The sequence below is a fragment of the Pinus tabuliformis genome, chromosome 3_2 (assembly GCF_031772625.1).
Source record: "Pinus tabuliformis cultivar Carrire ecotype Pingquan chromosome 3_2, CPIR1, whole genome shotgun sequence".
NCBI classification, from domain to species: domain Eukaryota; kingdom Viridiplantae; phylum Streptophyta; class Pinopsida; order Pinales; family Pinaceae; genus Pinus; species Pinus tabuliformis.
This window is the reverse complement of record NC_142302.1, coordinates 105790808-105862896: the sequence shown is the minus strand read 5'-3', so window position 1 is coordinate 105862896 and position 72089 is coordinate 105790808. Positions and strand designations below refer to the sequence as shown.

Sequence of the window (72089 nt, the reverse complement as noted above, 5' to 3'; positions counted from 1 at the left end):
ATCTTGGCAGATCATTAGATAGGTAGAGAAAATAAAAGGAGCTCATCAGAATCTGAGCCCTTAGATGATATAAGCTTAGAAATAGATAGTTTGTTTATTAAAGAAAAGATAGAATAAGGGTTTGCTAGCCTAAATGCACCCAAATAAATGAAGAAAAAATGTTAGGGTAAGAAATGGGTAAGTAGAAGAAAGTTACTGAATTACAAAGTTAATTGGATCAAAACACATGCATCATTATTAGATACATATTTCAACATGTATGATCAATTATGAAGGAAAAAGCAAAGGTTTTACAATTTCATGTGATTATCTCCCCATCATTTATATTTCCCCTTTACTTACTAATTTCCTATCCACAATTATGTTCTAATACTTTAAATCCTACAAGTCAAAGAGGCTCAGAGCATTTCTCTGAATTTTGGTGGGACCGGACCCTTGGCTTAATGAATTATGGACACAAGTGCTAGAATCCCATTCATAAAATCCATCCCCACCCTCATTTCCCTAATATAACCCATTTTCCTAAGGTTAAAACTCTTTTGCCTAGGAAAATAAAAAAACAATTCCATGTTAAAACCCTTTTCATTCCAAAAACCGACAAAAATTACTTTATCCTAGGTGCCAAATGTATGAAATGAAATAGGCATATTTTACATTATGCGAAGGATATAGTCACTCCGCTCATCACTTTTCATATTAATTATTAACTTTATTATATAACTCCCCAATGAAACCCTTTTCCCCTATATTAATTAAATCCCTATGTAAATACCCCCAACCCTTAGTTTTAATAGAAACTAATATTTTTGCCCCCTATCTCGACAAGACCCACTTAATTTACCAAATCCCGATAAATTCAAGTTAATCCCATCATTAAGTTCCACCTGATCCCCTAACATTGTGATTAACCCCACGCTAATCACAAACCATCGTGATTAAGGCCCCTGAGCCCCCCCAAACTCCCATTCATTTCCTCCACGCAAGTTTGTCACCTGACTGCCATTAGATCAACTTCACGCTCATTCAATGACCCACAGCCATATTGGCCGCGCTTGATAGACGAATGTTACCCACCCGATAAAGTGGTTTTTCCCAACCCCTCCTGTTCTACGTGTCATGCTCTAGAGTAGATCAGGTGACCCCTCTGAAATACCGCCCAGCCTCCATAAGTGGTGCGATGGCCTAGGAAACCACCTCCCTGCTCAACCCGCCAAACCACCCACTATTCATTCAAAATCACCTACCAAAAAATAACCGTTTCTCCATAAAAAGGCCGAGAAGCCCTTTTTTACCCTTTTTCACTCATTTTCTCTGTGAACCAGTGTAATTCCTACAAACATTGAATTCACCATTTAAACTCTGAATTCACTCCTGAAGAAAGTTGCAGAGACCCCAGTTGATCTCTCAGTCTGTACCAGAACCATTCGAACCTCTATAGTTGCCTCCAAAATTGCAGATTATTCACCCAATTCCAAGTATTTTACACAAATTATCACTCACCCTTTCAAATTCAGAAATGCTCGTCCTTGTACAATGTTTCAATTAAGTAAAATTAATTGAATAAATACTTTAAATTTTAAACCCATGGCCAAACCCTCTGAAAAATCCCAGTTTCCATGAATTTTTTTTGAATAAACATGTAAAGCCTAATTTAAATCCACAAGAACTAAATTATGGTTGTCTTGTTCCCTTGGACATTAGACCTATCACAACTCCCCATTTGGACCTTGATCACCTTCCCTTGGCTGACATGGATTTCCAAATTAAGTATACATCTACCCAGGGCCCCCTGCTTAAAATCCATTGTTTAAGTAGGGACAGATACCTCAACCATGCTGATGATATTGGCCTTTGGGAGTCAAATTTGCCCAAATACCAATTCCCACAGGTACATGTTTTCACTTAAATTGTCCACCAGTGCCATGCCAGTTACATTCCCAGCCTGAGAGCTATTATGTCCCCTAACCAAAGGATTCTATCCACCATTCCAGCTGATCCCATAAATGAAATGTTGCAACTCCAACCAGGACCAAACCTAACTCCATTCTCAATTGGAGATTTGTTAGACCAATATTCCAAGTTAAGTCCCTCTAGACTGGCCCAATTGTTCTAAGATTTCATTATTGAAGAGAAGCACATTCCTACAATCCCCCCCACCCCCACCCCCCCCCATCCTTTTTCCATGTTCTCTGAAAGAGTCAAACAAATCATTACCATGATATCATGTGTCCTAGGCTACTCCGCTGATGAGTTTGTTGATGAGCTTGTCCTGGCCTTCATGTCAATCTATGCCCCAGGACAACCTCTTGCTCTTTTGTACAATTATGCTAAGTTCATAGTTGAGAGAATGCTTGAATAGTTCACCAGGATGCATAATGAAAGAGTGTTCAAATACTCATTTTTCCTCTACCATATGTTCTTATATTATCAGCCAGACATATTTCCTTTTCCCCTCCAGAGGCTGGATACCAAAGGCCAACCCATGTCTATCATTTTTTGGACCCCACTATTCCATAAGTTTGAGTCACCATATACCTATTTAGATTTCATAGATTCTTTTGTTCATTTAGTCATGACTATGTTGAAAGGAAACCCTCCACCTAGGATAAGTCCAGATATCAAAAGGGTCCTTCAGTTGTCTAAACAAAGAAAATTTGAAGATTGGTACCTATACCAAAACCACAAAGAGATAAGAATTTATGGTTGCCAGCTTGCACCATATAAACTACCCAAATACCTCCCCATGAGGTTATTTTCTCTAGAGTACTATAGGAAAATAATGAACTTTGATGAGGTAAATTTTGTCTCGGCCACAGAAATATCACAATTCAAAGTAAAAAACTAGTTATGCCCCTTCATCTGCAATTCTAGAGAGGCAGGGAAGGAGGCAGACCAAATTTGCAGCAAATGAAGTTCCAAAAGAGTTTCATGTGGAAGTATGACCCTCAAGAATTTATGACCAGATTGAGAAATAAGGCCAAGTTGGGACCTTATATTCACCACCCCATACCAAAGATAGAAAGATATGCAAATCAATTTGAGTGGGTGGAAAACACTCTCGTAGACTGAGACAGTACAAAGGTAGATGTAGAGAATTCCTTATGTGACTTAGAAAGATAGATTGATGAGAAATCATTTCTGCAGGTACTTGAACAACAAGAGCCAGCCATGAGCACCCTTCCTATCATGCAGACTCCTTAAAATGAGGAAAAAAATGTTATGAAATCAACTCACAAAAAGATAGAAAAGATAGAACAACGCCTTAGAATTCAGCCTCTTTGATGGGGAAACCTCCTTTATAGTACACAAATGAATGATTCTTTGATGATTCAAATGACAAAACCTCCTTTATATATACACGAGTCTAAGGAGTCACAATATAACCCAGCCGACCTAACAATAATAATATAAAGGCACAAAAATAACAATAGAGGGATTCTATGGGGCATAGTAATGACAATATGGGGACAATAGGGGCACAACAATATTAATAAGGGATACAACTACAATAGTAATGGGGTAATCACTAGTATTATAGGGATCTAACATGACCCTCTCCTTCAAAAAAGTGTTGTCCTCAATGCTTGTGTAGTTCTGGATGCTTCTATATAAAATTCGCATCCTCCCATGTGGAATCTTCAGCGGATAAGTTCTTCCACTTGATGAGATACTCGGAAATTGATCGATTTTGTAGCTGTCGAGTTCTTGTTTCTATGAACGCTTCCACTTCCAATATAATTTTTCCTTCCTCGTCAAGTTCTAGCAATATTGTTTGAACTAGGAGCTTGTCGCCTATAACCTTCTTTAAACATGAAACATGGAAAACTGGGTGCACTCGAGAAGCTACAGGAAGCTCCAATTCGTATGCCATAGTACCAATCTTTTGCAACACCTTGTATGAACCATAATACTTTGGTGATAATTTTTTATCCTTCTTAGCTTGCTTGAGGGACATTTGTTTATATGGTTGTAGCCATAGGAATACCCAATCACCTACATCAAAACTTCTTTCACTATGATGTTGATCCACCTGTTGTTTCATTCTATTCTGTGCCAACACGAGGTTATCCTTTCAGAATTGGAGGACTTGTTGTTGATGCTCCATGTGATGTTCTACTGCTTGAACCTTAGAAATTTTACTTAAATATGATGTGATGGATGGTGGCTGATATCCATAAAGTGCCATAAATGGGGTCATTTTTGTTGTTGTATGGAAGGAAGTGTTATACCACCATTTAGCCAGAGACAACCATTTGACCCATTGTGTTTGTTTATCAGATACAAAGCAATGAAGATATCCTTCCAAACATCTTCTTACTATCTCAGTTTGCCCATTAGATTGAGGATGATAAGATGAGCTATGAGCTAACTGAGTACCAAGACAAGAAAATAATTCTGTCCAAAAATTTCCATTGAAAATGGCATCTCTGTCACTTACAATAATCTTTGGGTTTCCATGTAGCTTTTGAAATGTTTCCATAAATGCAGTAGAAACTGTACTGGCTTTAAATGGATGTGATAATGCACAAAAGTGTGCATACTTGGTAAGTCTGTCAACTACCACCATGATGACACTCTTTCCCTTGGACTTGGGTAAACTTGTGATAAAATCCATTGAAACCTCCTCCCAACATTGGCTTGGAATGGATAAAGGTTGTAATAGATCCGGGGTCTTAATTGTTTCAACTTTATTTTGTTGGAAAACCAAACATTCCGCCACAAACTTTTGAATATCCGATTTAAGGCCATCCCAAAAAAATTCCTTCTTAACCCTGTGGTAAGTTTTTAAAAATCCTGAGTGCCCTCCTAAGGGAGAAGTGTGCAATTCCATAAGAATCTTTTGTTTGAGTTGGGAATTCTTACAGGGGTATAAGTGATCTTTGTACCATAACGAATCATTTTTCCATCTAAATGTATCAGATGTACTAGAATCTTGTTGTAACTTTCAAATAAGTGCCCACACTTCTTCATCATTCTTCCATTCCTCCCTTGCTTCGTTTATCCAATCTGGTTGGATAATAGAAATGACGCACAATAATGCTTCCACATCCTCATCCTTTCTTGAGAGTGCATCTGCCACCACATTTTGCTTCCCTTTTTTGTAGATGATTTCAAAGTCATAACCCAACATCTTTTTGACCCATTTTTGTTGCTCTTCAGAGGATAATCTTTGTTCTAAAAATTATTTAAGGCTATCGTGATCCGTTTTTACCTTGAGGTATCTTCTCATTAGGTAGGGTCGCCATTTCTTAAGTGCATGTAGTATTGCCAATGTTTCCTTCTCATAAATAGCTTTGTGTAAAAACTTTCCCTTGATTGGAATACTTTCAAAAGTAATGGGTCTTTCATCTTGCATTAAAACAGTACCAATTCAATTTCCTGAAGCGTCACATTCCACAATAAAGTTTTTTGTGAAGTCTGGTGCTTGGCACATTGCCTCTTTAAGATGTTCGGAGGCCTTTGTTTCTTCTGGAGTCCATGAAAATGCATCTTTCTTCAATAATGTTGTTAGAGGTGCTGCTATTCTCCCATAATTCTTAACATACTTGCGATAATACCCTGCCAACCCGAGGAATCCTCGCAGATGCTTTATCAATGCGGGGATTTTCCATTCCTTAATGGCTTTAATTTTGCTAGGGTCTACCTTAACTCCTTCATGAGATACAATATGACCCAAATATTCCACCTCTTGTACTCCAAAGAAACATTTGGATCTTTTTGCATATAATTGTTTCTCCTCCAATAGTTGTAGCACCCTGTCAACATGTTCAACATGATCCTTCCAAGACTTGCTGTAGATTAGTATATCATAAAAAAATACTAACACAAATTTTATAAGGAATGGTTTGAAAATGGAATTCATCAAACCTTGAAATGTAGAAGGTGCATCGGTAAGGCCAAAAGGCATGAACAAAAATTCATAATGACCCTCGTGAGTTCTAAATGTTGTTTTCAGAATGTCTTCAGTCTTCATTATGATTTGATGATATCCTGAACGAAGATCCAACTTGGTGAAGTAAATTGATCCATGCAATTCATCCATTAATTCATCAATGACAGGAATGGGAAACTTATCTTTAATAGTGAGCTTGTTGAGCTCCCTATAATCCAGACACATGCGCCATGATCCATCCTTCTTATGCACCAACACTACTGGAGCAGAGAAAGAACTTTGACTAGGTTGAATTATACCAGCCTCTAGCATTTTTGTAACCATACGTTCAATTTCACTCTTTTGGGCATAGGGATATCTGTACAACCTGATGTTTGGAGGAACACTTCCTAGAACCAGATGAATAGCATGATCAAGATCACGAATAGGTGGGAGACCTTTGGGAGTCTAAAATACCTTGGAATGATTGTCCAAGACTTTTTGGAGATCTGGAGAAATAGATGATTCGATGTGGAAACATCTAGCGAACATAACTGTACAATTACACCTCTTTGTTCCTTCTTTAGAAGCTTTTTCATACCATTAGAGCTGATTATCTTTCCCAGTTTCCCTGCAATACCCCTTAATTCAACTTCCTTTCCTTCTGCGAAAAATTTCATGAAAAGTTCTTGAAAATTAAAAGCTATTGTACCCAAGGATTGTATCCATTAGACTCCTAGTACAACATCAGCACCTCCCATTGGAATGGAGAGCATTGGGCTAGTCAATACATATTTTCCCATGGATAGCTTGATATTATGGCACATTCTAGAGAAATTTAAAGTTCCTCCATTTGCAACTATCACTTGACACTCTGGTGATCGATACAGGAAGAAATTCATTTCTTTTGCTATCTTACAATGAATAAAATTGTGGGTACTTCCTGAATCAATCAACACTATTACCTTTTTCTTCTTGGTTTTTCCTTCTATCTTGATGGTTTGAGGAGAGGTAATTCCAACCACCGCATTACAAGATATGGTCAGATTCATTTCTTATTTATCTAGGCTTTGTTCCTGGAGTATATCCTCTTCTTTTGACCTTTCTTGCTCCTCTTCTTATTCCTCTTCACAACACACTTATGACCTTTAGTGTATTTGCTATCACAACTGTAAAAAAGCCCTTTTGCTCTCTTTTCTTCCAATTTTTGTGGTGTCAACCTTATAGGTTGTGGAAGACTAGGGGAAACAACACTTCCATCTTTATAGTTGTGAGTGGTATGCTTCCTGGTTGCCATAATTTTGCTTTCCATTTTTCTTGCTAACCTGAATGCCTTCTCTAATGAATCAGGTTCCCAAAGGTGAACATCATGTTGGATATTATCCTTTAAAGTCCCTATGAACACATCAATCCTATGCTCCTCTGGAATATTTGTTACCCTTATGTTCAATTTTTGGAACTCCTCAATGTGCTCCATTATTGAACCCTTTTGTTTGAGACTTATCAATTGGCTAAAAAAAGTGTTGCTTTTTGTATCCTCATAATGTGTTGTCAATTCTTCTGTAAAAATTGCCCAAGTGATCATTTTTTTGCGACAGCAAAGCCATTGATACCATACAAACTGATTTGGTTAAAAATATAAAGTTGCAATACGTACCTTTTGTGTGTTTTGCACATTATTGAGATTGAAAAATTGCTCCATCTGTAATATCCATGTTGCAGGATCCTTGCCATCAAACTTCCTCATATTGATTTTGGAATATGGTTGGTCTTAGGTCCAACATTAGAGTCTATGAAATCATGATTAACATTTCTTTTGTTCGCATCATGAGTTTCCTTTACTACCCTTTCACCATTAGTAAGTATTTCTTGTAGAAAATTTATCAAATCTGTCTTCAAATCTATCTTCAAATCATCCATATTAGTTTTCACGTCATTCATCTTAGCTTCTACATCTTTCTTTAAACCATCCATCTTAGATTCCGTTACTTTTTGTGAGAGTGACATTTGTTTCACTTGGTCTCGTAATTCTGATATATCATGTTGCATTCTTCCTCTTCTTCATAAGTCATGCTAGAGCTTTTAGGTTTCTTACTAAGTGTTTGCATTTTCTTTCCTCGGGGCATCACTTACCGATAATAATTCTCTACTATGCCCTTTGAATTCCTTCAAAATAATTTTTCAAACCAAGCTTAAGCAAAAATTTAAAAAAATATACACACCTTTTTTCACTTTGTAGGAGCTCGATATTGCCTCTGAGGTATCTCTGTAATTTCGGATCATCCAGTTCTGAAATTTCGACTTGTAGTAGCACTCTGTGTCCTATTTCCAATGCCACCAGTCTGATCCAAATTGGATTCTCCAAGGGAGAGTTATGCCAAATATCCCACAGTGACCTGATTATATACTAGTTCAGTATAGCGAACTTGTACGACATGCCACGTGTCCCTATTTCGACCTCTGTCCTTGAGAAATATATATAGGAAACTACAGTCCATCCTATTTTTGTACCTTCTTATGAAATTTCAATCCGATGCTCAGAGAGAAAGTTATGAAGATTTTCCCCAAGTCACCTATTTCGAATGTAATTCAGGAGTCTGCAAAAAGACCAACTTCCTCAGATCATATCTCTGCAAATATAGTGCGAAAAGCTCTAAAATTTAGTGCCGAGGTTCAGTACAATTTCATCTCAAATGGGTTTTTTTTTCCACTTCTGAAACATCGCAGAAAAATTTTTATAGCGAAAATTCCACGATGACCTATTTGGAGCAGCGAAACCCTAGAATCCAAAGCTCTGATACCAAATGTTATGAAACCAGCTCACAAAAAGATAGAAAAGATAGATCAACGCCTTAGAATTCAGCCTCTTCGAGGGGGAAACCTCCTTTACAGTACACAAATGAATGATTCTTTGATTATTCAAATGACAAAACCTCCTTTCTATATATAGGAGTCTAAGGAGTCACAATATAACCCAACCGACCTAACAATAATAATATAAAGGCACAAAAATAACAATAGAGGGATTCTATGGGGTACAATAATAACAATATGGGGACAATAGGGGCACAACAATAGTAATAAGGGATACAACTATAATAGTAATGGGGTAATCACTAGTATTATAGGGACCTAACAAAAAATCCCTAAAAGGACCAGGGAGGAACCCTCAAGTTTAGGAATAGGCACATCAAATGTACCATATGGGACTAGTCAGAGCAAAAGACATAAGCTAAATCCTATTTCAGAGTAGGAAGACACATAAGGCTCATTATAAATAATTGATATTGAGCTGGACAGAAGTAAAGACACTTCTCTATCTAAGGAAACACAGGGGCCATCCACATCACAAACCCAGATCTTGGAAAGACAGTTAAGTGTAGAAGTATCTGCATTCAGTAGGCCTGCTAATAAGGATAAGGATATAAAAGATATATATAAAGACATCAGGATGAGAAATGAGAAACTAAAGGCCGAAACTTATGCTCAATATCTCAAACTCACACCTAACAATCAGTTCAGGTTGATGTCTACTTTCAACATCAAATAGGGAAAACTACAGATGTCCTTCATAAAACCAACTGCACAATAGCTAAGGACATCAACAGATTACAAGATAATTGATTTTGAAGTGGTGGCTAGGGATATTCATCCCATAGACCAAATTGAATTACACAAACAGGTTGGAGAGATGATATACTCCACCCTCACAGGTAAAGCCATAGCTTCTCATCAATTATAGAATTCATTGATCAATATCTCAGCTCAATATCAATTAGAGATGGCCTCCTCATAGGCCAAGGATACTATAATAAAGTCTTCGGAAGACTTAGTGATTTAATTGGGACCTAATCCCAAAGATATCAAAGCCACTGAATAACTGATAAAGAAGAAAAATGGTGACATTGTTGCACTGAAAAAACAATTGAAGGTACCTCAGTTGCAACATCCCCAGACACAGGAGGTCTTAGAGAGCCAAACCAAACATGAAGAGTTGATGGACTTGGTCCTAAAACTTAATGATCAGTTAAAGGAGACAAAGAAAGAATTAGACACTTTAATTCAATTAAAGCAAAGTGATATTGCCACTACATCTGCAAATGTCATCCCAACGGTCTCAACAGTAGTCCCTTCAACGCTGGCAGCCTCATTGGCTCCCACAGCTCCCATGCCTACAACACAACCAGTTTCAACAGAGTCTACATCAGCAGCAGGTGCATCAGGAGAAAAAGCAGTAAAGTTGGTCAGAGCCATGGAGGAAATGTCTATTTAGGCTACAGAAATGAACAAACTGAAAGAAAATGTGACAAGATTGGAAACATATTACAAACTTTCCAAGACCATGCACAAGCAAGAAATGCAGAAAGCTGCTAGAATGAATGAAAGATTAAAGGCCACAGAGAAAGATCTAACACTAAAGGAACATATTGGGCAAGCCAAGGAACTATTATGGGCCAATATCATTGACTCTGTCAATGATATTTTGCCATCAATTCAAGTGATTTTTGAACAGATAGGCCTAATAAAGATAGCTACAGAAGCTATCCAAAAAGTCAAGGAAAAACTAGGAGACATGCCTAAAGATGCAACTGGACTTATCCACCTCCAATAGTAAAAGCAAGTATGAACTTCAAAAATTGGATATAGAGGATAGGACAGAAACAATTTTGGAAGTAAGAAAGGTCCTTTCCAAGAGATAATGATAAACTTGGATGACAAATGTCAAAATATGTAAGTAACAGTTTATATGTTTATGACCAAGTTCCAAAGTTTGAGAGGGAAAGGGTTACCTAGTCCCTTGGTCATAAATGATAAGCTCATGACACAACAGGATTATGACAACAAATCGGAGAGCTAGCTAAAGAACAGGCCATTACAACATCAATAAAGGCATTGCCAATAGAGAAAGTTCTTTACTAGACATTTGAAAACCTATTTTTCCTCCAACATGAGGTGAACCACCTATTCATCACTAGGCCTACTTTTGCTAAGTATACTGAGGCAGATGAGATATATAGGAGGATGTTGAAAATCAAGTTACCTAATGCTGAATTATGGAAAAAGTTGACTGATTTACTATACTAAAATGTAGTAAAATGGTTAATGTACAGTCAACAGGGAAAAAGGTAAAAGCAGGTCAGCATGGTTAAAGAGTATTAGTGCCAAAGTGTATCAGATGAAAGCCAAAAGTGAATGCAGCTTCCAGCGTGAAAGTTCAAACAACAGAGAGCATAAAGGGCTACAAACCAAACTATAAAGGCTAGCAAAACCACAATAAAAGGGACAACATGAAAGCAGTTCAATAGTTGTCTCTACCTTCTAACAAGAAGATATTTTCATTTCCTAGATTAAATCCCAAGTTAGTTTGGGATATTTTGTAATAAAATTTTGTATAAATACTTCACAATTCAAAGTATGTGGGGTGGATTCTTAGACATTTCTATAGACTCCTTGATCAAAAGACTGTAAAGCTATTGTATCACTGACTGGCCCAACAAGCTGGATTGATGAATAAAGACAAGATATTTCACAGGATTCATGTGTAGAGTGAAGTGCAGACAAGTATATTCTCATATTGTTGTTATCTTTCTTAAAGTTTTTCCCCAATCTTTAATGTATATATGAATCTGAATGCTATAACATGTAATGATATCTTAAAATTTTCTTAATTTCACTCTATTTTAATTGTTATGCATTTAAATGTTTTCTACTAATTGTCTAAGTTAAGGAATTCTTAATTGCTCTTTAGTTTAGGTTGTCTCTCTGTAATCTATAACAAAGGATTCTTAGTTTCCCTTTGTTTCTGATTATCCTTTGTTCCTCGTTTTAATCCTAGTCTAGGAATTCTTAATTACTCTCTCACCCTGGTTAAGACCATTTCACCCATCTAGCCCAAAGACCTGCACTTTACTCCGCTAGCTTGCCCTTTGAACACTCCCTTTAGTGAGTTAATTCCAGTTCTATTGCCCTTCTGTTGACTCCATAGCCCATTGTTCTAAAGACTTCATTCTATCCATCTGTTTTAAGGATTCCACCATCCAATCTTCAATACAAATAAAAAACCCCCCTAAACATTCATAACTAGCCTGAAATCCTAGCAAACAAAGCTAAATCATATGGAGAGAGCCCTCTCTGATACATAGGTTGGCTAGAGCCTATGCTTAAAATTTGGTTTGTGGTTACCTCGGTCATTTTATTTCTTTTGATAACTTCTAGAGAAAATTATTAGTGAGAACAGAATGGAAGGTTGAAACAATAGTACAGGTTGTGATGGAATCGTCAGTTGAACCGGAACTGACGTAACAACAGTTTTTACAGGAATTTGAGAGGTCGCATTTAGGATAAACAGACCATTAGTGGGCATGGCATTTGATGACCAAATAAGATTTTGATACAAAGATTAAGCACTCGGAGTTCCTGAAACTAATTGAGCTAAGGTTGTATAACCATGTGGAAGCATAAATCCATTAGTTTTAGGAAGTGTGTGAGATGGGACTCTTCCCATAAAAGGAAAGTGTTTTAGAGGAAGGTTACATTCTTTATCTTCATCAACATGAGGAGTGTGAGTAGCGGAAACTTCTATATGATCTTCAGGAGAGGTTGGGATGTCACATTCTGAATCCATGGGTGGAAACAACTAGCATGGAGGAATCTGAGATGTGTGAGGATATAACTCGAAAGGAACACCAGGTTGATCATAAGGACTATAAGGACGCTAAGGAGATATCACAACAGGATCAAATAATGGATTTATTGGATATAAGACAAACCTCTGCGTACTCTCACGGGGTTCTGGATCACATTCTTGAGGTAACAAGGAATCTAAAGGTGGTGGATGAGAAGCAAGGGGTTGGATGCTCGGGACAATCCCAAGTTCAAAACCTTCAGCTTCAACTAACTGAGGAAGTTCTGGATGAACTCCTTGTGAAGACTCTTCAGTATCAGACAACAAAGGGGAACTTTGGGGTGAACTCAATGGTTCAACCCAAATGACTTTATCTCAAGAGCAGAAGAAGGAGTGATGATTTGTTGAGGGCTAATTAAAATTAAAATTTACAAGGATTTACTCAATATTGGGCCAAGAAGCAACTACATGGGTTCGACATGTTATCGTTGGTAGTTAATTTTATTGATATGAAACAATAAATAAATCAAAATGGGTAAAAACTAGGCAAGAGGGTTTACCAAGTATCCATGAACCACAATATACACCCCAGCTGAAGCTAATAAATTAATGTATGGTAGCTAATCTCCTTGAATTTTGTGTTTAGTGTATCACATTTACAAGGTGGATGACTCGGTTACCCGTGGCTAAAAGATAACAACCTAATAGGGTCTCCCAATATATACGCGACGCTACGGGGAGCACAAGTTCGTGTTAGTGTTGTCTAATGTAGAACCGTTTGATGAGAGTGTCGCTGTATACTTTTCATACTGAAGTTCCTCCGATATACCCGAAAGTATTGGAGAACCTTCTATATACTTCCATACTGGGACATGATTTAACCCTCGGGATACACTACAGGAAGTTAACAAAAACTGCTATTTTTTAAGATGTCGGAACACATCTCTGGCCTAGAACTCTATATATTTGCATTAACTGACAAATGCTCCTTAGGTTAATTGAGGTAAATTTTAAGTTCATCTTGAATTAACTTTCATTTTGATGGCTCAATGATGTCACCTGTTCCTAGAATGCAAGTAAATGATGAAAATCAAACCTTTTAATTCGATGAAGGCTAAGCTAACAAAGGAAGAGAAACAACCAAGCAATGCATCAACACAATTTTTTCCAATGCAATATGTAAAAATGAAATCTAATCTTTCATTTTACTTAACGAATGCAATGCCAACATGCAATCCTATAGAAATGAAAATCACTTTCCTTTCACTAAGATGCAATAATGTTTTTCCTTTCTCTTTGATTCAATCAATGCAAATGAATGCAAAAGTAAAAGGAAATCCAAACAACTCCCTGAACATGAAAATATCTTTCACTTTATGATTTTGAATGCAAGAAAAAATCTTGAAAAAACTTAAATGACAAACACTTTCACTTTACGAAACACAAGAATGATAACAAGCACATTCTTTTAGTTCAACCAAAGCAAACAATTTGTGATTTACACTTGATAATGGAAGTAAAGTGATCTTCAAATCATCAACATGATTCGACACTAATGAAAACAATTTCACACCAAAGAACCAAAAGCAACTTGTAAAAGATGTCATGATTCAAAAAACTCTTGAAAAGGAGTAATCAATCTCTAAGAGAAGACCAATCAATGAGTAGAGGGTGACCTAGAAACCCTAGAAACCCTATAAAGAAAACAATATTCAAACGCACATAAACCAAATCAAGAGACAATTACAATCAGTAAAGCATGACAACTAGGACAAATACAACATAGAAACATTGAAATATCACTAACAGAGGGAAAAAAGACTCAGAACAAGAAGAAAAAACCTAACTTGTCTTGTGGTTTGGGATCATCGTGCCTGTTATAGGAAAAATGATGATGAAAGAGTAAGAATTGCGAATGAAATTAATAAATCGGTTATGATATCATGATTGTGAACGCAAAAACCGCGATGGGTGAGAAAAATGATGGAAAAATAAAAAATCTTCAAGACCAGACAAAACTAAGTGTCTGCAAGTAATCACCAGCAAGTGAAAATAGTTACAGAGAAGCAAACAAGACAAAATCCTGACGGTTGGTCAAACTCATCACGAAATCAGGGTGAAGGATTTGATGGAAAGGGTTATAGCTTCCCTAATGGAGTCACCATTTTCTTGTGTAGGTAATCCTCTTTGTGGACAAAGATGACCCCTCTAGCCTAATTAGGGGGACTAGAAACCTACGGGACAATCTACTAGACACTTTCCTAAAGCTACAATTGAAATAAGAGATGAAGAAGATGGCCTACCTCATTATGATGTTATCACATCTTCCTTCTTTGAAGGCCTTGAATCACTTGCATCACTAGATTAGTCCTGCTGTTCATAGCATTTAAACACATGCACAAGAGATCAAGACACAACAAGGCATTCAAATACAAATAGCATAATCAAAAGTAACCTACTTAACAAATCAAGGAGCATTAAGATAAATGATACATAAGCATAGAAATTTATGAAAAATGAACTAGTAGTTGTATATTAATGGAATAGAGGAGGAAGCATACAACCAAGCCTTGATGTCAATAGTTTCTCGTTGAATGAATGTCCAATTCCAAGCTTAAGCTCTCCAAGCACTCCTTCTCGAAGCCAAATGAGTAGCATGTAGGCACAATCTCAGCATAAGGGTGAAAATAGCCAAATACCAACCATTTGGGAATGGGAGAGGATGAATATATAGGTAGGGAAAGGGAGTTAGGATCTCTCCAAAAATAGGAGAAGGCGCTCATCTCAAGGAGGTAGTTCATACGGATAAGACAAAAAGGCCAATTTGAGATAATTCGGCCTCACCCATGCCGAACGACCTCTATCTTGTCACTTTGGAAGCTTATAGATCACAAAGCTTCTCATCCTCTTTAGGGAAAATTCCTTTTAGGGATCATCGAGGGTATAGAAGAAAACAAAACAATGGCATCGCGAGGCTAGTATAGTGCAACTAGCGACCATCACAGTTTTCAGTATCATAAGAGCGATGATTTTAAAATTAGGGTTTTAAAGCCATTTCCTTTAGGGGAAGCTCAAGGAATTTTCAAATTAGTGTTTTAGGGAGGATCTAAGCTGCATGTCTAATTGAGTACACTGCATGATGGTCATGTTTTTAGAAATTTGGGGTATGTCACAAGGAAGTGCAGGAGGTGTGACAAAATACTGTGTAACAATTCCCATCTTGCAGGCATCTATACACACTACAAAATACATGTATGGATCTGCAATCTTTAGTACTCGTGCATGTGTCAACAACGACTTAAGCTACTCAAAATTGTTTTCAGATTCCACCATCCATTCAAACTTCTTACCTTTCCATTGCAATGATTTGATAGGATATGCAATGGGTGAATAGTTCCTAATGAACCTGCTATGGTAACCTGCCAATCCCATGAACGATCTCACCTCATCTACATTCTTAAGAGTTTCCCATTCCATGGTGGCCCTTATCTTTTATGGATCTATTGCTATGTCTTCCTTGGAGACAACATGTCCCAAGTAGTGTACCTCAGTCTGAAAGAAGTTGCACTTGCTAAGCTTAGAATATAATTGATGCTCCCTTAGCAATATCAACAGTACTACTAAATGTTCGACATGTTCTTCCTCATTCTTAGAATATACGAGTGTGTCATCAATGAATACAATAACAAACTTGTCCAAATAAGGATGCAACACACTATTTTTCGAACACACGAATGTAGCTAGAGCAGTAGTCAAACCGAATGGAACAACAACAAACTCATAATGCCCATACGTAGTCCTGAACGCAGTCTTAAAAATATCCTCTTCCTTGATGTGTATCTGATGGTATCCCAATCTCAAGTTGATCTTAGAGAACATTGATTCTCCCTTTAGTTGATCAAACAAATCATCAATAATTGACAAAGGGTACCTGTTCTTGATTGTTACCTTGTTCAACTACCTGTAGTCAATGCACAATCTAACAACACCATCTTTCTTCTTTACGAACAACATTAGTGCACCCTAAGGTGGTAAACTGGGTCTAATATATCCTTTTTCCAATATTTCCTTTAGCTACAAATTCAACTCTACCAACTCAGATGTGATCATCGTGTAAGGTCTTTCGATGTTGGAGCTGCCCTTGGTACTAACTCAATAGAAAATTCTACCTCCCTTTGCGGTTGAAACTTTGTAATATCCTTAGGAAATACATCCAGAAACTATTGCAAAAATGGTTACCTACTTAAAACCTCTATAGCCTCAACCTCCTTACCCTGTTCATTGAAATCTGTACCGTAAACATCACACAACATTTTCTACAACTACATTTAGCCTGCATATAGGTAACTATCCTCACTGATGTAGGCTTCTTATTTCCTTGCAAGGTCCTCTTTTCACCCCTATCGTCCACAAACCCAATGGCTTTGTCAAAGAAATCTACTTTGATTTTTTGAAGGTATAGCCAATCCATACCCAAAATCATACTATAAAATCCCAATGGAAATACATTCAAATGCATTGTTGTAGGCATAGCATTTAACTCAAATTCACAATCTCTTACCCATTGGTGAACTTGTTTCTTTGTACTTGTAGCCAACTATGCCAACCAAGATTTTGCATGCACTTATTTTCTTAAACCACATTTATCCACGTGGCCAGGATTAATATAACTATAGTTAGATCAAGGGTCAATTAAAATAGAAACAACTTGATCACAAAGCTTATTGTTCATCTCAATGGTCAATGTTTGATGATCCACCTGCTTATTGTCCAAAACTGCATAAATCCGAGGAATGTTATGACCAACATCACCAACTAAATGTGCCTCCTAGAACTGTGGATCTCGGGTCTACCACGACTCTAATACTGCAGACAATCCCACTTACGGTGATCCTTACCAAATATCCAACACTGCAATGGTTCCCTACCACCGCCTCTAGCTTTCTTCTCTCCATGTCCCTTCTCAGTTGTATTGAATCTCTTGTAGGGAACTGCATTATCTTTCTCACTTACATCTTGAGGTATTCCTCACTTTGGTGGACATTTTCCTTTAGCTTTGTCATTTCTTTTCAAGTCATGCTTCAGCTCAACTTTTCACTTTGACTACTCATGAAAATGCTTCAACTTTCGGATGGCCTCCTCTAATGATCTAGGATCATCGAACTCAATCTGGTTTCTGTATGCAACTAGAAATCCACTGATGAATATTTAAACCTTGGCATTCTCCTCTCTGAGGTAAGGCACATATCTCAATAACTCCAAAACTCTTCTAGTATACTCTTCATTTGTCATAGGACCCACCTGCAACTCATAAAACTCCTTAGCTCTATCATCATAATACCTCTTAGAAAAGCACTTCTTCTTTCAGAGCCTTTAAAATGCATGCCAAGTCAAAGCATCCTCATGTATGTCCTTGGCATTCTTCATGTCTTCCCACCAAATATTTTCTTTACCTTTGGACTGGAAAGGGATATCCTTGCCTTCATGTTTTTTGAGTAATCATGCAATCTAAATAATTTCCTCATGCCAAGCAACTAAGCCTCTGCATCTTGTGATTTCTTCATCTCTCCATCAAAGGTAGGTGGATTCCTTATTGAACTCATCTAGAAAGTATCCCCTATCATTCCTCCTGTATGGATGATAATGATGATGATCATGATGTTTATCAGAACCAGAACTAGAGTAATACCTATGTCTGTCACCCCTTCTATCCATAGTGTCCAACATCCTGCCATGTTTGATAGTGTTAGATCTTTCTGACCTATGTCTACTACGAGACCTGCTTCCATATGCCCCATCAGTTTTTTCTTGATGTCCATGTTTGATCCAAAGAGGTCCCTTTCGCTGCAAATCTAACAAACCCTGAAGTAATATCGCATTCACCTCTTCTTATTTCTCTTGTGCCTGCATGATTTTGTCATTGTCTGCTTTGCAACTCCTTATTTCTTCCTTCAGGCTTCTCAATATGTCTTCCAAGTCAAAAGAGTGCTCCACTAAACCAAATCACCATAAATCAATGTACCTTAGCATAGCTTGAGGATGATACCTTGTCTGCAAGATCATCAAATCAACGTGATGCATGTACAACATAACCATAATAACATATAGACATATATCAATAAGTGCATCAATGCATAATGATCATACTAACTAGGGTCCAATCATCAATGCAATTCCATATCAACAATGCATGTTATGACCTCATGCATGACAACAACCATTACTGTAGTATACACATTGCCTCATGCAACTAACCACCTGCATAAGCAATTCCTAATCAACTTCACATACACATAATCACATGTAGTCAAGCATAAGCGATCAATTCTTGTAATCAACCTACAAGGATGATGCAAGTAATCAAATAACCAGGAATGAAACTTGATGTACAAGGATGAAATCAAGCTACATATAATTGTATAACTAGTCATATACTCATGACGATGCATTCCATAAAATTGACATCAAGTTCCTTATGATAACCTTACTACTACCATGATCAATATGATGCAGTGCAACAAGCACATGGAACGCAAGTGTAAGAGCCACACACGCAACTAACATGCATGCATGACCAACACATTCACCCATATCTATAGCACCAGATATGACCGAAAGAAAGTGCAACCATGCTCTGATACCAATATGTGGTATCAGATATGACCCAAAGAGAGTGAAACCTGTTCTGATACCAATTTGTAACACCCCCTCACTTGTCTACCCAAAGTAACCATGCCAATTAGGATAAACATGAGGATAAATGCTACTATGATCAGATTCATCGTCCTATTTCACCTTAAGGAAGTGGAATTGATGGAACATCACATACATTCATCCAACATCATCAACAGAACCCTCGAGAGACAACTGAGCGACTTAGACAATCTGTCCCTAGGTCCCACTGTTATTCTGCAGCTCTTAGGCCATAGTCTCTCTCATGCTATGGACAAGGGAGTGACCAGAAACCTAAAGTCGCTCTCACAGGCCCACCTTCCAGTGACTATGGATCAAAATTTCTAGTTTTGTGCCAGCAACCCCGGGATTTAAGCCACTTTTCTAGCCTAGAGTCCTGGCCTCTGCCTAGAACTTGTTGTAACTTCTAGAATTCATTAAAAACATAATAACAATGTTGATCAATCAAAAATCACCCTTAGGACTAGGCCTGAGCATCCCCAATAGAGACTAAAGTTATGTCAAACACTTGGCATCAATGCAACCTACAAGTCTAGGATACAAGACAGAGCATAAACGAATGAAACAACTTATGAAACATAACCAGAAGGATCACCTCCTTCTCAATTAAACTACTACATCATCAATTACGTCTTTCATCCATCCATTTAACAGTTACAAGTAAATACATGAAATAACCATGACATGAATCAGTCATCCAACCATGCTTATAGCCAGTATAAAACCATATAAATATCATATATATGACAACCATTGAGTCCACATGTAAATAAATGCAAAAGTAAGATAAATTAGCTTTTATTAATCAATGGAAAATCCGACCAGGTTCGGGACTTCCACATACCACCCAACCATAGACATGGTTGAACCAAATATCCCTTTTAGCCAGTCACCCCCGTGTCATATTATAATCATGAATGTGGGATCTTATTGAATAGCCAATCCAAGAACAACCAAGGGTATCCAGAAGTTAAACCACCTCCAACCCCATCAAATCATGATCACACCAAAATCGGTGCTCTGATCACAACCTAACAAAACTTGGAATGCCATCCGGAATCCATCACTATCATTGAGGAATTTTCCATCTCCTTGTCTCTTAGGCTTTACTGCAATCCAAACTGGATCACTAGGCCCTAAATCAAGACTTCTCCCTCTGGATTTATTGTGTATCCCACCAAAACTGGTCAAGGGATTTCTAGGCCTTTGGGAATGAACCTTCAGACCACCTCTACCCTAGATTCCAAAATCAATCTAGCAATTCCAAAGCTGAAAAACCGAAATAAACATCCAAACATACCATGGCATCTAGAAAAAGGCTAGGCGAGGTTGAAATCCACTGTCATAACCTCACAAAACCATGCCACCAATAGTGAGAGAACCATACACCAATATGTAAAGCCATGCATGTCCAAACCATCTAGGAAATCACACATGCAAAAGGTTACCTGCAAGTATTCATGTTGAAGCTGCTTGAGTCCTGCTTTCCTTTACTTTATCCTTGCTTATTTTTCCTTTCCTTACCTTGATTTCCCTTTCCTTTGCTCCAAACTAGAGTGCTCCAAGAACACTCTAAGTGACCAAAACACTGAAAGAGAGAGAGAATAATGAGAGAGCTCCAAACTTGAACTGACAAAAGCTATGAACTAGTCCTCATAATCCTTTTTATGCATGAGGCCCCTATTTCTTCACTTACCATTATTTTCCTTCAATTTCCTCCTCACATGCAACCTGTGACCTTTTACCTTCCTTTTCTCCTAATATCCTTCATTTTCATAAATAAATGTGCCAAAAATGCCTTTTTTCCTTTTAATACCTTTGCCTTAGCATTTGCCAATTTTCCTCAGCCAAAACACACATCTAGTGATGCCCACTAGGATATATTTTCCCAGCATTTAGCTTGGAATACATGTCCCTTACTCGTGGTATTTTTTTTTATTAGCATTTATTACATGAAATTTTCACCAGGTTTGTTACATTTAAAAACAAGGATCATGAAAATATATGCTTGAAACATATGGAAAAAATTAGATAGTGGAAATGGGAGCAATTAAGCTCCAAAATGTTATATGCACATCATTGAATGTCTCATACCTTCCTTTGCAAGACTTAAACCCAGTAATTCATAATGTACATAAATAAAAATTGAAAAATATGATAGAAATTCAATCTAATGTCACAACAATATCTTGATAGGTAATCCAAATTTTCAAAATTTGCAGGTCATATTAATCTAAATGCTCAACAAAAGAGCTTAACCAATTATTGGGGAAGGTGACCTATCAGCCTTTACATTTAAACTTCAATAGAAAACATCATTCATGCTAGAGGGCTCCATGCAAAAGAAAATGATTATATATATACATACATACATATATATATATATATATATATATATATATATATATATATATATATATATATATATATATATATATATCTATATATATATATATAATAAAAGTTGGTTATTTAGCCATGCATTTCCTTCATTAAGACTATTTTACAACTCAACTTAACATAACTATTCATGACCCTATTCTTTCTTGCTACTAGTTTCTAGTTGTTCACACGCTGATTCTTAGATATTAGATATTTTCCTATTGATGACAGCTTAGATATCAAGAAAGAAATTGCACTCCCACTTTATACTAAATAGATTGCATATCTTAGTCCCCATTGAACTATTTTTTATAGTCTTTTATTGAATTAGTTAAATCACATTATCATATCTTATTGTTGGAAACTTGCTTCTAATAAAGGTGCACTTATTTTTGTTGTTGTTAAATCTTGCTCAAGACACTTGCACCTATGTTTTCTATAGTCCAGATTCTCCCATAGGCCAACCACTAAACCACACAAGAAATATTCAATGCATAGTATATATGCACCAACTACATGAATATGTCCCTCTCCGTTCTTAGTTGGACGAGACAACTAAGTACATTTGTAGTGCCTTCCATAACATTACATGCAGTCAAATTCAGTAAGAAATCTTTGCAAAAACTTGCAATTGATTTATGATGCACACCAACCATAACTTTCCTTTGGTGGTTCCATAGATTCTTCTTAGAAATTGGCCAACAAAATTGAACATTTTCCTTTTCTACAATCCTTTACATGATCATGAGCACTACAATCCTTTTCTACTTTTCTTTTACATCCCACACTTAGAAGACTTGATGCACTAACATTTTCAACTAAATGTTCATATATAGACAGAGATGAAAAGGCCATCAGGTCATTGCCAGAAGACATATTTTTCTTTTGAAGGCAAGCTGAATCCATTTTTCCTTTCGCAACACCCCAGTACTATAGTATTGAGTTTTTAATGTCATAAAAAGGAATTGATAATTGTAATGTATCCAAGACCTATTTCAAATCCTTTTTATTGTAATACCTATGGGTGGTAGTTGGATTTTATGCAAAGTCAGACCTATAACAACATGTTCGAAGAAAAGATTTATTATAGACAAATTTGAAAAGACAAATCACATGAATAACAAAATATTTTATTAAAAATTAACCAATATTTAATTTTGAAATAAAGCTCAAACTCACTCCAAAGGAATTTATCCCATGTAGGATATAGGAATAATGGCACGAAAATAGTTTTGAAATTAGGAAATATCATTAAGCCTAAAGTATACAGGTAACATTGTGTTACTCCAAACACTTCACTAACAATTTTAACTTTAAAAAAGTAGGTAGTCATGAAAAGAAAATAAGACACACCCATATGGATAAACACTGAATATCTCAATGTCATTCAATGACTTCGATGCTCTTGATCCATGGACATCAATTTTCTCCACAACACACTCAAGACACTGTCATTCCCCTTCTGGTAAATGATATTTGGAAATACCAACCCATCAAAAATGACATCTAGAAGGGAAACCATCACAACAAAACAAATTCCCATCCACTCCAGAGGAAGCATTCATCACTATTGAAATCCTCTACATCATCCATCCTAGGACTCCCAAACTTGGTTTGCCAATTCTTAAAGTAGTTGTGCTTATTTTGGGAGATTTAGCCATCCAAATGAAAATGTGTCTTCTCAAGTGTCACTTGACTAAAATTTCACCTCGTCTTCCCATATACTTTGGTAATAGAAACGCTCTTTCTTTTTAAATAGTAAGGATTTCCTCCAATCAATCTAGTTGCACCAAAAGAAAAATTCATTTTTCTTACTTGCATCTGCATCTTATTCTAATTTTACCTGCATGTTGATATATGTTCAAAATTCCTTATCCTCCATGATATTATCCCAAAGAAACTGTAAAAGTTTTAGCTTTGTGGAAGGAAATATGGTATAGCACTCACAACTTAAAAATTTCTAATCCAAAATGTTTTTTCCCAAACGACTATTGAGACCCTGAGTTGAGGGATATTCTACCAAATAAACTTTCCATGTTAATATATCTAGGAAATTCCAATAAAGTTCCTCACAAAAACATATTGAAAACTTTAATCTTTTCATCAGAGACTAGTTACCAAGTACAGGCCCTTAGGAACCACTTATAACATGTGTATAAAGGTATCAACACTTTCATATAAGAATGATGTAATGGCAACCTGCAAACAATATTACCAAAAGCACAAAATTTAAAATAATTTTAGCAGATAAAGCCTATATATTTCAATCATGGAGGATATTTGAAAAGGAAAAGAAATAACAGAATCACAATTTCAAGAAATAAGTGAAATGGATCTTAGGACAATTGGTAATGGACTTGAAGTTTAGGGTATGTTTGTGTGGGTTTACGGTTCTTGGAGATCGATGGTCATTACAATCAATGAATATTTCTAATAGGTAGATCCACCCAAAGGAATCACTTATTATCAGTTCAACAACAGATCCTGATCCTAAGAGTGTCGAGAGAATTGAAATTGTTGACACCTAATCATAGGGATTGGGTGAACAACAGTAAATAGTGTAAATAAATAATAGAGAAAATGGAGAGTCATCGAGAGATGAAACTCAACAGTCACTCCCTCATGTATATAATAATGAACATCCTAAATGAATAATATTATCTCATTTGAGGAGTTACCTCCTAGCCTAACATGGTATTGGATCAAGTTTTAATTTTATCTTTCCTCGCTTTGTAACTCCCTCAGGTTCTACCTATTTTTGCAAAGCTGTCACCTTCTTTGCATCCTGTACACCTACAGTGGTGATTTCTCTATCTTATCCCTGCAAGATTCTATGAATTATTAAATTCACTAGTCTAAATGCAGTGGGAGTGCTAAAGGGTCGATTTGCTGCATTAAGGCATTGCTTTTCCTACTCTAAATATTGGAGCCAGTTGTTGCGTGGGATGGTCATATGATGCTAGGAAGTGTTGCGACTATGTGCTGGAAGAATGGCGCAGCTGGAAACGTTGTGTTATGGCCAACACTATTACTGCAACTACATTTGAGTCTATTATTCCCTAGAGCATGGTGCTGGACTAAGTATGCTTTAAGTTGGGTAGAAGACCAAATGACCCTCCATTATATCAATATGTAGAGACTGTTGAACGCTGCATACACTAGTCTGATATCAAAACACTGCATATGCTCAGCAAAATGCTACATACTACTGGTATCAATTATTTTATATGCATTGAATGATTGTGTTGATGGTCTGATATCAAAATGTTGCATACAATGGTCTGATATCAAAATGTTGTATACATTGATATTTCAATATGAATATTTTGAAAGTCTGCATATAAATCCCTGCCATATATAAATGCATTTTTTTTAATGTGACACCATTGCCATATACACCCTCCCAACATCGGGTCATACAATCACATAGTTACACTATCACAGTGGACTGTTGAATGGTCATTCCCATTTCCCGTCGAACTAAACCATTTCTGCAAAAGGAGCTATCATCCTTGCCAAATTCTATCGCATTTGCGCCTGTTCCTCAGCTCCACTCCCATAGCTCTGGTTGTCACAGCGTCGAAGAATATTGGGGTATTTTTCAAATAGGTTGCAAATTCACTACTACAGTTCTGTAGACAAAAGTTCGAGGTATGGTGAATGTATATGGTGTGAACCACATTCAACTCCTTTGAAAATGGTGGTAGTATTAAAGTTCATTGAGATTTTTGAATGGTGATAATAGAATGAGAATTTTGGATGGTATTTTTTTCGGATATATATTATATGGTTTATATGTTGAAACCATCATATAATATATTTGTGAGTGGAGGAATATATGCTACATTAAAAGTATTAATATAGTGAATTCTTTTCCACCTAAACAGAAGATATCCAGAAAGGTTGTGTTTGTTTTGGAAATCAAAAGCATATATTTTTTTTTGGGGAATGCATTCACTAATATCTATTTTTGGAGTAGTTCTCTTTGGGAAAGAGAACTATCCAGAATGGTCAAGGAAAATTAAACACGCTCTCATTTTTAATGGGTTGTGGAAATGAGTGTGTGTTGGAGACGGAGATAAAGAACCAAAACAACCTACCTCAGACAAGGAATTCGCCATTTGGGAAAATAAGAACAACAAGGCTTATGCATTGATTGCAACATCAATAAATGAAGAGGTGAGTTGCCATATTTCACAATTTTCAAATGATTTTGAAGCCTTACAAAAACTAAAGGAACTCTGTGACTCACACTCTACACTTGAAGTTGTTCAACTCATGATTAAATTTTTCAGCCTTGAATTACAAAATGATGATCCTCTTGCTCTTGCATCGGAAGTAAAATGTATTATGCATGATATCAAAGTCACTAATGTTGAATTGGACATTCCTCTGATAACTTTTCTCAAGGCATTTTATCCCACTTACTCAAATTATCTTGAGTCATTGTAAGAAAATGGAAACCTCAAAGACATTACCTTTGACTCCCGTATGAAAAATTTCGCTGAAAGAGAGAAATATTTTGGGAAGAAGACATCTCCTCATTCTTCTAAAGAGGATGTGTGTCTTGCACATAGAGAGAAGAATCTTTCTCAAGATTCTTCCAGAGGAAGGGGTGGTTGAAGAGGAAGAGGAAGAAGAAATTTCAGAGGCAGGGGGGCAGACACTCTCAAGCAGAAAAGTCAGATTTACATTTCATATGTTGCAAAAGAGATGGATCACATGACGCATCCACATGCAAGTTGCCTTGGGACAAAATTGAGCGGGAAGGAAACCAACCCAAAGGTTAAATTAATGAAAAAGGGAAAGGTAAAGCACCTGAATCCACTGACTATGTTGTGGCACACTGTAATATTGGAGTAAATGAAGACTTATTTAATGCTTCACTTGCTTCTTGGAAAAATGATTAGTTTCTTGATTCAGGAGCAACTTGCCACATGAATTTTAGAGGAGATTTTTTTGAAGAATTTACTGACAATGTTGATGGAGTGGTATACTTTGTAGGCAAATCAAAACTGAAGCCATCATGGCTTGGCACAATCAGGCTTAAATTGCCTAGTCCTCCAGAATTTCTTCTGCATCATGTTTTATATCTCCCATAGCTGAGGAGAAACTTGTTGTCCTTGGTCCATGTCCACCAGCAAGGAAGCTCCATTCACATGTTTGATGGCAAGGTTGAGGTAAGAAAAGCATTAGACCACTCACTTTTCATGACAGGGATAAAAGAAGAAAGGCTTCTCAAGTTGCAGGGTACCTCTGCTCGTGCACAAAATTTCTCATAAATTTCTCATTATGATGAAGGTACATTTCCATCAAGTTTATTATGGCATGCTAGATTTGGTCACTTGAACTATGACAGCCTCCACTTGTTGAAGAAAAATGGCATTACTAGTTTGCCTACAATTCCTAGGAAAATTTAGCAATGTGATGTTTGCATTCTAGGAAAGCATAGCAAACAGTATTTTCATGATTCAAATTCCAGAGCACATAGAAAGCTTGAACTCATTCATTTATATTTATGTGGTCCAATGCATGTTCCTTTTTCAAATGGAAATAAATATATGATGATATTTATTGATGACTACACCAGAATGTGTTGGGTTTATTTATTGAAGAACAAATTTGATGCTTTTCAAACATTAAGGAACTTTCATACATGGATTGAAAATGATGCACAATCTCATATTGGTTCTATTCGCACTGATAATGGAAAAGGATACACTTCAAATGAATTTGAAAACTATCTTTGCCAACATGGGATCAAACATCAAACAATTGTGTCTTATAATCCCCAACAGAATGAAGTATCTGAAAGAATGAATAGGACAATCTTAAATATGGTGCAGTCCATGATGTTTTTCAAAAATGTAAAATTGATGTTTGGGCTGATGCAGTTCTATGTGTTGTATATGTAAAGAATAGATGTCCATATAATGCTATTAGAAACAAGACTCCTTATGAAATCTGGTATGGACACATTCCTTCAAAATATAATCTCATTGTCTTTGGTTCCACATGTTATGCCTTGATACCAAAGGTACATAGAAACAAACTTGGTGCAAGAAATTGTAAGTGTATCTTCCTGGGGTATTCAAACACCTCCAAAGAATACCATCTCTATGATGAAGTCAATAAAAAGTTTGTTGTGTCTAGAGATGTAATATTTCTTTAATCATCCAAAACTGACAATGTTGTTGAGCAGAAACTTGATCAGTTGGTTAGATTCACAAATGAAAAATCATTTCAAGAATTTGATAATTAGATTCCACATCTTAAAGAGGGGATTCCTATACTAGATCAACCTGTGGAATGTTCTTCTAAAGCAGTCTCTCCCCTGCATTAAACTCCAACAACAGATGATAATTTGAGGGATGTGATTGACAGAATTGGGAGACTCAATCTTGATTCAATCCAAACTCAATCAACTGAGCAGCCTAGACCATCTCAGAAAGGTCCCCCAAAGTGGCTAAAAAAGACACTTGAAAGTGTTCATTCCGATGAGGTTGGAAAGACAGGAACTAGAAATTCAACATGACAAAATGGAGGTGATGTAGATGACTCTGATTCACCTATTGATATGGATGTTTCTTATGATTGTGAAATGAATTTATCTACATATTTTTAACCAACTTCCTTCAAAGAAGCTGCTTCTCATGATGAATGGGAAAGAGAAATTCAAAATTAGTATCATGCCTTGTTAAATAATGGCACTTGGAAGCTGGTTGATCCTCCATTGGGAACCAAACCAATTGGCTGCAAGGGGGTCTACAAGGACAAGTATAAAGTTCATGGCTCACTTGACAAGCACAAAGGAAAGCTTGTGGAAAAAGGTTTTGCACAGAAGGAAGGGGTGGATTATGAGGAGACTTTTTCCCCCACAGCAAAATGAGCTACCATCCAGACAATCTTTTCCCTAGCAGCTTAGAATGGTTGGAGATTCTATCAAATGGATGTAAAACTACTTTCTTGAATGGAGATCTAAAAGAGAATGTTTTTATGTCCTAGCTCGAAGGCTTTGCTGTGAAAGGACATGAACATAAAGTATGAAAACTTGTGAAATCCTTGTATGGCCTCAAACAAGCACCATGAGACTGGTATGAAAAACTAACTAAGCATCTTTTAAAAATCAATTTCAAACATTAAGATCTTGATCATGCAACTTTGTTTGTCAAGAAAGTTGGCAAAACGGTTGTATATCTTGTGGTATATTTGGATGATCTTTTGATGACATGGAAAAATGAGAGCTACATTGCATCCATAAAGAAGGAATTGAGGAAAGGTTTTGAAATGACTAATTTGGGCTATGTTCATTACTATCTTGGTATTGAAGTAACTCAACATGCGAAGTCCATATTCCTTTCTCAAAAGAAGTACATTGGAGATCTATTGAATAGGTTTGGCATCGTTGAATGCAATCCTCTGACTACTCCAATGGAACAAAACTTAAAGCTCACATCCATTGAAGGAAAATAATTTGAGGATGCAACAAAGTATAAACAACTTATAGGAAGTCTCAACTACTTGACTACTACTAGACCAACACTAGTAGAAAATGGTCAAATTAGTGACTAGGTGCCTAAAAATGTTAGACACCACAACTTTTCCAAGTGAAATACTACAAAAAATTAGCAATATTAAGAGACCCAACTAAAAACGACTAACATAAATGAATATTTTAGTCACCAGTTAAAATATACAACTAGCTAATAAGCAATACTACTAAAAATTACTAACATAAATTATGACTAATTTAGTCTAGGAAACAAAATATGACTACCTAACAAAAACTACAATAATATGAATTAGTCATTTATGTTAGTCATTTTAATTGTGTCACTTCAACAATCTAAAATTACAAGTCATAAGGGATTCAAAGGTTGTTTTAGATTGGGTGAAAGGTTATACTTCCTTGTACACTTCTTTATTTTTATCAAAGGATGATTAAAATTATGGAGCTTATTAGAATCTTCAGGGTCATATCATTTGATCACATTCAAAGGGAATCAAATTCAAAGGTTGACAAATTATCGAAAAGGGTAGTGGGCCAACACCTCCTTTTGCAACACGACATAACCACCTATATTTTTTGCAACAACATTTCCAAATTATTTAGTTGGTTGCACATATATTTCACATTTCTTCTTCGTATTGCAAAGTGGTAGTGCTAAGGAGAGGGTATGGAATTTGATCAAAGAATGTTCACTTAGTACCACTACCAAATTTCCTTCATGCAACTTGCAAGATGATAAATGGATGACATTTGAATGTTACAAACATGTAAGTAGTCCACATTCAAATTTCTTGTCTTCATTGTCCTTATTAACAATGACAAGTTTGAATATTTCCTTTATTTATCATCGCAAACATATAACTCTTTGTTGTCCCAAACATAGTTAATATTGTTGGCATATGATCTCTTAATTGTGGAATGTTCTCTTGATGATGATAACGAACTCTTAATCTCCAATGCTCATGAATATGATGAATGAATGATCTAATGCCTTACTTGTATAGACAATTTACGATTCATTTTCTACTTTTATTGTGTCATTGTATATATGCTTCACTAGCATCTCATGCTATAAGGTTAATTGAGCAAGCTTTATCTTTCATTTTTCAAGTATAATTTGGTTGCATGAATAAGCATAGTTGTGTAATTAAAACCATTCAAGAATTGTTAATAATTCATGGTTTGTTTTACTATTCGCACACTTATCCTTGACCTTTTACTTTGAGAGTGAGTAGTGTCAAATCACTAGTCTTTGTTAAGGAAATTCCTTTCATTAATCAATGACCTAGCTTAGCTTGATATTTAAGGATTCCCCCCTAGATAAGGATATCCTTCTTGTAGTCTAAAGAGTGAGAGAAGACCACCAAGGTGACATTGGGTGGCTTGCTTGATGGGTGGGGTCAAGGATTTTTTTCTATGAGATTGTTTGAGTGGAGATACAATTTAGAAAATGCTTACAAGAAAATTAGTTTCCTTTATTTCCATCACCTAAAATACTTCCAATAAAATCATGTGCTTTTAATAAAATCTAATTTTGATAAATAATTAATTCAATAAAATTAAAAAAATAAGATTATTATTATTATTGTTATTTTTTTGTATATGAGAGAATAGACAACTATAGCATGTTTGTACTTAAGGATCGATTCTATCCACTACCACAATCACCTCCAAGTGTACCCACATTGCCTCACACGTGACACTGAGCTAATCGAAGTTTAAACCAATATATAACATCATAAGAAATGCCCTAACAACCCATTCTATCATCAACTAATCTACACCATGGGGCAAATTAAAAATATAGCCAATTTATTTGATTTGAAAATCAATTTTAACATCTAATTTGAGGAAACTCCGTAAAATAAAATTTAATGTGAAAAATTTTAAGCAAAATAAATTTGGGGTAAATTATAAAAATAAAAATAAGTATAGTGAAATATAAAATTAATAATTATAATTATAATTAATAATTCAATCATATTACTCCTAATTTACCAAGTGTTAGAGGCATAAAATCTCTTCATATACAAACATTTTTTAAAGTGAAAAGAGATTTGATCCCTTTTTCCCTTGGTAAATCCAAAATTAAGATCTAAAATTAATATAATCCAAGCTAGTTTTATATCAATTTATGTAATTGAAAGTAAAGAATTATTATTTTAATGAAAAGTTACTTTCAAAAGTATTTGTAATTTCCTCAATTTTGAAATAAAGCCATCCTAGTTCCATCTTAACTCTGGATCTATCAAGCGACGATAGGGATCACATCTCTTAAGGTGCAAACCTCTTTTTTGAGTGCAAAAATTAAGGAAAGTTTTGTAACTCGGGAGATTTGATCCCTCTCAGTGCTTGATAGATCCAAAGTTAAGATGGATCTAGGTTGGTCTTAGTCATGTGCAGCCAAAGAAAATCTAATGAACATATGATTAATTTTATCAATAATGTGTAAATTCATCTAATATTAATATAAACATTTTAACTATGCTAATATGTCTCAGATTAATCTGTATATTTTAATTTTAAATTTTCTTAGTTGCTCTGGTTTGTTTTGATGATAATAACTTTAATGATGAAAAATAATGAAGTATAAATTTTGAATGTAAAGGGACAATGTAATAGTGTTTAATGATAGAAAATGTGAAAAATAAGAATGTAGTCAATTACAAATAGTCTTCATTGTGGTTAATCTAAAACTATTTTCTTCTATTACTCTTATTGTCACCCTTTTTACTTTTGTCATCTTTTCATATTGATTGTCATATTTTCATATCGATTATATGAAAAGGATAGGTTAAACCATAAACCATTTAAATCTTTAGCTCAATCTATTGTAGTAAACATCATTCCTTGTCTCTCCTTCTCTCCAATATTAATAGGTTGAATTACTATAACACAAAAATCAATGTACATTGTCAATAATTTTTTGTTCTTACACTGAAATCAATGCACAATGTTAATCCAGTCACTTTAAAATTAATGTACCATCATACATCCAATTACATCAAAACAAAAATCAACATTTACACTGAAATTAATGAATCTAATGCAAGCAATTAAATAAGATTAGAAAACAAAATTTACACTAAAATCACTGCATCTAATGAAAGCAATCAAATAAGATTAGAAATCAACATTTACACTCAAATCAATTCATCTAGTGCACATAAGAAAATTGGATTATAAACCAACATCTACACTAAAATTAATGCACCTAGTGCAAGTAAGCAAATAGGATTATAAAGGAACATCTACACTAAAATCAATGCATCTAGTGCAAGCAATCAAATAGGATTGGAAATCACCATCTACATTAAAATCAATGCATTTAATGCAAGCAATCAAATAATATTAGGAATCACCATCTACATTGAAATAAATGCATCTAGTGTAAGCAATCAAACATTATTAGAAATCAACATCTACATTGAAATCAATGCAAATAGTGCAAGCAATCAAATAGGAATAGAAATCACCATCTACATTGAAATAAATTCATTTAGTACAAGAAATCAAATATGATTAGAAATCATCTACATTGAAATTAATGCATCTAGTGAAAGCAATCAAATATCATTAGAAATCAACATCTACACTAAAATCAATACATCTAGTGCAACAAATCAAATTGGATTACATATCACTGTCTACACTAAAATCAACATATCTAGTGCAAGAAATATTCTTCCCTCTCCCCCCTCTATATATATCTATATCTCCCTCCATCTCTCCTTATTTTCCACTCTATCTCAACCCCCCAAACACACATTCTATTTCAATTCATATCTGTCAATCTCTTTGTCCCTCCCTCCCTCTCTCCATCCATCTCTTCTTTCCTCTCTTCACTTTCAATCTATACCTCTATCTCCATTTGCCTCTCTATATCATTGCCAAAACATACACTCTATTTCTTCAATCTATCTACCTATCCCTCCCTCCTCCTCTCCCTCTCTCTCTCTCTTTCTCTTCCCCTTATCTCCCTCTCCCTTGCTTCTATCCCTCTTCCCTACTTCTTTCCTCTCTTCCTCTCTCTCTCTCTCTCTACCTTTCTCTCTACCTTTCTCTCTATATTTCTTTCTTCTTGCCTCTCTCTCTCTCCCCCTCCAACTCCATCTCTCTTTCCCTCCCTCACTCCACTCTCTCTCTCTCTCTCTCTCTCTCTCTCTCTCTTCAGCCTCCAACTCTGTTACTATATCCCTCCCTCTCTCCTTCTCTCCCCCATTCCTCCCCTTCTTTGTCTTTATCTCAAACCCAAACATACACACTCTCTCTCCATCTCTCCATTGTTACTCCATCTCTCTCTCCACTTGTCACTCTCTATGTATTTCTTCTTCCTTCCCTCTCTCCCCCTATAACTCCATCTCCCTATCCATCCCTCTCTCCTCCTCTCTCTCAAATATTATCTCTCATACTTCCTCTTTCTCCCTTTCTCTCCTAACTCCCTCTCTCCTCCCCCATCTCTCTCTCTCTCTCTCTCTCTTTTCCCTCTAATCCTCTTTCTTACCCCATCACTCTCCTTCTCTCTCTCAAGTATTATCTCTCATTCTTCCTCTCTCTCCACCCTCTCTCTCTCTCCCTTTTCCCTCCAATCCTATCTCTTCCCCCATATTTCTCTCTCTCTCTCTCTCTCTCTCTCTCTCTCTCTCTCTCTCTCTACCTATGTTACTATATCCCTCCCTCTCTCCTTCTATCTCCTTCTCTCCCCTCTTCTCTCCATCTCTCCCCTCTTCTCTCCATCTCTCCTTATTTATCTCTTTATCTCACCCCTAAACATACACTCTTTCTCTCCATCTCTCCCTTGTCAGTCCCTCTCTCTCTCCACTCCTCACTCTCCATGTCTTTCTTCTTTCCTCCCTCTCTCCCCCTCCAAATCCATATCTCTATCCCCTCCCTCTCTCCTTATCTCTCATATTTTTCCCTAAACCATAGGGTTATAGATCATCTTGCCTTGATAATTGACAATGTAATGACATTGTTTTAAATCTGTCACTGTTTCTACCAGGGTAACACCTATCTAAATATATGGGAAGATAAAACTGATATAGATCATGCGGATGGATTTTCAGTGGATCCATGTGTTTGGTGCCCCTGAAAACCAACATCTCAACCATCAGAGTGATTTCAGATTCTATTGGCATTGAACTAGTGACAACTAGTTGGGAACTAGAGAAAGAGAGATGCAGTGCGCTGCTGAAACCTGGAAAAAAAAGTAATAGGTTTTTAAATTAGAAGTTCCTTGTAATGGAAACATGGTGGGTGCTTTAGATGTTGGTTACATGTCTGGCAGTTCGAACCACTGTCAACGGATCAATGGATGTCGAGCATTCTTCAAAAGTCATTCTTTTACAAAGTTGAGGAAACCTTTGGATCCGATGCTCGATTACTCTCACATTGTTGTTGAGCTAAATCAAATATTTAGCTTGCAGAATGATTGATCCAATGGTTACGCACTATGGCAAAGGTCAACTATCTTGCTTCTTGGCCAATCCAGATACTGTGCTAGATCTGGTGAGTAACTCTTAACAAAGTGTGAAAAAGCATTTCATAATTAATTTTAGATTTTCTGGAGTATTTCCATATTAATTTTTTTTATTAGATTACGTTTTTCATCTATATCTGGAAGATGACAATGGATGGTTCCAAACATAGATTTGACATTTTTTAATTATTTAAATCATATTTATTTGATTTTTTTAGAGCTTCTCTACATTATTTATTTCTCTTGGGAGATCAAATCTTCCATATATGTCTTCAAAACTTCGACCCAAAAAACCATTATCCTTTTTCTCTTAAATATGTTCCTTTTTTTTGTTGAATTCAAATTTCATATATCAGTAGACATGGTTGCGAATGCAACTTTAGCAGCCATGGCCAAACACGTAAGAAATCATGGCTTAAAGGTTTATCAGATTGCTTCTTCAATGGTAAATCTCATAACAATTCAAGAATTTTAAAAAATAATATTTGAACTTTTTAAATGTAATCCCTACATTCATCGCAAAGGAAATCCAATAAAATTGTTGGTAAATCCCATACCAATTCAAGAATTTTAAAAAATAATATTTGAACATTTTAAATGTAATCCCTACATTCATCGCAAAGGAAAGCCAGTAAAATTGTCGAAGCAATTGACCTCTCTTAATACTATGGAGAATTATGGGTAGGCTCTGGACACAACAGCTATTTCACCAAACAATGTAAGTTGTAACGATACTCTGTTTTTCTTATTTGAAATTTTGTTGAATATAAGTGGAATTTGAACAGTTAAAAATGTACTCATGTAAATTTTACTTTATATTGCAGATAGTGGGGTTATCAAGATCATCTACAAAATATATGTTACAGCAATTGAAGCACCTGGAAAATATCTATGAGCCATATGCATTCTACGAAGGAAGGTGAATTATGTGCAATGTAGATGAAATACAAATTTATTGGTGCTATATTGTTTTAAACATTTTGATTGGTAATCAAGTAGCATATGTTAACAATATTTTTAATATATTTGTGCATATTCGATACAATTCTAAAAAACTATTTCAAGAGCTCTCTGAGGATGAATGAGACAATTTCAGATTTGATATGAAGAGGAACGAGATAGTTTCCGATTTGATGTTAAGATTATCGAGTGGAAAAATTACATCGGAGATATTCATATTCCCTGACTTAGTGAATATATCTTAAATGGGTGAATTTGTATTAGTGGATCATAATGGTTGCAATGGCCACAAAGGCATCAATTTTTACTTCACTGAGTTCACTATTTTTGGGAGAGTGATGGGGGTTGGAGTAGAAAGTTGTCCAGATATAAATGGAGGTCGTGCCAATGTGAACGTTGAACTCATTTCCACCAGAAATGATCTCATTAATGATGTGTTTACATTGCAAGGAGGCAGCTACACGTTTACAAATATTACTCCAAGGAAACATAGGCTGGTTTCTTCCCATCATGAATACATAAACTTCATCAATCTTTGAGCAGTATACAAATATCAAGTCATATGAAATCCCACTACATTTTTTTTCAAAAGGGAAAGGCCATGATATTTTTCTCTCATTGCCTTCGTTTGATACACAAAATAAGTTTGGATATACCTTAAGGATGTGTCTCCAGAGGACACAATAGCCCTCCATGAAATCAAACGTGAAGAAGTGGAAAGAGCGGGCTCTGTGAGCCAATTGCTAAATAGAGGAAGAAGATACAAGGTCATACCTAATGTTGATCCTAGATAGGATGGCACTACGCATGAGGTACAATGATTGAGGTTTATAAAGTATATTTTCTATAATATTCTTTTTCAATTACGTGATTCTCATGTTCTCTTAACAATTGTCCAAAGAGGCTCTCGAGAGATGGAGTTGGGCTTTGGAAATCTGGTAGTAGATGACATCTTTTATGTCCCAAGTTATGATATGGATGGCTTATTTTTTTCTCAGGGTAACCCTATTTTAGGTGTTCATGTATACCTTTATTCAGATGATTTCCATGAGGTGAAGTGCCCTCAAAGAAGCTCCTTGGCCAAATCAAGCACTTTGTCATGCAATATCTGATGCATATGGGAAATTTGCTTTTAATTTTATTCCATGTGGAAAATAAAGGTTGTTGCCATTCTACAAGGGTGAGAATACAATATTTGAAGTTTCACTTCCGTTTATAGAGGTTCTTTTTTAGCACAGTCATGTTAATATATCTCAGCCATTTCAGGTCACAGGTTTCTTAGTTGGAGGACTTGTGGTGACTTCTGAAGGAGTTCGTTTTGAAGGTGTTAAGATATTAGTTGATGGACGAGAAAGAGCTAAAACAGATGTACTGGGATATTACAAACTTGATAATGTAACATAAACATGCTACACAATCAAGGCTGAGAAGGATCACTTCGAGTTTAGAAGTTTAGAGAATTTCATGGTTGTTCCAAACATGGCTTCAATCCCAAAGATAGAAGGAACACATTATAATATTTTTGGTTCCCTAAAATTAGTGAAAAATGGCTATTATGGAAAGTGTCAAGTTGGCTTGACACATGGGTCAAACAATGTTAAGCCTCAACTAAAGAGGATTGATGACATGGGAAACTTCTGCTTCTAGGTTCAACCAAGTTAATATTGAATATCCCCACTAACCACAACAACAAAACGTGATTCTGGTCTTCAATTTTCACCATCACACATTGATGTGATAGTAACTAGACCAATGTTTGGCATTGAATTTATAAAGGCCCTTGTTGATATCTGTGGATCAGTGATATGCAAGGAAGGATGTGACTCCTCAATTTCTGTATCACTAACTTCTCTGGCTGTTGAAATCTAGGTTCAAAGAAGCTTAACTCTTTAATTTTAACAAATGAGAGCAGTGACTTCATATTTGAGAAAGTCCTACCTGGTGCATTGCGTCTTGAGGTAAAACATGGACCTTCATTTGAATTTTTAGATTAGGATGATGACTAGTGTTGGGAGAGAAACGTAACTGATGTCAATGTTGGTGTTTTTGATCATTTAGAGATAGTTTTTATCCAAAAAGGCTATTGGTTGCGTATTATGTCTACTCATCCTGTGGCTTCTTACATTGTATAGCCAAACAAAGAACTGATGAATTTGTTGATTAAGAAAGGATGGTAGCAAATCTACTTAGAAGCTTCTCGTGTGCACATGCTTCATTTCTTGAACTTGTGCATTTTCTTTGGAATGTCTTCATTAGAATTCAATGTATTGAACCATAAGCCTATATATTTGACTAGTGAAAAATATCTACTAAGTGGTGAAATACATGTTGATTCAAGTTCTTATCCCAAAGCAAATGAGTTGTATCGAAGCATTATTATAGACATATGGTAAAAGGAGGGTGCATTTATAGATATGATCCATAATATAAAACTTTTTTCAAGTGCTAATGGACCAAGCAACATTGTTGTATATAAGTACGCTCATTGGGCCAATCTTAAAGATGAAATTGTCTTTGGTCTGAGAGATAAAAGAAATGCTAGTGAGAAAAATAGTTTTAAAAAGGTCTTGTTTTATCCAAGAAGTTGGCACGTTGTTGTTAAAAGTGATGGTTTCTAACTTGATATTCCTTCTTTTGTGGGGTTCCTAGGAAGGTACATTCAGGGCTAGTGCTGCCAACAATCCTAGGTGCTGACATTAAAATAATTGCTCAAAATGATAGTAGCAATGGTCTTCTGAAAAAGGGTGACTTGGTTCTTCAAACTTTGACTGGATCAGATGGTATATTTTTCGGTGGTCTTTTGTATGATGATACTGAGTACTATGTTGAAGCTTCCAAGGGATATCATTTAAAAGCACTTGCATAGGACCCCTTTTAAAGCTTAGCTGTATGCTCATCCATTCTGATCAGACGCCCCACTCGACTAGCCAAACCATAAAGGATATTTTATCGTCAGTATTTGACCTTCAGTGCACTCCCTGCGTTTGTGGTCCTCAGTAGAGGAATCACTGAATTTACGTCAAGCAGCAACTAGATATGGAAAAAACATCTTCAATTGCATTGCTTCAAACTACAACCATGTGAGTCTGGATTTTACTATTACTTTCAATGCTTTACAATAAAGCTAGTGCAAATGCACATTGTATGTGGATAAAATATAAACCACTGTAAATGTAGGTTGTCTTGTATGTGTATGCAGGGGCATACATGATAAGATATTTGAGAGTGAATGGGATACTGTTTCAAGAGTTTTCATGCTCTATCTTGAGACTCAATATGCAACGTGGAAGTAATTTGACCATACTGGAAATTGACTCATATCTCGATAATGCATACAATTCCTTTGTGGACATATTGATTGAGATGATGGGGAGCTTTAAATAATTAAAGGAGCTGGTCAAATGTGTTGTGCCTTTGCTTAAAGAAATATGTGTCTTCTCAATTTGTTATTCGAGAGGCTTCCTAATCTCCAATGTTTGTTAATGGGTGACAACTTTATCTTGGTAAAGACAAAATTTCTTCTATTCTTTTACATGTGCAATGAACAACATGTTTCAATGTTTAAGAATGTTTGCATTTGCTACTTAGTTGTCAGGTATAGCATAAAAATAAAAAAATTTATACAAAGCATATATTAATGTAGTTAGGTTGACTATTATGTTTTGGTTCATTATTATGTCCTATTTGTAGATTCAGTATATCGAATAGATATGAAACAAAATTAAGTAACAACTTTGTTTCATATCTATTCCTTAATGAAAATCTACACTTCCTAAACTAAAAAGGTTAACGTGCTATAAGATGTGAAAAGACCATAAAATTCTTCCATGGTTTTTTTCCACTATGTTCATAATGAATATTTATGTCTTTTGCCTCGTAAATGAGTGCAGAGCTGGCTTATTCTAGTTTTGAAATGCAATGTAGGAACTTTCAAAATATCCCATACCTCGACGTCTCAGATCCCCATTCTCTCATCTCCATATATACAAGTTTATGTAGACATAACTAAATTTCATGATAGGGAAATCAGTGTATTAGGTTGCTTTCTTCAGAGCACCCATGCTCTAGAGATGATAGAACTTCGTTTAATTCATGACTTGAATTATGACGATCCACGATATGAAAATTTTTTGGAGGAAGTGATGTATTTGAATAGAGTTTCAAAAAAATCAATGATATTGGTATGATAATCTTCTTTTTAAATACACACTTCAAAACATTTAAACCGTTGACAAGAAAAAAGGCTTTCAGGCTTCATTTTCTTTTATTTGTTTCGTTACAGAATGGTATGACCAATGAAATTTGTATGTGGATATGAGGATGAATTATATTGTGGGTATGAGGATGTGGACACCAATGGAATGACCTACTTAGTCTTGGGAAACATCGAGTATGGAAGCAGATGGCAATCTCATGGAGTGGTTACATGACATTTTGCCCCATTTTCATTTTGTTTATCATTCGTTGTTTACGATGGTTCTAATAGTCAGTTTTAATTATTTATCTTTTTTTCATTTATATCATTAACATTCCATGTTTCCCAAGCAAGGTAACATCTTCGGTTGCTTTAGATGAATAACCTGTAGGATTAGGATGTTCCTAATAAGTTTTAAACATTTGTCTAATATGTCTTGTCGATTTTGAATTGTCATTGTGGGTTATCACTTTAATTGTTATCCATTTGACATTTGATTGACAACGAAATTCCATGCTTTTGTAAATTATTTGTATGTTAATTTTTAAAAGTATTTAAGAAATTTGTCTTCAGTAGCCACACTTCAAATAGTGGATTTCACACTACTAGGTTTAAGGTTTAGGTTATGTATTTGGTTAAAATTTCCCAGATTTATATAATATCTCAAGTGTCATATTTGGGTTATTTATTTGGTCAAAATTCCCCAAGATTTATATCATATCTCAGCCTTTTGAAATTCATGCATTCAGGCCATTTGAGTGTAACACATCATGACAAGGATGAGCCCTATTAAGCTCACCAAATCTGTTACTATTCTTCATGACTCATAATTCAAATGGACATTGAATTTAGTTCTTTTCCTTGACTAAATAGTATTAAGAAAAATCCTCTCATTCAACCTCAACCACAAGTCATACTCAAAATTTTGACATGTGAATAACATTGGCTCGGCAACAAGTTTGACACCCAAATCGTTGCAAGTCAGACAAGACTGTCCAATTAAAAAAATATTGACCATATCCTTAAATTGTTAGCCCTTGGACTCCTTCATTAAAGAAAATATCATTCTATGATCCTGATAATTTCTCTATCAAAACGTGGATGGGGCAAAATATGAGTTAAGGAGTAGAGAAAGAAATTTTCCTTGACATTACCTAGAATATTTTGAGTTTTTGGGGGCACATCACGTGACACTACCATCATGACACCAACATTTTTTGGTAAAGTTCCACTGCAAGAGGCATCCACTGATTCACATTCCACAAACCGTGACCATAAAGATGATTCTTCCTAAAACAATTTCCTAGGTGATGATAATGATATATAGTCCTTATCATCATAAAGTATGGATTTTATTTCTTCACTCGTGCTCCACCTTTCCCCTCCCAATTGTATATAAGCATTCGTTTCTCTTGCATGCTTCCCTTCGATTGCAAAGTTATACCCATACTTGAAATCCTCGTCTTGATCTTGGTTCTTATGCTTCTCTTCTTATTCTAAGCTAAGCAACCAAAAAAACATTACCTCCCTACCACCACAAATAGATAAACCATTTTTCCTACACTATCTTTCAAGCTCCATAAGAGGAATACTAAACAATTCTCAAGTTGTTGCACCCTCTCCAATCACCATAGCAACATCTTGATTTGGACCAGATCCATCTTTTATGTCTGTAACATTGGATTCAAAACTATCAAGGTCCTTCAATGGTGGGGTATCTTCACATATTGAATGGAAGGGAGGGACACCCAAATTTCCAAACCGAAGAAATGTAGTTCTCCGTTCATTCACATAAGCATATGAAAGGAGAAACCAGTCTGACCAAACTTGGAGAACTTTCATCACTCTCTCCTGCAAGGACACCATAATATAAATGTAAAAAAATTCACAAAAAGATCCACACAGTCATTACACTAATTATGATATTTTTTTTACGAGTAAAAATTACCAGCTGCCTTGCTAATTCATGATCAATAAGGGGCTTGATCTTAATACATGATCTATTTTCATCATTACTATCCTCAACATGTTCTATTATTTAGAGTGAGATTTTGTGACTTTGCAAGCGTGTTTTTCCACATTTTGTTTTTATATCCCACACAATTGGAATCCTGCTACATTTGGCCTCCTCTACTACCCTAGGCTACATATGTTAAAGAGGCTACAAAACACTAATGATATATTCTTTTGCCATAAGTTCTTCTAATTTTTTGGATGAATTCTGTGGAAATTTTATTCATTCCAATTATGTGGTAGGAAATAATGTTCCATTATTCTTTTTTATCATCTCTTGTTTATGATTTAGCATGCTTCTATTGTACTAGTTCATTACAACTATGCCATGTAAAAATCAAGTTGAGTGGATCTTACATTTGATTTCCACTGTAGTCAACAACTGAATATATAATTTTTCTTTTAGGTTGAATGATGGGACAACACATTTTGATTTCCACTAGTGCTCTCTTTTTCATATACTATCACAAGTGCACAAATACAAACTCATTTTCTTTTTACCTGGATAAGCAAATGATGACAACTTTTTATTTTGTAGTGACAAGGGTAACTATGTATTGGAGCTAGATCTTGAGCCTTTCAATTCATCCTTTCCTTACCTAACATGACCATCTCCTATTGGTAACGAAGTTCAATTTCTAAACCAACATTTTTCTTCAATATTATTTCATGGTAAAGAAAGAACACAACCATTGTTGGATTTCCTTCGAGCACACAAATACCAAAGCCATGTCATTTTTCTTTCCTTGGTTAATATATCGCATCATTGTGTTTGATCGTTAATTCATGATTATTCTATGCCAATAAATCTCTATCAAATAGCAAAGAAGGATAACTTGCCTGTTTTAGAGATATATAATATGAATTATTTAAAAATTCACAGGGTTATTTCAGTTCTTATCTTTCTATTTCACTTCTTTAGAGAAAACTATATATTCAAATACCAACTCAACTTAAACCAAACTAAAATAGACAATCCTAATTATGAAGATGTTTCTCTCTCCATACCTTATAATGACATTGTTTTTTTGAATTATACTTGAAGTTCACTGATAATAACCTAGATTTATATATTTCTTTTAGCACCAAATTGAAATCATGGTAAAAATACGAATATCCCATTAAAAATGACCTAAAGATGATTCAAAGAATATCACCTTTAGTCTGAGCACGTGGCTGAGTAATTTCTGAGGTGTGAAATTTTATTAGAGGCATTGTTTATTTATTTGTTTTGGTTAGAAAATGGTTTTCTCTTGCTTTTATGTGACTTTCAATTTATCATATCTAGCATGTTGAGAAACAGGAAAGAATAACATGTGGCATTTATCTTGTGGAAGTTGATTTTGAATGAAATAATAAAGATTTTAACCAAGCTACAATCCGCTTTGGTAAAGGTAGAGGGACATCTTAAAAAGTTACCTAAGAATACACCATATACATAGTTTGAACATAAGTAATATATGGCTTTTTCGTTTGTAGATATGTTCTTTTTTCTAGCCAAGATATCACAGCAAGACAAATATTGATATTGTAGAAATTATTAGAGGACCTCATTGAGGTCAATTTTCCTGATGTTCTACCTGATTGATACATTCTCATGACAGGAAGGTTTTAAATACGAATTAATATGTTACCCAAAAAAATTATATTCAAATTTTATTCATATAAAAGATAAAAACAAATGTCAATTCCTTCATTTGATTGTTACTTGACTCTCATGTGGGCAGGTTACATGAGATGTGATTGGAAAAAGGATGGGGAGACAATATAGAGATCATGTCTTGGATATGATTCATTTGTTGTTAGAGATCCTTCAGGCACTTCACCCATCGACTTTCGAAGTGTTTCTAGTAAGTATTCATATGGTTTTTAATGTTGTGATTCCTTCACTTCATGGTTATTTTGGGTAAGCAAATGTTTTAGGAATGTGTGATAAGATATCGATGGAAAAGTAAACATATTTTATAATTGCAATGTCCATTCCATGATATCCTCTCTTTATTGTTTGATTGTATTTTGAACATTTATTTCGATTTTTGTTTGTATTTTAACTACGAAATTGAAAGTACTTGGTACAACAACCAAAACTTGAAGATGAAATTAATATTACACGATATTGATTGAAATCCTTTTAACTATTTTGTTTTTGAAATATTTTCATGATTATTAGAAAATTTTGCTTTCATGTTGTTATTTGAGAACATGTTTTTTGTATACTTGACCAATTTCATGAATTAGACAACAAATTGTTGTTGCGACTAAAATGACAAGGATTAGACATCACACCTCAGATTATTTTTTTTAACAAGTTATTTACAACTTGAGATTTTTAGCATGTAACTTAGTTGGCGTGATTGTGCCTAAGCTTTCCCTGAAGGTTGAATACTAAGATACTAAGGTGTTCTTTTCTATGGTGACTTTAATTTCTCTATACAGGTCATCTGGCCACATAGTGGCCACTATCACTCAACTGAAGAAAACTTGTTCAAGTTTATTTCTCTTATGGGGAAGAATGGCTTTAACATTTTTGATGTTGAGGTATATGTAATATAAAACCTTTATAGTCTACTTTCATTTATATTCTATTGTTCATCATCTCTCATGTCTTACACTCTGCATTCTAGGTTCTTTTGTTTTCAGAAAAGGAACTCAGTATTGATGGTAAGCAGCAGGATTTGAAGAAAGAGGAGAACACTAACACTGGAGCGACAAATGCAAAAAGAGAGAGAAGAGAACCAATCTAGTGGTACCCTTAAAGCCAATATCCCGCATAAGACACACACATAGACACTGATGTTCAAATCTTCATAGTTGGTGAATTCACTTGCAATGACTTGACAACACAATGATAATGTTTTATAGTGATGAAACAACATTTCATGTGTAAATTGTAGTTGAGCCAATGTTAAGTTGGAAACTCGTATTGTAATACTTGACATTTCATATAATATAATTTCTATGGTTGAAATTATTTATAGTTGCACTTGATGTTGTTTAGTATTTTAACTAACATATGTAATTTTGAATTTTCATATTAGATGAACCAATTCACATTGTATGATGTTCTTTTAATTTAGTCGCAAAATCATACTAATTAATCTATGTTGATTAATAATGAACACATAAAATCAATCTAAAGCTACTAAAAAAGTAGTTTATATTGATTAATGATGAACACAAATAAAATGAATATATGACTAAATTAGTCATTTATAATGATTATTAATGAAAATAAATGAAATGAATATAAACTACTAAATTAGTCATTTATATAATAAATATCAAAATACCAAAAAAATATAAATGAGTACTGCAAATGATTATATTTTCATTACAAATGACAACTAAATTTTGCATATATACGACTATTAGTAGCTAATCTCCAGTATCTTTAACACGACAAAAATTTAGTCATATTTCTTTGGTCATTAATTGGTTTCAAATGACGGCTAGAATTTGCATATATATGACTAGTAGTAGCTAATTTACAGTGTCTTATAACACAACCAACATTTTGGTCATATTTCTTTGGTCATTAATTGGTTTTCTCAGATGATCATATAGTAATATATTTTGTTGTATATTTGGTCATTAATTGTGGCAATTAATGACTAAATCAATAACTAAATTAATGACCAAATTTATGACTAAATATACTACTAGATGATAAAATTGAGACAATCAATTAATGACTAAGCTAAAAATGACTAAAAGTTGGTCGCGTTATAAGATACTGTAAATTAGCTACTACTGGTCACCAACTGAAAAATAGTCATTTATATGCAAATTTTAGTCATTGTTTTAGTAACTAATTAGCCATTTTGTAATAGTGCAGGAATTTCATTTGTCGTTGGAATCCTCTCTAGGTTTATGCAAAATCCTTGTGAGGGATATTGGTCTGCTGCAAAAAGGGTTCTAAAGTACTTGAAGGGAACTCAAGACTATGGACTCATGTATACACTGGTGGGTGACTTTAGCTTGATTGGATACTCTGATTCAAACTTCGATGGAGACAAAGAAAATGGGTTATCTACTTCTGGTTATGCTATGAGTCTTGGATCAGGAGATGTCTCCTGGGGATGACACAAACAATAAGCTCTAGCAGATTCCACAACAGAAGCAGAATATGTGGAAGTAGTTGAGGCAACAAAAGAAATTGTTGGCAAAGGAAAATTCTGGAAAATTTGCATGTAAAACAAGTACATTTGACTTGACTCATGACTAACAATACCTCAGCAATAAAGCTGGCCAAGAACCCAAAGTTACATGATCGAACAAAGCACATCAATACAAAATATCATCTGATTTGACATCATGTTGAGGCCAAAACAATCCATCTTCGCCATTGTTCCACTAATGAGTAGATTGCAGACATCTTCACCAAAGCACTTGGAAAATAAAATCTTGAAAGATTCAGAATGATGCTTGGACTCACCAACATCCCTTCAGATTAAGGGGGGCAATGTTGACACCTAGTCATAGGGATTAGGTGAACAACTGTAAATAGTGTAAATAAATAATAGAGAAAATGAAGAGTCATCAGGATATGAAACTCAACAGTCACTCCCACATGTATATAATAATGAACAACCTAAATGAATAATATAATCTCATTTGAGGAGTCACCTCATGGTCTGATAGAAATTGTGACCTATAAATAGTAGATTTTCTTTAGTAACATGGACTCGACCAACTAAGCTAACCCTCAAGGTTAAGTTTACGTTATGTTAATTTTATATCTTTTGATTTTGATTTTGGTTTTTCCTTGGGTTGGGAATGGGTGTTGTGGTAAAAGATGAGTTGACGTAATCATAAACAACCTTGAACAAGGTTTAATCAAATTCAAGACCCATTTCCTGCATTTTGTTTAACAGATTGAACATTCAATCAAATATCTAGCTTGGAAATGATATTTAGAAATTGGGGTAATTGGAAAGATATGGAAGAGTAGAGATTGAAAGCAAAATATAAAATATACCTAAAACATTTTGATACCTTATCATTTCCCTCAGCTAAAAGTGTTTCTTAATTTACAAAGGTCAGGGATGACTATGGCAGGACCTCTGAGTAGATGCCAAGCTCATTGGTGCAATGATTCTAGATCACATATGAAAATGCGTATGTAGACACCTTGTTAAATATTATTATTGATTTCTGAAAAAAAAACCACCTCGAACTTTGTCTCCAATTGATTCCTCCTCCTGCCCTCCCTCCATAACTATAAGCATTAATCCACCCACCCACGAAAACAAAATAATCTATATTTTTCCACCTGTCATATAAATTCAAACCCTAAACTATCATGCAAATTATTCCTAACTTTTACATTTATTTTCATTGATTAATGGACACATCTCTTAATTTCAAGCCTACATTTTATTTTGGACCTTCCTCCTCTCACTATTCCAACGATGTATTTTCACAATTTTTGCAAATAAAATGGCAGGAATTTGGACTGTGAGCCACAAATAAATGTGTTTTTTTCTAAATATGCTATATTTGATAATGGATGAGGTGGGTTTTTATTCTCTTAAAAAAAACATTATTTAAATATAAAATGGAGATTTTGACTCTATAATATTAAGTTTATTTTGAGAGATTTAAAAAGCAAGACGTTATTCTCCTCTCTCATATTTAATTCTTGATTATAATATATTAGTTCTTCATGAATTTATTGATGGTTATAGTTTTTGTGAATAAATTGTTAGGCTAGGTAGTAACTCCATTAAGCAAAAATTGATTCGTGTATATTATTCCATCAGGTAGGTCTATTATATACATGAGGGAGAGACTGTTCAGTTCATCTCCCGATGACTGTTCATATTTCTCATTTATTTATTTACATATATTTACCCAATCACAAGGATTAGGTGTCAACATTCTTGTTATCGGGAAATCTAGTGTCTATGCAGAGCTGCTAGTCCCACTAAGGCTGGTAGCTACCTTAGAAACAAACAAACTAAAACCACTTTTGTTTTCCTTTATGAGAAGTAGATAAGAGGGGAAAGAAGGAGACCAACCTCTATCTTGCGCTTGGCTCCTTGCTTGATTCCTCTCCCTTCTGATAGATCTTTGCCACTCGCTTCCTCGTCTACCCAGCTTCAAAGAGCACTTGTAGGATCAAAGAAACATAACACTAGCATTTGCACCAAATGTTGCAAAGGAAACGCTGTAAGGCATAAATTGAGGAGCAATGGCGACATAGGAATAGGAAAATCTAAATAAGATGCAGAAATGTGCATAAATTGAGGAGCAATAGTGACATAGGAATATGCAAATCTAAATAAGATGCAGAAATGTGCATAAATTGAAGAGAAATGGCGACATAGGGATAGGCAAATCTAAAAAATATGCAGAAATGTAACAATCAACATCTGGGGACATTTGTCCCCACGTCGCACCTCCTTTAATAAAAGCTCTGTCATGATGGTGCACATGCAAGCCTATACAACTTGTACCAAATTTCAGTTTAAGATTGCGTTGACAACAAAGAGCAACCTAGAAAAATTCTTTGGTCTTGTTAAAAATTTTCATGGCGTACACCCAGTTTGGATACCAGCTGTCCAGAAGAGCACGTTTCATTGTATTTTCCTTCATTTTTGGTATAACCAGAATCACCATTGGAATTCACATGGAAAAACAATTCAGTGTCTATCAACGCCATTAAATGCAATACACATATTAGATATAGGTGCACAGTCTCTATCATCTCATGTTGGCAGAAGCAGTAAAAATGATTTCAATTATTGAGAAGTAAATCAGTCATCTAATCCAATCTAGCACAAAATTAACATTCATGCCATCCATCAACATCATGGATTGGTTAAATTTGCAGGTATGGATCCTCCCATATTTTGCTATTTCTTGCTATTTCATGACCCTTCACAGTTTAAAAAATTGATAGCTTCTGGAAGTTGTAATATTAGCAACCAATCAAATTTGAAATGAATTAATACAATCAAACAGAATATGTATCCCACATTCTGTCCAAATACGATTTGCAGGCTCTGGATTCATAAACCAAAGAAATTTGCAGGTCCAAAGGAGGCTCTTTGAAAATGCTTCGATTGACTTTGTAAGAGTGTTGATATTCATTTGTTATTGTATTAAAAATGGCTGATTTGAACATGTGAATCCTCACTTTGGGGTCATAATGTCTCTTACATATGCAAATGGCAACTGATCCCGAGGATAAAAGATTTCTAATTCATTGAATAACAGGCAAAAAAATAGCTTCATTGGAAGGGTGTGCTTTCTCAATATCAGTGCAGTGTCAGCCACATCTGTAATGCCAACAACAACACACAAAATCAAAAATTAGTTATAGAGAGAACCAACCTCAAAACAAATCTCAGATGCTATCACACTAAAACTTCACCATAATTGAGCAAAGTTGAGTTCTCATACCACTGCTTGAGGGAAGATTTTCAGAGCTCCAAGGTTGCAAGCCGTCGGCACAATAACTATCCATTTGATACCTCATAGCTTCTTTGCTCCACTTTCTCCATATGACTGTAAAAACGGCTTCCTCCATGTTATGAGTATTGTAAGGATGCTTTGAGACAACAATATCAACATTGTGAGTTACAAGGAGATTTTCCAAAATTAACAAAGGATCAAGAACAAGCTGTAGCTTGGCATCCATCCAAATGTTTTAAACACAGTTTGGGAAAAGCCTGTGGGAAAGATACTTGGGAATGAGGCCATTCATTACAGATTCCTTGTATGGCAACTCCCTGACCAAAACAATGTGCCAAATTCCAATTCTATGAGACTCATTGGGCTTGATCTGGTATCTGGCAAGAAGTGTGAGAGTTGCATTGTCCATAAACACGAAGAAACAAATGTTCTGTTGTGATTTTCCTAACATACTTGGGTTTTTTAATCTTTCTTAGGCTCCAAATATAGTTGAAATTACCACACACCCCTTGCACTATTCCATGACCTTCATGTCTTCTTCAGACACAAGGAACCCTTGGGTACGGTAATTGGCAAAACCACAAGGCAAATCAGTCCCTTAAGAATAATTGAAATACCTTTTTCTTTCCTTCACATCCACAGTTCCACCGAAGGTCACTGGACCTGCTGCTGAATAGGGGTTTTCAGGTCCTTTCATGTACTGTAGCCGAGATTTACCAAACAACTCTTCTTTCTAAATCTGATGAACAATAGTCGAAACTGCCAACAACGACGAAACATAGTTTTAGCCTGATTGCTTTAACAGACATGCATGCCATAAGGTAATGTTTCTTGATAGATCTCTCAAATTGTTAAATATGAGGATCTCTGATTACCTGAAAACTCAGAATATAAGTGGCAAGACCGATTTTCCATGGTTGTAGCTTTCCTAAGAAAATACTTCTCCGCGTCATAATCTGAAGGGTATTTGAGCAACTGCATTGCAGAAGACAATAGAAATTGTAAATTAATACCCATCATGATTGAACCTTTCAGGACTCATATAAGCACAAGTGCCCACAAAGGAATTGCACTGGGGCAAAGTGTGAGCCAACACAGTTCTGACACCGAAATCAGGAATCTTGACTTCTCTTATTGATCAGTAAATTGGAGGGATTTATATCATGGTGAACAATTTTGTTCTGGGGCAGGTAATGCAAGCCCTTGAGCACCTATCTGGAAACCTTAGCCAAATAGTGTTATGGGATTTTCTTGTGGGTTTGAAGAACCTACGCAAGGGTTCCACCGTCCATGTAGTCCAACACAAAAGAGACTCATATATTTGTACCGTCTCAAATCAACATCTATCCCCACATTGCACCTCCTTCAATAAAAACTTTGTCACGATGGTGCACATGCAAGCCTATACAGCTTGTACCAAATTTCAGTTCAGGATTGTGTTGACAATGAAGAGCCACCTAGAAAAATTATTTGTTTCCGTTTGAGTTAAAAATGTTTTCATGGAAACGTTTCATTCTATTTTCCTTCATTCCCAGTATAACCAGAATCACCACTGGAATTTACAATGGAAAACAATTCAGTCCTATCAACTCCATTAAATGCAATACACATATTAGATATAGGTGCACAGTCTCTATCATCTCATGTTGGTAGAGGCAGTAAAAATGAATTCAATTATTGAGAAGTAAATCAGTCATCTAATCCAATATATAACACAAAATTAACACCCATGGCATCCATCAACATCATGTATTGGTTAAATTTGTAGTTATGGATCCTCCCATATTCTGCTCTTTCATGACCCTTCACACTTTAAAAAATTGATAGCTTTTGGAAGCTATAATCTTAGCATCCAATCAAATTTGAAATGAATTAATACAATCAAACGGAATATGCAGCCCACATTCTATCCAGATACGATTTGCAGGCGCTGGATTCATAACCCAAAGAAATTTGCAGGTCCAAAGGAGCCTCTTTGAAAATGCTTTGATTGACTTTGTAAGAGTGTCAATATTCATTTGTTATTGTATTAAAAATGGCTGATTCGAACATGTGAATCCTCACATTGGGTGTCATCATGTCTCTTACATATGCAAATGGCAACTGATCCTGAGGATTGAAGATTTTGAATTCATTGAATAACATGCAAGAAAATAGCTTCATTGGAAGGGTGTGCTTTCTCAATATCAATGCAGTATCAGGCACATCTGTAATGCCAATAACACACAAAATCAAAAAATCAGTTAAAGAGAGAACCAACCTCAAAACAAATCTCAGATGCTATCACACTAAAACTTCACTATAATTGAGCAAAGTTGAGTTCTCATACCACTGCTGTAGGAAGCTTTTCAGAGCTCCAAGGTTGCAAGCCATTGGCACAGTAATTGTCCATTTGACATCTCACAGCTATTTTTCTCCCCCCCACTTTCTCCATCTGACTATAAAAATGGCTTCCTCCATGGCATGCGTATCATAGGGAAACGATAAAGAATACCAAATGTAACCAATTACCTGGAAAAAGCAATAAAGGCCTTGTGCATTGGGGCGCTGAAGGAGAATTGTCAATATGTCAACTACAAAATATATCCATCCCATGTTATTAATTTATTTTTGCACACAACTTAGAAACTAATTAGAAGCATATGTTAACAATAACATAGACAAACTTTAATGTACATTTTTCTGAATTTAACAATAGTATTGGCTTATTAGATTCTGTTTGGAACAACTTAGCAAATGAAACTGAAAATTTTGGGAGTTTTATATGCCATTTATGCTTTTTATTTACCTTTGTTTTGCTTGTCCATTGCAAGTATTAGATCAAACTCTTTAAAGTTTGTAGGTGATATAGACCTTGATATAGAAGTTATCTCTATTCCACGTTTCTTGGCTGCATTCTTCATCTTGGGATCTGCAGGACCGCCCTTCAAATAATTTCAACATATTAATACGTGATACCTATTTATTGCATTATAATAGACAAAAATATCGATTCAATTAGCCTTGACCCATGATAAGCTAGAACCTACCTCATGGTAGTCAATAGTTCCAGCAGAGTCAATTTTGAATGCTGATGTCAATCCCCTTTTCTACACAGCATCACGAAATACAGCCTCTGCAGTGGGACTCCGACAAATGTTGCCTTCCAAGAACAAGAATAAAAAGAGATTATTTTCCTGGAGAGATTAGCAAATATTTTTTCAACTACTTAAGATATCTAAACTTGCAATGCTTTTATCATTCCCAATTGCAACAATAGGAGCCAATAACAAATCATTATCCTTGACAAATCAGATAATAATTTTTCCACAGCTAATAATCATTATCGTTCTTGACACTGATATGCATCACGGCCCTGAAAACGCAATCATGAGCATTGAGATATCAACGGTAACTAGTTACTAGAATTTATGCTTTGTAAAGGACTGAAGTAATGCATAACTCTACATGAAATATTTAGTTACCATGAATTGGTAATTATTCTACAATGTTTTTATGAAGAAGTTTATAGTGGATATTCTCTCATGTGATTGTTCTTTTTGTTCCATTTTCCACTGGCAAGTTAAACTCATGATTAAATATTAAAAAATCAACAACTTATGTAAACATGAAGCGGGTTCACGTATTTAAATGAAACTGAAATGCATCACTCAGCACTAAAAACAGAAAGATGGAAACCAAATCCTTGGCCCTGGATTCCACTAAAATGTTTCAGCTAGATTTAATGACTAAAGACACAAACATTGAGTGCAGAGAGCATAATAAGCCACACTCCTTGGTGACCGGCTCTGTTTTGACATGAAACTGACAACCAGAAACACACAAAAATAATCTAGAAAATACATACTATGGAGAGACCTTATGGAAGCAGTAAATTGGCCATTGAACTTAGAAAGTTCAGGCAATTGGAAGTAGCAAACAAAGTGATCATGTCAAGAGTCGGACCCTTGTTTCAATGGCCCTCCGCACACCACAGCCTTTGATTTGATTTCTTCCTTAGAAGCAGAAGGGCTTATTTGTTAAAGGATAAGCCCTAGTCCATTAAGATTGATCATTAAAGCATCTGCTTTCAGGGGTTGTATGATGGGGAAAATAGTTGAGACAAAGCCAAGGCCTTTCTGAGGTGAGATTTCCCTTCCTCTCTCTTCCACATCCAAGGCTGGACCTTGATGTAATGCTCTGAGTTACCAGAAATAACTGGAGAAATAATAAAATACTAAATACACCAAATATAGAAAGGCAGTTTGGCTCAAAAGTATAATAATGATGAGACACATCTACATCTCTTAGAAATGGGAAAATATCTCTTAATAAACAAAATATTGAAAAATCATACACAACTGTGTGAAATAATCTCTTGTATATAGTAATTAGGCCCTCCTTATTCATGAGGACCCAATTCCTCATTAATGTATCATTTCTTTATCTTGTGTCATCATGGCAAAGTTGTACCCTAACTAACAACCCCAGCTGCCCCGCAGCTTCCACCCAATCAAGAGTTGGCATTTAGCCCCTAGACTCCATACTAATTTCTCTAGCAATTTTACTCAGATCTGGTTTTATCGTAAAAACTGCCAGGATTTTGTCAACAGTTGGTCCTTAAACAACAATGAAAATATTTAATGGTATTTCTGTGCTCGGTATAAATATTTAAGGCTGTTAAAAATATATTATCGTAGAGTTATTGTCTGTATGACTATTACTTACCTTGATGGGACTTTGAGAATCTGAAAATGTGTAGAGAACCGCAAACTGAAAGCTCTTGGATAAACCAAAAACATGTCATAGATGGAATGGCAATGGGCATGATAAGCAGCGTGCCTATTGTGGCAATCAAAGCTATTCTACCTAGGAGTTCCAAAATAAATCTAAGCATTTTTGTTTGATAAAGCTAACACCACTAATAGTCCCTGGGAAGTTCAATCGGCGGTGGATGTCCTATAAAGTCTTATGTAAAGTTTGTGGTCCAAAATCCTTAATTAACTTTGTGGACAGTGTGTGGGAGCGTGCATAAATTCACCTAAAAGTTATAGTGGTAGTAGTCACAATTGACTCCATATCATGCGAATTCAAACCTGTACCCGGGTTAGTTGCTTCTTTTATATATATATATATATATATATATATATATATATATATATATATATATATATATATATATATATATATATATATATAAGCAGCTACTAAAACACTCTGATGATGTATCAGGGATCTAACAATGATAGGACAAGGGATAGCCATGCGGGTCTCTGCATTGCAGAACTTTAATAGAATTTAGACAACGAGGCACATAAGGATAGTGCACAGCCTTTAGTGTCTATGTCCTTTTGTATTTTTGACAGTTGGTTGTCGGTAACTAGCTTAACAGGTTGTAAAGTTGTTCAGTGATATCCACTAATTCTGTAAGCTTCACAATAGCAAGGCAAGGATGACAGAATCCCCTTGCGGGCACCTTAGGCTAGTTTGAAACTCGTCAGAGAGATGGTTGTCCAATTATGGACAAACGATGATAAATATGTAGTCTATCGTAGTAGTATCATTTTGTACAAAAGTAGCCCAATGAGCTATCTTAATTTTGTTGCAGTTCCATAACGTTGGTTGTTACCCTACATTAGACCAGTTTAGCCTAATTGGTGGATTCCATATATTTCTGTAGTAACCGCATACTAAATCTCATCAGATGTTCAGGAAACTGTACATCCTAAGTTTTAATAATCCTTAAATTAGAGGTATATATTGCAGTCATTTTTTTCATGTTTGAGTTCCACGGCTTTCAGCTCAAACTTAACTCTTTGATTATCAGGCACCCACCCTGGCTTGAGAGGTCACACCCATAGCATTAATAGCCTAAGGGGATATTGATTCACTAGTGAGGTTGGCGAAGTGTTAAGCTATCCCCCAAGCTTTCTCACTGTGGGAGCTACCCCATCCATATGGCACCAAGGAATGAGGCTAGGTGCAGATCTCAGAGGATTTTAACAGAATAGTTATCCCTTAGACCCGACACCTCAGTCGGAGGATGCAGCCCCTCACATCATGTTTCTTCTTGAAACGCTCAAAAGGGTAGAAGAAAATTTATATGTCCTAACCGGGCGTTCACTGGTATTCAGGCATTACTAAAATTTGCTCTCTGCAATCATTGGGTGGATTGTATGACTGTAAAAATCTCCAGTGCCAGTTTATTATGATTTGTTCTAATAGAAACATAGATGAGAAATTGGGTCAGGGTTTTTAAGAATATAGAAGCTACGAAGAACCTAGCTCCTTTAGCTGAATTGAATAGAACTACAAAAATTTAGTTCGCTCAAGTCAGGCATGATACAGAGAATTGTGCTTGGCTTCAGGCTTTGGATCTATAGTGTACAATATACTATAATCTTCTACAATTGAATGGTTGACAATAATGGTAGACGCTATGGAAGCATCATCGCGAACAATGACCGATACCAAACGAACTCGTTGAATCATTGGATGGACGGTACTCACCAAGGCAAACAAAGAGAACTCCAAAAGGCTTGGAGGTTGCAGATGAATCAGACGCCATGGACCTCAATGCTTCTCTTTGTCCTCCTGGTGCTCCTCTTCATCCTCCTGGTCTGCTGCAAGTTCGGATTAAACCTGCAAACTTTTGGCCTGAAATGAGATGATAAGTTGTGCTAAAAATGGGTGAAGGTGCAACGATTTGGGAGGGAGAAGCTTTCAGAGAAAAGAATGAACTGCGAAAGAATGGGCAATGAATGAAGCTGCACACCATCAACTTCATCTGCCACCCACGGATTGATAAATCCATGCAGTTCTTGGAGCGAGAGTATTCCTTTGTCAATGTAGACCCGTATTTCGATTGCGTTGATTGGTCATTGTCATCAATAAATTGATTACAAGGAAGAACTACACTAGATTTCTCAGCAAACCCATATCTTCCATATACATTGCATTCAAATTCATGACATTTATCATCATTTGCAATATCAAGATTCACATTAGAGCCTTGGGATTTGCAGTCCTTACCTCTTCCTGTATGTTCTTCCGCACAATCCGAAGGTGTTAACTGCAGATTCTCCTTGCAAAACTCCTCCTGAGAAGCCCTCAATTCCTTGGAAGCCACACAACCACATTTTCTAGATATATCTCCATCTGTTTTCCTTTCACTGTGTTTGCATTCAGCGGGTTCCTTCTCAGGCCAATCATGCCCCGTTGGAACAAGGAATTTGCGGGATTGAGCCTTGACCGAACCTCTTCCTGACTTTTTCTTCCTATTGCGAGGACTCTTGAAACGAGCGCTAGGACTCCGCTGATTTGGGTTTCCGAGGAGGGGCATTGAGCAAGAAAGTTTCCCTTCAGCAGGGAAAGATTTCTCAGCAAACCCATATCTTCCATCTACATTGCATTCAAATTCATGACGTTTATCAGCATTTGTAATCTCAAGATTCACATTAGAGCCATGGGTTTTGCAGTCCTTGCCTCTTTCTGTATGTTCTTCTTCCGTACAATATGAAGGTGTTAACTGTAGATTCTCCTTGCAAAACTCCTCCTGAGAAGCCCTCATTTCCTTGGAAGCAACACAAGCACATTTTCTAGATATATCTCCATCTGCTTTCCTTTCACTGCATTTGCATTCAACGGGTTCCTTCTCAGGCCGATCATGCCTCTTTGCAACAAGGAATTTGCGGGGTTGAGCCTTGAAATTGACCAAACCCCAATCTGGGTAGTTAGCAGCACATCTCATAGATTTACATGAATGAATCCCAGAGGCATTAGCCAATGAAGGTGTTTATGAAATATTGGATTTCAGAGACCCACCAGAGCTTTTCACACACCCATTAGATGTTTTCGCACTAAAATTACCATCACGGTTCTCTCCCGCAATGGCAGCACAAGCAGGCTTGAGCCCATTGTTAATATCCTCTTCTTGAGACTTTTTCTTCCTGTTGCGAGGACTCTTGAAACAAGGGCTGGTACTCTGTTGATTTGGGTTTCCGAGCAGGGGCATTGAGCAAGAATGTTTCCTTCAGTAGGGAAAGCACTAGGTTCCAAAGAAAGGCATCGAGTACGGGAATCCACTGATATCGGTTTTCCAGGAGTGCCATTGATTTGGGTTTCCAAAGAGTGGCATTTCAACTCAGTGTCGCTTCAGTTATAACCATATGTTTAATCCAACGATGGCAATTGTTTGAATCGTCTAACATTTCAATCAAAGGGATTATAGTAAGACAGGTGTGATAAGAGAGGAGTTAATTTCATAGGGAATGCCTTACGGCATAACTATCCAAGAACATAGATCTACCATCATAAACAATATAGGACCAGATATATATTGACCACACAAATGCATATATCATCAATCATATAAGAATGTGGAGGAAAACTTGAATAGCTTTATTAATAATCAAGAATAGCAAAGAGGATTACAACCAATTGTTCTGACCCAACGTCATCCTCTCAGCAAGAAAGCCCTTCTTCACCTCATGAAAAGCTTAGATCACCCAACACTATGATGTTACACCAAGAAACCAGCAACACTTCCTTACAAGATACAAAATTCTAGCCTCTATATCTTTGGGATGAGGGATCCATATATATATGTTTGCAAGGGGGGTGAGTCAACTTCTGAGATTTGATTAGTGTCCTCTCTCTGATAGTTCTTGATTCCACTTGGAGATTGATGATCTCTTACTCATCCATGGGCAAATGCAGAGAGGCAAGTGTCATAGGAGAAGTTTCTGGAAGATTCCATGATTCTCCACCTCACAGATTGACCCTGCCATTTGTCCACTCTCGCCCACCGCACCCCATAGAAGGGCTTTTCAGTATGCATCACACCTCCCATGTGCATTTAGGTGGGATGCAGCGCACTTTGACCATGGAGCAGGTGAGATGGTCCAATTTTGACCAATTCTGAGTAGTTTTTCATGGAGAACTTCTGGGAGATACTGTAATCAGTTGACCTTGTTCTTTTAGAGGTTGGAACAACACTTTTAGGGACTTAGGAGCCCTTGGTTTATGGACATTTATGATTGGGGTGTAGTGCCAAAAAATGTCTATAACAGTTTCCCCTTAAAGCATGAGGTCGTTAATCTTTTTGATGTCGGGTGAAATGCTTTATCATGAGGATCTGAAGTTTTTTCAAGTTGGAAGGTGACCTGTAATAAGATACAATACAATACATTATCTTCATAATATTTTCATGATCTAGCTGAGGCGGGCATTCCCATGCTCAGTTTTATAAATTCATTTTCATGTACATAAGACAGACAATCGTCTAAGTGCATACTGATGATTCTGGTAGATCCATCATCCCTTGGATTGGATGATTATCTGTGCAGTAATGATGTACATTTGATGTCTTTATTTTCCTGAATATATATCGTAGCCCGGATAGATGAAACTAGATCTGGGGTCTTCAATCTCGTTCGATCTTCACTCAAAGTACAAGTCGATCCATGTGAGAGATGTTCTGGAGTCGAACATGGAAAGACATCGCCTGATTACCAGCCAATGATGTAAGCTGTTAACAGGCGCGAGAGGAATCACCGATAATGATGATGACCCTCAAGGTACTACAGTACAATTCATGTGGTGTGAATAAGGGACTTGGCGTGAAACACCACACAAAATCTTTCGGTCGAAGGCCATTGATGTAAACTTGTCGCCGGAAGTGAGAAACTTGCCATTGAGGCATGCAAGCTTCAAAATACTGAAAGGGTTGTTCCTAGATCGACTTCCTGGATAATGAGCTGATGTCGACAAGAAGCGATCCGTCATAGGAGGGCCTTAGTGAATCCCACATCAATGACACGGAATGGAGTAAACGATTTTAATGCAGGAGAACATGATCTGATGATATAAGGTTCAGGGTGGCGGTCATGAAAGAATGGAGCGTAAATGTATTGCAGTGGATGAGACACAAGTGAATTCTCTGAGTGACTTCTCTTGAACATATCGACGACACTGACATGATGGATTGGTAGCGTTAACCCCAAATATGCATGGTGTGATGGAGCCAAGGTGATATGACCAGTGAACGGAACAACCCAACCTGACTCGAATGCGGAGTGAAAGTGTCATGTTCAAGAGCAACTTGCTACCAATAAAGTTTCTTCAAGTTTTCTTCCCAATTTTTCCCCAGTCATTACTTACCAGTACCTCTTTATTTTTGTCAAGCTTGAGGAGGATAACATATGCTTGTTCTATAATTTTCCCTTCGGGAAAACCCATCGCTATGTTTTAACGAGCCTAGCGATAGTGAAACTCGTTCTTGTCCGTATGGACAAGTTTGTTGCTATTCGGTTTTAACGAGTTTAACGACAAAGATAACTCAGTCCTTTTCAATTTTAGAGAGTCTAAAAATGGACGTAAATAAAACTCCAATAATCTTTTTTCGTCATATAATCCCTTGAGTCTCAAAAAATATAAAATAATACAAAAGGGATGAATTTTCGGTAATTTTAACGAGCCGAACAAAACAAGCGCTCGATTTTTTTGTGTAATAATCCCTTAGGTCCAAAAATATTAAAATCTAAAGGAGGAATAGCACTTCTGGTCACTTTAATGAGTTGGAGAGGCCAATCGCTCGGAAATCTTTTCATATTTTATGAGTCAGTTGAAAAGAGCTTAAAGGAGACTTGTCTTTTGAGGAACGAGTGATAAATTCGGGTAGCAGCTAATTCCAGGTAAGGTTTGGAATTTTCCAATCACGGCAGTGTCACAAGGATGGCTAACAGGATCACTCTTCGCAGCTGTTCCTAAAAAGGGTAAATAGTCAAATGGAGGTGAATGATCGGCCAAAATAGAGTGGAGGTGATGATGAGAACACGACCAAGGCTTCAAAGGCTGATGATAATACATTCATGATGGTTATTTACCAGAAATTGGTTCATTTTTTAATGAGATTAAACTTTGGGGGAACATTTTCTCATTGCTTTTGTTTATTTTTTAACGAGCTTGAATTCCGCATTAAAACTGCTCGATAAAATGGTCATTGATTATCTTGATTTTACCATTGACAACTTTTGTTCCTTCAAAGGTTGTACTGCCTCTTCAATTGCTTCATCAAACTAGTTAGAAACGAATAATATATGCTTGAAAAATGAGTCAAAACGCTAATATTTTACTTGAATTATGTGAAAAGTAATTTAAAAGTGCTTTTTTACCTCTCATTTTACCATTTCATCTGAACTTTGGTTTTTTGGAGCTTTGGAGGTGCTTTCCCCCTTGATTTTCACTAGCTGATTCTGGAAGATTCTGTGGACGATTCTCGCCGCCGTCTGGACCAGGTAGGAGTTAAACCTGAGCTCTTCAGTTTCATCCTTTCCTTTTTGAATTCTGAGCATGTTTTCTGGTTTTTCTGAGCCTCTGGGGTTTGAAAAACTCACCCTGGCTCCATCGCACCTCTTCTATATCGAAAGGTGTGATGCATGTTGGCTTGGACATTGGCCAGTCAGCATGCATCCTACCCAGAACACTATTGGGGATGCGATGGACGTAAAGAGGGAAATTTATGCACAGTTTTTCATGGAAATTTTTGCATGTTTTTCACCAAATCAGGATCCTGACTCTTCTCTTATTTGTTTTAGAGATTCATTGGAGCAAAATGCCTGTTACATGGTGAGAAAATGAGCATGAAGAAGAGGACATGCTTGCTTTACATGATCCAGTTACGGTAAATGCACTGCAGAACTGTGGCCTGTTCAAGTTTTTCCGCATCTCTAGCATGAGGCAAGGAATCAACTTGTTGCAATATTTTCTCGATGCATGGGATCCTACCACCCAGGTGTTCCAGATTAGGGGCAAGTCCATCCCCTTGACTGTTGTGGACATCTATTTTTTGACTGGCTTATCGAGGCGGGGTGCCCCTATCTCATTATCAGGTTCGGACCGTGGGGGTGAATTTGTGAGAGATTAAATTCGCAGGTACTGCAGAGAGGGATCTCAGCCGAGTAAGGACGGCAATATCAATATCCGAGATGTCACTAACAAGTCCTTGAGGACCATTCTGTTCACTTTTGCTAGACTAACTGGTAGTGCGGCTCTTCATGTGGCCAACAGGTCTTATATGCAGTACGCCTTGGAATGCCTTGAACCAAAGGTGTTCAACTGGTGTGATGCAGTACTCTCTGTGATTAAAGAACAACTGACCAAGGTGAAAAATGGAAGATTGAAGAACTTTGGATATGGTTCTATCTTGACCGCTTTCGCCTTGGAAAAGATCCCGCTGATGCAGCCGCAATATGTTTCACTTGGTTTACCTCCACCAACTGAGCCACAGATGTAGAGATGGGTCAACCTTATGGCTAGACATGCTGGTCAGTCCCAAGTTTCCTTTTCTGATACCTTTTTTGAGTGTTTCAATCTTCAGGAGATGGTTTTTTCCGAGTATCCATATGCTGGTATGGATTTCCAGGGTGATCCGAATTTGGTATTGCAAGCTGGCGAGCAATGGGGTGTCATCGGTAAATTCTCTGACCATATCTCTATTTATCATTTCTTTTTATAATGTTCTTGTGCTTTCTTCTATCAGGACTAATCAAAACTCATGTGCTCATGTAGATATTGGACCAGTTCGGCCAGTAGTACGCTTGAGAGTGCCCGCTGCCGCTCCAGCAAGAGAGGCTGTGGGGAAGGGTTATCCTTCGCAACCTTGATGTGGCCGAGACTCTTTCAGCATTGCACGATCAGGTCGAAGACCTCACTCTTGGTATTCAGGACGTGAGGACTGACGAGCTGCCTCTAAGGTTGCAGCAACATACTACCGGCGTGCCGAGTCGATGGACTAGGCTTCTACGCATGATTGCACAAGCGGTGACTTGTTATCACCAGGATCATTAGACTAGGGTGCCCCCTAGTGTTTTGAGTTTTGGGTCATCTGACCAATTTTGTCTTGGTTACAAAACATTATATGTAAACCATAAACAGTTATATATATATATATATTTGATTTTTGGAGTTTTATTTTGTTTAAGTTACATGATCCTGTTGTGGCCACCAACAACCCCCCTCTTTGTTTAGTATTAGCAATAACACTAAGCAAATGGCGACCCTTAATAAAAATTCAAAAAACATTTTATAAAACTTTTTGTATTCTACTCCTTGAAATTATGTCGCATCGCGTGGAGAAGATAAAACATCCCCTTATGAGCATAATAAAAACTGTGAAGAAGCGACGCGAAATTCATCGCATCTCACACATTAAGAAGCGCTCTTAAAATGAAAATCTTAAGAAATATCTGACAGCCAATGTGCGACGTCGCATATCGCAATATCTCATAAGCAGCACACAATGATTTAATGACTCATGCGATCCGCGATGCTGCAATCTTGCGATATCTGCGATCTGCGATAAGTGCGATCTGCGATCTACGATAATCCGATCTGAAAAAACTTGCGATGACACATCTAGGTAATGCGATGACGCGATGCTTCTATCACCTATTGCAAATTTCCTCGGCTCAACATTCAAGAAAAGTTGTCCGTAAACCAAAAAATTAGGCGCGTGCCTTAAAGGAAATTAATGAACATATGCCAAAGTGTCAGTGAAGGACGGTTTTGTGTTTTTCGAAGAGTTAGTTCACGATGGGTGTCATGATCTTATACATTCATAGAGGTTAGAGCTTTAGTATCAGTATTTATTATCATTACTCTTTTCCTTTGCGTGAACTGCAGGAATGAAAAACAGGAAACAATATGAAGCAATGAGTAGGAAACATCTAAGGAAAAGGGGAAAGCGTCAATGCTCGGAGAACAGAGAAGAGATGCCTTCATAAACGGATGCCGCATGCAACAGAACCACAGATTCCAGAGTATCACTCAACAGATGCTGAAGTCGATAGGTGATTCAACATTCAGGGTCAGAAAGCTCACAAAAGCAGCATGTTTACCAAAAATCCTGAAACTTCTACCCGTAAAGGAAAAAGGCGCTAAAGAAAGAAAACGCACCAGAAAAGCCCAGATCAATGAATAGAGGCAGTTTTCGATGCACGATTAGCGCCTAATCGCGCATCGCTAAGAAAATTGTTCAGAAAGCAAAGTCCCTAACTTGCTTAGTCATTCGCAAGTTCGGAAACCGAAATAGCAAAAGCAGAAACAGTTTGAGAGAAATTTGGGTTGTTGCCAAGTATATACGCAGTAAATTCGCCCAACTAGAAGAAAATTTTCAAAAATATCTTCTAGTGTACTAAAAAGTGGTGCTAGTACTTGCCATTCTGTTTGCGTAACTCAAACAAAAGCAGAAGGCAACCAGCCGACTCTTCCCAGGCGAATGTTGAATGCTCGCAACATTTAAGGAGCAAATACAGAAATAATTAGGAATTAGATTCAATTTTTAGTAATAGTTTTGCTTTAGAAGAAGGGCGGTCATTTAAACCGTATCCTAAATTTATGTAATTAAGTTAATTAGTTAGCAGTATTTAAACCCTTCTCATGCATTTGGAGAAGGGTCCAGAAATTTGTCAAAAACTTGTCCTCAGAACATGCACTTCTGCACCCTCAGAGGAGGTTTTGATGAATGGATGGATCGAGGTTTATTAATGTTTGCATTTGATGTCTGCTACTGATGTTGCACTTTTGTACTCTTATTAGATGTTAGAACAAGTAGAGATAAATCATTTTTGCTTGAAGCTTATGAGTAGGATCAGTCATAAATGGTACTTTTATCTCTTGGCCATTTCTGCTTATATTCTTAAAGTCATATACAGTTTTAGTTGTTTATATGTTATTGCATGAATGTGTGAGTTACCATTTGGCACTTTTGTACGGTGGATCCATTTATTTATGCCTAATATATGAATAACTTACTATGTGATATGTTGTTCACAACTGTTTTGCCTAACTTTTTATGCAAAGTAGTTCATCTTAATTGATTTCTATTCTTATGATAGCTGAATGATATTTATTACCAGTTATTGTCTGAAATCTTTTTAGATCGCATAATAGAAGAGATATACCCCGAGTTAGCATAGATTAGATGTGTTGGTTTTCATTAGATTACAATAGCATAGATTTAGTTTAAAAGTTTGAACTAGATTAGCTTTAAGTATTCTTAGATCAGCAACATCCAACTCTGCACACACACACACACACCCTTAGATTGGAAAACTTGTCCCATTATCCCCAGTCGGACCCGCTATACCAAACGGATAAGGAGCTGCCAACCAAGGTCTGGACCGGGTGGGTATCCCCCTTGTTGTCGACCCATTTTTTGGGGCTTCAACAGATCCTGATGCAAATATTGATGAAATGCTTCTTTTTATAAATGTTGCAAATGTCTATCTAACACATAATTTTCCAATGAGTATGTTAATGTGTTTAAGTTTCTGGAAATATGCTGATACTGAATAAAATCAAATTACCTTTCCAAAATCTTGACCCTTAGGAACATGCGATAAATAGCTGGATTTTGGATGGAGTAGATACCAGTGAGTTGTAGGATGACGAGATGTGAGTCTAGCCTGACGAAAAGTCAGCTTATGCCATGTGTGATGGCATCAGAGAGAATTTCTATCAACGCGCTATATTCAACAATGTTATTTGTTGACCGACCAATACATACCCCTCTGAAACTTACTAACTCACCACTTGAATCAAAAATGGCCCAGGCCACATAAGATAGGTTCCGCGAACTACGACTCGCTCCGTCGGCATATCCAACAAAAGATTCCAATAGGTTCGATATCTGTGAAAAATGTAAAAAGTGGATTACTTGACCAAAACAATTACCCTTAGCGAAAACAAAAATGTAACAAAAGCGTACGGGTTACTACACTGAATCATGCGTAGTAACGCTTAAGGTACAACCTGTTACGGGGTTGCGCCAGTGGAATCCCGTCACAATCCATTAACTCATAGGCTCCTTTTGCTAATACATGCTTAACAATATAAGGGCCCATCCACAAAGACTTGAATTTACTTGCTCCCGATTTATCGGATTCCTAGTCATAAAGTAAGACCAAGTCACCTTCTGAGAAGGCACGGGGTTTGACATTTTTGTCGAACTGCGCCTTGACTCATTTCTTATGGGCTTCGTTAGCCAAAGCAGCATCACGACGGGTTTCATCCAATTGGATTAGTTCCAAGAAATGAGCCTCCTCTTTTGAAGTTCCGGGGAGAAGGTCGATGGGAGTTTGAGGGACGAGATTTCGCACTGAACTGGTAAGATTGCTTCTAGGCCATACAGCAGTTGAAAAGGTGTAAACCCAGTCGCATTCCTTACCGATGTTCGATATTCCCACAAGGCTGAGTACAGGATCAGGTGCCAACTCCTTTTGTGGACTCCAATCATCCTTTGCAGCATCCGTTTCAGGACTTTGTTGATTGCTTCAACTTGTCCATTGGCCTGTGGGTAATATGGAGTAGAGCTGTCGTGGGACAACCCCAATTTGGCAGCCAATTCGACCATCATGTGATTGCGAAAATGCGATCCATGATATGTGACTATAGCCTGTGGAACGTCGAATCTACAGACTACATGATTGAAAAAGAAAAGGGCAGTTGTTTCACTGGTGTTATCTAATGTAGGCATCGCCTCGGCCCATTTGGTAAAATAGTCTACTACGACTATGATATACCCACGCCCCCCGGTCGAGGTGGGGTTACATGTCATGAAATCAATGCCCCATTTGGCAAATGGCCAAATAGCAACTATCGGTTGCAGGGGTGCGGGTGGTTTTCTGGTTTTTCTATCGAAAATTTGACATGCATGGCAACTTCTGACTGCGGTTATGCAATCTTTGAACATTGTTGGCCAGAAGTATCCTGCTCGTAAAAATTTTTGCGCTGTAGCGTAACCAGATTGATGCCCCCCACACGCGCCTGAATGGCAATCATTCAGGACTTTTTCGGCCTCCTCATGGGTGAGGCACCTCCTTAGAACTGTATCGACACCACGACAGTAAAGTGTATCACCAACGATCATGTAGTCTTTTGATTGGTATCGAAGAGGTATTAGACCTATATTTTTGGGTTTGGAGATAGATGATTATATCTCCATACCACGGATTGCTTGAAGATATTAGAAACAGAGATTCATCCACGGTGGTTTCTTCGGATGTTTCATCATTGGACAACGATGGGAGATCGCATAGTAATTCCGTGAAAACCAGGGATTTCTTTGATTTGGATTTTACAAATTCCAGATCAAACTCTTGAATAATTGCTATCCATTTTGAATATTTCCCCTAGCAACTGTCACGACAATATATATCATGGGGTTGCAATCTAACAAAATGGTAGTTTTTCAAAAGAGGACATAGTGTCGAAATCTCTGTATCGCTTGAACAGTTGCAAGAGCCAACTTTTCAACATAGGAATACTTGCTTTATGTATCATTTAAGTTTCTACTCAAATAATATATAGGATGTTCAATTCCGTTGTCTTCTTGAACTAAAACCATTGCGATGGTTGTATCCGCTGCAGCCAAATATAGGTTAAAGTCTTTTTGATAATCAGGAGCGTACATTAATGATGCTTTCATTAGGGATTCTTTTAAAGCATCAAAGGAAGCTTGAGCGACCTGATCCCAGACGAAGGGCACTTCCTTTTTCAATAGACATGTCTAACCTTTAGCAAGTTCGGCATAATTTGGAATGAACCTCCTCAGAAATTTTGCTTTCCCTTAGAGTTTCTGAATTTGAAGCTAATTTGAAGGTGGAGGCAAATTTATGATTGCCTGAACCTTACAGGTGTCGAGACGGATCCCGTCCTTCGAGACTACAAAGACAAGCAAACGACCAGAACTAACACAGAACACACATTTGTGTGGATTGAGTCATATCTTGTAGTGTCAGCAACGTAGAAATATCGCTCTCAAATGCTACAGATGATCGGTCTGCTTTCGCGAATGAGCCAGAAGGTCATCGAGATATGGTTGAACGATGTTTTTGATGTCATGGAAGGCATAATTCATTGCCCTCTGAAATTTTTCCCCTGCGTTCTTTAAACCAAAGGGTAATTTGTGATATGCAAATGTGCCCCACAGACAAATAAATGCATTCTTTGACTGGTCTTGTGGGCGGATATTTATTTGATTATACCCAGAGAATCCATCCATAAATGAAAAGATTTCACATCTGGCGCATTCATCAATTATCTGGTCAATAAAGGGTGTAGGGTAGTTGTCTTTTGGACAAGCTTGATTTACATCCCTATAATCGACAAACACTCTAATCATTCCTTGTTTTTTCATCACAGGAACAATGTTTGATACCCAATCGGTTAGAGGAACTGGGTAAATAAAACCAGCATGGAGAAGTTTCTCAACTTCTGCCTTGATGGCAGCGACTTTCTTGGGGTGCACCTGCCGTAGCCGTTATCGCACTGGTTTGACATCTGGATACATCTTTATTTCATGTTCAACGATATTCGAGTCAATGCCTGGCATTTCATCATATGACCAAGCAAAGACATCTCTGAATTCGCGAAAAAGAGCGTTATATATTTCCAGTTCTGAAGGAGAACAACATTTTCCAACATAAATATTCTCTACAACATATGTTTTGGTCGAGATATTTATGGCGATAGTCTCTTCGATATTGGACAAGTTTCGCTCGGAATCCACCGTGTTTACAGTATTTGATAGGAAATCAAAAACTGAAGGATGATGAAGGTCATCAGGAGTATCTTCTTGACAATCCGGAAGATGGGAACGATGGTGGTAATTTTCCCATGGCGCCCCGTCAATTGTCATTGACTGAACAATTCCTTCGTCGGTGTAATGCACTTGCAACCAAGGATCTGAAGGGGTGCCATATTCCTTAGAATTATCTATCCAAATGCTTGATGAGCGTTGATTCGGGTCAGCCTCCCATGCCAAAAACATTGATTGCTACAATATTTCTATTGGGCTTGGAGGCAATACCTGCAGATGATCCATGTTAATATAGTTTTCTGAAATCTTTTGAATAGAAGATATCATATTGCAGTTTCCTACCGTTTCCACTTCCGCCATATTGATCGGAGGTGGGAGAGCAAAAGTCCCCATTAATATAGGGTCTTTTAGTAGGCCTACTCCGATATTTTGAAGCGAATGGGGGCTTCCATGGATCATCAGAATGCTTCCCGTAACTTGGGAACTATTGGGGAGAAATGTTTGTTGGTCGACGATTATAATTCTTCCTTGAAAAGGAAATGCAATATTCCTAAAGTAGGTCGACACAACGGCAGCCATAGCATATATCTAGGGCCTTCCCAGTAGGATGCTGTAATCGAGGTTTCCGTCGATTACTTCAACATCTATTTCTACTGTTTTTCCCCCCAGTTCAACTTGCAAGTTACTTAGAATCCCATATGGAGTATATGTTCATCCATCAAATGCTTTTAATGTCGTTGAGGATCACGAAAAGGTTGGAGATCCTAAAGTTTTCCAGCAACTCATCAACATAATACATGTATATTCCCCCTCATCAATAATTATTCAATGAACAATTTTGTTGAGGGCTTTCACTTGAATGAGGAAAGCTAGTTGAGCTAGTAACTGAGGATCATATCCTTTGTGATTAAAGGACACAAGGTTAGAATCCTTGGGGTCTATCCCACCTATTGCTTATAATAAAGCCTACTTTTGGGAGGGGAAATTTTGCAGTACCTCAAGTGTCGACATAGCGGATGGAAATTGGGCCAGATCTTCCACTATATTATAATGTTGTTCTGCTCTGGCACGAGGATTAAATGTTGACTTGTGTACTACTCCCTTTGGCGGTTTTATTGTTAGCTCTTGAATGATGGGCGACGCAACTTCTGTCGAAGTTGTTGTCGAACTACTGAGTTGATCTTTATCCTTGTTGTTCGACAGCTGTGGATTCCCGTAATCTTTATTCCTTGTCGTTATCAAAGCATCATTTTGTTGTTTCGCAACCGACAGCATCAACACTTGGGACAGGGAAGCATTATCATTAGCAACCAGATTTGTTCCTGGATTTGGAAACGGATCAGTTAATACCGCCGAGGTTTTTGAATTCTTGAAGAATTTTCTAAGCTCAGCTTTATATGGACAATCTCTTGTCCAATGATCCTCATCACATATTAGACATGGACGATTTGGTTTCTTATCTCTAGAAGGGTTTGCAGAAGATTTTTCAGGTGATGATTCCTCCTGTTTCTTCTTCTTCCCTTTGCTTTTCTTCTTGCCTCCTGGTTGCTTGGTTTCTTTGCCTTTGTCAATTGAGACGGCATTTACTTCCGAGGCGAGAAGTTCTTCTTTTTAATTTTGACTAGAAATCTTACGTGCCTTTTTAGATGTAGCCTTTGTTGATTTCGTGTCTGTCGTATCAATCACGCCATCGCCGGCATGAGAGTCATTATTTGATTTAGGAGGAGGAGGAACGGAAAATTTCAGCCTAGGAGCGTCATGGATTTTATCGTAGAGTGCCAGACTGAGTATAAATCAAGTCTAAATATTGTGCACAAGCGATAACTTGCTCTTCAGTGACGACTTCTCCCTTTGCCACATCTTCTGTAATGGAAGGTAATAATGACTTAATAAACCATTCAGCTAAAAGCTGATCAGGAACATATGTTTTTACCATTCTACGACGATGTCGCCACTCATGAATGTGATCGGATATGTGAGTGGCCGTCGTTTGCTTGAAATTGGTAAGAAGTTCTGTTCCCATTTCGTACCTTATGGGTAACTGAAAATGGGTTAAAATGGTTATGGCTAGGGCACTGAAGTTATCAAACGAAGCTCTAGGTAATTTGATATACCATTTCGTTGCGGGACCAGTTAACGTTCTCTGAAAAAGGTGAAGCCTAATCGAATCATTGTTTAGGGTGTTTGATGAACACCACATATGAAAGGTCATCGCATGATTCGACAGGTCTTCACCTGAATTTTCATTAAATTTAGGAATATCTGATGGAATTTTATGTGGAATCGCTGGCCACCAAGGGGCATAAGCAATTGGATTGTTCGTTAGCCGATTTAGATCCGGTAACTCTAAAGTTGCCACGAAGGGTAACTACTGATTCAGGTTTGGTGAAGCATACCCAGGATAAGATGGAATTTCCTGAGCAGTTAGTCTTTGCATACTAGCATAATGCATTTGATGCTGGTAACTTTGGTAAGGTTGATGGGCATAACCATTGTAGAATGGTTGATTTTGACCATTTTGAATATACGGCTACCCATTATTTGCAAAGATTTGTTGCTCAGATCCTTGGTAAACTTGTTGGAATTGCGGTTGTTGATATTCCACCAACCATGGTTGTGAAGCCATGTGTTGTTGTCCAATACTGGTTGTTTGACCAAGATGAGGGGTAATTATACCCGTTTGGGCCTGTGTCATTTCACTAGTAGGCGATTGTGGTTGAGTCGCAGGGACAAGAGGCTGTTGCATTACAACCTGAGAAACCTGAGGTTCGCATACAACAGGAAATGCTTGTACTTGTGACACCGTCACAATAGCCGGTGTAGTTAGTATATTTGACATAGGTAAACATTGTTGCATTGAGTATATAACTCTTGGTTGTTGAGGCAGTCTTCGCACCCAACCGCTAGATGTAATTCCAGTATAACCTGAATTTTGTTGTAAACTCTCGTATGGTTTTCCTCTCGGAGGAGACAATGAAAGCGTATATTGCCCCCCATACAGCGGTAATCCGGTACTCAAAGGAATTATTTGTCCTTGAGGACCGGACTGCCCAAATTGACACCGTGAAGGATTAATTTGTTGAGACTCAACATAAGAGTTCCCGGATATTATTCTGGAGGAACAAACGGGAACGGACCATACTGTCGAAATAGCCCTTGAGTGGGCTCCATCTAGTGATTGAGAGCTAGTTGGGACAGATGGTATGCCAACGAACATTGTTGGAGTGACAACAGGAAGTTCTGTCATTGTTGTGTCATATGACACAATCCTAGATGTCGACGGTTGTTCAGACATTTCTAGTCTATCCAAAAGATTTCCTAGCGATTCTACAGGAGCTTCCGATAACGGTAGACTAATTTTTGATGAAGAAGGATATAGGGTGATCCCGACTCCAAATTGCGATGGAGTACTAGATGGAGGATCCTCCACAATCTCTTCTATAGCAATCAAACTAGGTGGAAGAGGTAGACTGTCAGGTCCGTAAAATATTTCTGGTGCCGAAGAAGGTATAAAATCTATAGCAACCGATTTTTGGGGAATAACACCTTCCGAATCAGCTGTAGATGGAGCCGGTTCAGTAATACAAGTGTTTACCTTCACACTAGGATCAGCTCTATTTTCCTTTGGTGGCTGCAGAACTTCTTCTATAAAGGCAGGTATACCGGGAATGTTTTGAGTAACCAGAGTCTCTGATGGTGTTGGAACACTTGTTCTAACTTTACCAGGGGATTTGGAACCGGTTAAACGAGTTCGCTTTGTCTGTAACAGTTTTGATTCTAGAGACAAAGATGGTTGACTCGTAAGTCTCCACAAACGATGGGGTTTCAATTGACTTTCTTCCACAATTGCGGATTACTCGATCAACTATCAAGGGGACAAATGTTTCTGAATTAAATGAATTTTAGATGCTTTGACACAACTTGTTTTTCAATTTTTAAGAGTCGAGAAAAAACAAAAGATGACTCTAGTCACCTTCAATTTTTAATGATCTTCAAGTGACAAGTGCTAAGATGGACCTTTTCCTTTAAGGAGTCTGAAAAGGAATGAAAGAGACTACTCTGGAAATCTAGACAGAGGGATTACCAAACCAATCGCAAAACTGCAGAATACTTTTTACGGTACGGCAGTCAATCTTCCCAAATGCTGTATTCAGTGCATTGCGATCGATAGGACGGCAGACATGGCTTCATATGGATAAAGGATAAAGCCTATTGTGGTCTCCCAATATATACTCGACGGTACGTGGGAGCACAAGTCTGTACTGGCACTTATCGTCTCAAAGTGGAGGAATCACCCAACCAGCAATGAAAACAACAGTTACCAGGCTTTACGACGACGAAATACATCTCTAGCCTAGACT

General features: G+C 36.7%; 1 pseudogene; it reads right to left on the bottom strand.

Moving 5' to 3' along the window:
• Positions 1 to 41318: 41318 nt before the first annotated feature.
• Positions 41319 to 55914, bottom strand: LOC149180060 (uncharacterized; annotated as a pseudogene).
• Positions 55915 to 72089: the final 16175 nt, after the last annotated feature.